At 36.4% G+C, this 62,341-nt stretch overlaps 1 protein-coding gene across 3 annotated transcripts; it reads right to left on the bottom strand.

The window, feature by feature from the left end:
• Positions 1-10,616: 10,616 nt before the first annotated feature.
• Positions 10,617-59,649, bottom strand: LOC115219137 (charged multivesicular body protein 7). Of its 3 annotated transcripts, XR_005001902.1 has the most exons (11): positions 57,684-58,128; positions 46,041-46,221; positions 40,367-40,564; positions 37,147-37,217; positions 33,831-33,893; positions 31,988-32,036; positions 27,924-28,043; positions 26,792-26,890; positions 26,336-26,510; positions 25,196-25,395; positions 10,617-10,647 (listed from the first exon to the last, which is right to left on the bottom strand). XR_005001902.1 is itself a non-coding variant. In XM_029789230.2 (10 exons), exons 2-10 carry the CDS (start codon positions 46,170-46,172, stop codon positions 25,250-25,252), a joined length of 1,053 nt encoding a protein of 350 aa, XP_029645090.1. In that variant the 5' UTR covers positions 46,173-46,221; positions 59,354-59,649; the 3' UTR covers positions 23,863-25,249. The 3 variants fall into 3 exon arrangements, 2 of the variants coding, with proteins under 2 accessions (XP_029645090.1, XP_029645089.1); XM_029789230.2 differs by lacking the exons at positions 10,617-10,647; positions 57,684-58,128 and adding an exon at positions 59,354-59,649 and having other exon boundaries at positions 23,863-25,395; XM_029789229.2 differs by lacking the exon at positions 10,617-10,647 and having other exon boundaries at positions 23,863-25,395.
• Positions 59,650-62,341: the final 2,692 nt, after the last annotated feature.

Consider the following 62,341-nt stretch of genomic DNA (forward strand, 5'->3'; position numbering starts at 1 on the left):
TATATATGTGTATGGTTGTGTGTTGTATTTGCCCCCTCCCCCAACATCGCTTGACAACCAATGCTGGTGTGTTTACGTCCCCGTAACTTAGCAGTTCAGCAAAAGAGACTGATAGAATAAGTACTAGGCTTACAAAGAATAAGTCCTGGAGTCGATTTCCTCGACTAAAGGCGGTGCTCCAGCATGGCCACAGTCAAATGACTGAAACAAGTAAATGAATAAAAAATTAATAATAATAAGGATCATAATAATAATCCTGCATCATGCCATGATGCAGTACCAGGCAATGGCTTTCATGGTTTCTCATCTTAACTGGTTGGAAGTGTTATCATGTACATTGTTTTGTCTTGGTATAAAAGATGGGCTACAGTAAATATTCTGCTCAATACCACAGATTTGCTTGTCAGTTGTTTGACCATAACCAGTTGAGCATGTCCCTTACTGGCTGACAATATGTGCGTCTCTGATTACGAGCAGAAGTAGTGAGGGAATATCATAGCCAAGTTTGAGAGGAATTCTTTAGGATTTGGATAATTAATTTTTGGAATCATGGGTGTTTCGTTCAACATCCTTAACCCTTATTCAGGGATCTTTTGAGCAGGATGGGCTACTTGACCTGAAGAAAATTCTAACTGGGCCCCACCTGCAAGGTCATGCGCTGTTTATCTTGATATGAGATCATCATGTTGTGCACATATGGTTGTGATGTATGTACCTGGTGCACCCTTATCAGACAAGTAGTCATGATGGGTATACTGGGTTTCGTATATTTTACCCCAGTGTCACTTTGATGGCATGCACTGCTCTCATCATCATCATCATCATCGTTTAACGTCCGTTTTCCGCGCTAGCACGGGTTGGACGGTTTCGACCGGGGTCTGGGGAGCTAGGGACTGCCCCAGGCTCCAGTCTAGTCTGGCAGAGTTTCTACAGCTGGATGCCCTTCCTAACGCCAACCACTCCGCGAGTGTAGTGGGTGTTTTTTACGTGCCACCTGCACAGGTGCCAGAGGGGTCTGGCATCGTCCACGTTCGGATGGTGCTTTTTATGTGGGGGGGTGGTGCAGAAATATAGGGGAGCACCAGTGGGGAGGGGTGGTTCAGAGAAATGATAACAGGTTCTAGGCAAGTAGAACGTAGGATATCAAGAGAGGGGTAATGCATGGTGAAATAGCGTATTGAAGAGGGGGGTTCGAAGAGTAGACACCTATTATGGTGGTGGGAGAAGCGACATCCGGTATGGATGGAGCAAAAATATAGAGATATCCGGTATTGGTGGTGGGGGTGGGCAGGGCGGGTGCACCGCGAATACACGATGGTTGATGAATACACGAGAGGCGAGATGGATAATGGATAAATTAGTTAAAATAATTAGATAGATATAGAAATTAGTTAAAAATAGTTAGATAGATAAGAAAGCATGTATGATTGATGGAGAAGTGAAAATAAATAAGCATTCAACTTATCTGCTAGATGAATGAATGAATGAAAGAGCAAAAGTTTGGGGCTGCGTTTTTTAAGTAAAGCTTGTCCGGAAGAAGAAGGCACGAATACACGATGGTTGATGAATACATGAGAGGCGAGATGGATAATGGATAAATTAGTTAAAATAATTAGATAGATATAGAAATTAGTTAAAAATAGTTAGATAGATAAGAAAGCATGTATGATTGATGGAGAAGTGAAAATAAATAAGCATTCAACTTATCTGCTAGATGAATGAATGAATGAAAGAGCAAAAGTTTGGGGCTGCGTTTTTTAATAATAATAACAATTATAATAATAAGGGTTTCAAATTTTGACACAGGGCCAACAGTTATGAGGGAGGGGTAAATCAATTACATCAACCCCAGTGCTTCACTGGTACTTATTTTATTGACCCTGAAAGGATAATTGTTCTTAAAGCAGTGGAATGACAGATATGGAAGAATGCCAGGCTAAATCCATATTGTAATTTTGTTTATAATCTACTTGAATGACTAACTCAACCAACTCTATATTTTACCTTCTGAGATGTGTTGAATAAATACCAGTGATATACTGGTGCTAATTCTATCATCCCCTGTAAAAAGTGACCTTGTGATGATGCTCAATGAAGAAGGAAAGGAAAAAAAGATAAGAAAATTGCACATTCCGTGAATTTCTTCCAGATTGTAATTATTTTCTGTCTGTAAGAAATGTTTTGCTTCATAAGATGTTTAATTAATATTTCTCGGGTTATGTCCTACTACTTATTTCTAAAAAGAATGAAATAATGCTATACACGATTATCACTGACTAGAAATTTTAAGAATTTGTAATATAAGTAAGCAACAAAACAAAAAAGAAAAGAAATATTTCTTCTATGTATCTTCTTCATTCCTTACTTTCAGATTTACCAGTTATTATGAGGAAATGATTATCTCTCTTGCACTAACTGTCTGCTTGGAGACACCATACGTTATCAAAAAAAGAAATTGTTAAAATATGGTGACAGTTAAGGTGTCCAATCTCAAATCTTTCTAACTCCATAATTTTTAGAAATAACTGGCCCTCGTGCCGGTGGCACGTAAAAGCACACACTACACTCTCGGAGTGGTTGGCATTAGGAAGGGCATCCAGCTGTAGAAACTCTGCCAGATCAGATTGGAGCCTGGGGCAGCTATCTGGTTCGCCAGTCCTCAGTCAAATCGTCCAACCCATGCTAGCATGGAAAGCAGACGTTGAAGGAGGAGGAGGATGATGATGATGATGATGATGATGGTGGTGGTGGTGGTGGTGGTGGTGGTGGTGGTGGTGGTGGTGGTTGTGGTGGTGGTGGTGGTGGTGGTGGTGGTGGTGTGGTGGTGGTGGTGGTGATGATGATGATGATGATGCTACCATTATTATTTATGTTTTAATGTCACTGTCTGATTAATTTTCAGCTGATTTCAATTCCAGGTGAAGTCAATTTAAAAATAAGAACCACATACTTAATTTATAGTATACTGGTTCAATTCAGTTCACCTTTAAAAAATTGATATTAACTGTTTAAGATCAAGTATAAATAGTCAGTCTTTTCATGCAGGACACACACACAAAAAAAAAAGAAAAATACAAGATGATGATAATCAATCAAATAGCTTATAATGCAAATATGGCTTATGTACAACACCTGTCTTCAGAATTTAGCAGTGTTTCAATAAACCACACCTGTCTTCTGCAGAAGAAAGTATGTTGTGTCAATAGACCACACCCAGCCTTAAAAGGTTAAAGCTAAATAAAACGAAAACTATATTACAATGGAGATAACTGCAACAGAGAAGTGTATGATTAAAACCTTTTGCCATATTTAATATATTCCCTCTTGGCTCAAAGCATACAGTTGTTAAATTTGACTTCCTTTATTCCAGCATTGATACAATAAGTATCTGTTATATCCTGTGATCAAAGATTGGTCTTGTACATTTGCCAGAAATAATTTGCTCTTTTACATATTTTCATAATACAGTTTCTGTATATGTCACCTTAGTGTCATACACTAATACATTGTGATATATAGTACCACGGTTGGGGTAGAGATCAATTGTCTCCACATGATGTATTTCCAAATACTCTGCCAACAACTGTAACCAATCCAAAATATCTCTCAATGAACTATAACAACTTCTCAACAATTTCCTGTGACTCCACAAACTCACAAACAACACCTTTCGACTTGCTGCGATTTCTCATCTCTTGCTCTTAGTCAAACACACTGCTACTTATATGAGTTCACCTAGTCCATTCTCACCATAACATCTCCCCTTTTGAGATTTAACTTCTGTAGGAAGTGCAACTTGTTTATTTAATTTTATTGTTTTTTTTTTTTCATCATCACCTCTTCTCTTTCTGAGATTTTAATTTCCTCAGAAATTTTAATACTTCTTTCACTTAGGGACTATTTCTAGTCATTCTGTGTCCTTACACTGTGAACAATATTTACCGTCACTTAAATGTGGATGTTCTGTTGGAACAAACTTTAATAATAATAATAATAATTGTATACAGTGCTCAGGTGCACTACAACTCATCTAAAGTGTATATATAATCAGGTGTAGTTTCGGCGGATTTCGGAAAGCATGAGGGCCTTAAAGGATGCAGTGTCATGGCAGTCAACAACTGACGCAGGCAGTTTATTCTATGCTTCAGCAACTCTGAGCGTGAAAAAATGTTTCCGAAAGTCATGGGAGCTGTGTTATTTTCTGACTTTGTAGGCATGTCCATGTGTGTTAGACACATGGAGATCAAAAGGTGTTCAGTGTTGTTGTTGGTGAGGTGGTTGATAACCTTGTGGGTGTTTACCAAGTCCGTCGCCAGACGCCGGAGCTTCAGTGAATCCATGCCCAGGGAAAAAGGGCGCTCAGAATATGGTAGGTGTCTGATGGAGGGTATGCGTTTGGTTGCACGTCTCTGGACAGATTCCAGGAGGTCAATGTTCTGAGCAAGATAGGGATTCCAAACTGATGATGCGAATTCCAAGTGTGGTTGTACCATAGCTGTATACAGTTTTAAATAGATGGCTGGAGAGCGGCTAACAAAAGTCTTGCTGAGTGATGCCAAGACACCCTCGGCTTTCTTGACAATTTTAGAGATATGCTTTGTCCAACGCAAATCTCTGCTGACAGTGATGCCTAGGTCACGCTCGCAAGAGGATTTCTTGATATCAGTGTTGTGGAGGGAGTATGTGGACGCAGGGTTTTTTCTCCCAAAATGCATGGTGGTACACTTGTCCACAGCCAGTTTCAGTTGCCAGTCTGTGATCCATTGCTGCATTGTGTCTAGGTCTGATTGCAGGAAAGAGTTGTAGACATCAGGATCAGTCCTCTTGATTTCAAGGTACAGCTTGATGTCGTCTGCATATTTCAATACTGTGGCATTCTTTAAATTGGCATCTATGTCATTAATGTATGCCACAACAGGAGGGGACCAAGGACAGATCCCTGTGGTACACCCGATGACATCTCATATGGTGTAGAGTGCTGTCCTAGAACTGTGACTACCTCCTTTCGGCTGAGGATGAAGGATTTCAACCAGTTTAAAAGGTCATCCCCCACACCCATTGCAGAGAGTTTCACCATAAGCCTTTTGTGTGGCACAGAGTTGAAAGCCTTAGCAAAGTCAAGGTAGACAACATCCACCCATGAGCCACTGTCAGTGATCTGAGTAATGTCCTCAAGGAACTCGACAAGCTGGTCACTGCAGCTGGAGTTAGGGACAAATCCATATTGTGAGGGTCGGATGAGACTGTGAGAGCTCCAGAAGTTCCAGGGTTTCTCTGACACACGATTCCATCAGTTTTGCAATACAGCTAGTGAGACTGACTGGGCGATAGTTGACAGGTGATATGCGGTCACCCTTTTTGAATAGAGGAATGACACTGGCAGTTTTCCACTGCTCCGGAGTAGCACCATTGTTGAGACAGTACTGGAAGAAAATAGAAAGCTGGTGTAAAAGGAAGTGCCTGCCACGTTTGAGAAGCAGGTATGTAACTCCATCGAGACCAGGGGAGGCATAGTTGCGCTTATTTTGAAGGTGACGTCGCAGCATTGCAGGTGTAAATTCCATAGTTGTTATGGAGTTTGCTGTTAGTGATGGTGAAGATGGTACATTTTGACTTTCAACAGTGAATATGTTTGCATAGCACTCGGCAATGAGTTCTGCGCATTCCTTGGGGTCGTCAGTGATCTGGTTTGTGTGAGGGTTGCGAAGAGGGCCCACTGGAGAGTGAGGTCTCTGCTTTGAATGCATATATTTCCAGAAAACCTTGCTGTCAGGATTGGCTGCTATGCACTGTTCAAATTCAAGCACTGCTTTTTTGTCACTTGCTTGAGATGGTTGGAGGATTTATTCCGCTTCTTCCTGTTGGTGTCTGATTTATGCAACTTGTATTCCTGTTCAGCAGTCCGACGTTCCTTCCTGGCAAGTCGGACCGCTGAAGTTTCCCAAATTGCCCTTTTGGGGCGGTTCTTCTTTTTTTGTTTACGTGGCACTGATGCTGCACATGCTGCCCATATTGAGTCCAGGATACTCTGGAGTATAGTATTCACATCTCCAGAGTTGTAGAATTCACGCCAGTTTGGGTGCTGTAGTTCAGTGTGGTACAGGTTCCAATCTGCTCTCTTCCAATCGAAGGAAGCAGATTGGAGATGGTTCAGGTGTTTGTTGCCCGCAAGAGCCAGATTGGCGATGATCATAGCATGATCAGAGTCACCTAGAGGTTCCTCCGTAGTGCAATTGATAACCGCTTCAGGAGTTGTGGTGAAGAGCAGGTCCAAGGTGTTGTCGCCTCTTGTTGGAGAGGTGACTACTTGTGACCAGTTTGAGTCCAGCACAAGCTCAACAAAATCGTTTGCACTCTGTGGCCAATGGAAGGTTTCCCAATCGATCTCAGGATGATTGAAATCGCCTGCAATAAACACATAAGTGGCTGTTTTCCTGGCAGCAGCTCGGAGGATGTTGCAAAGCTGTGTGTCCTGATGGTAATTTGGAGGACGATAAACAACGCCAAGCAGGAGTGTTGACATGGTCATATGTACGTCACAGAAAAAAACTTCTTCTTGTGATTCGTTCAAATCGGCACAAGGAATTACCAAAAAATTTGAACGAACGTAGACCATCACACCACCACCACGGCGGTTAGTGCGGTCCTTACGGAAGAGGTTGTACCCCGTGATGTTGAAAACCCCATCACAGAGTAAGGAATGCGCCCATGTTTCCGTGACAGTGATGAAGTCAGGGTCAATACTTCTGACATAGGCGTTGAACAAATGTATTTTGTTGCATAAACTGCGAGCATTTAAGGACAACAATTTGTACCCTGCTTGCAGTTTATGATGGTGTGTAGAGGATGGCAGGTTGTCCTGGCTTAGTTTCCCTGAGTTGCTGTAGTCTTTTTAGTTATTGTGGGTAGAGAGCACTCAGACCAGCTGGTATCTCTCTTCCACGTTTCATCAGTCTTGACAAATCTCCAGATTTGTCCATCTTCCCGAAGACTGAAGCTTTCCTGTAGAGCTGAGTTCCTATTCAGGGAAGCCGCTACACGTAGCTTCGGACGTACATCGGACGGTAAGCCTGGGCGTGTTCGGAAGGTGATCCGATTTTCACGCCCAGCTTTAACTGAGGCCAGATGGTAAGAGGTTGCCTCAGTGTGGTCCGAAAAAGACAGCTTGATGAGCCTAGGTTTTGGGCCAGGTCGTCCAAGGTGGATAGCACCCGTTGGGGGAACGCAGCCTAGGTCTTTGGCTGAGTTGGCAGCAAATGCCTGAAGATCAGCCATGTCTTCTGGCACCCCAATGGCAATGACTTCATGGGTAGCAGAATCCGCGGTCTTAGATGCGACAAGAGGTACAGGTACAGGGAGGTCCTTTAGCAGAGCATTCCGATAAGACCCCTCATTGTGGAGTCCAACCTGAATGGTTGCTTTTATTCCTGCTACTTCCCCTCTTAAAGCACAGATCGATTGTTGCAGTTCTGCAAGAACCGCACTGGTCAATTGGTGTTGTTGTTGTTGCTGCTGTTGTTGTTGATGTTGTTGTTGCTGCTGCTCTGGTTGTGGTTGATTTTGTTGTTGCTGCTGTTGTTGTTGCTGCTGCTCTGGTTGTGGTTGATTTTGTTGTTGCTGCTGTTGTTGTTGTTGCTGCTGCTGCTGCTCTAGTTGTGGTTGATTTTGTTGATGCTGCTGTTGCTGTTCCGCCTCCTCCACGGGAGTGGCAGGGGGAGACACAATCGTCGGTTGTGGAGGCACGCAGGCCTGACACTGAAAAGTCCAAGATTTAAGCTGAACCATCTTCCAGAGTCTTGCAGTAGATATGAGAGAAACTCTCATACTGGCTTTTTATCTTCCTGCTAGCGATATAAACAAGAGTGCATTTTGCACAAAATGCTAATATGAGAGTCTCTCTCATGGTATCTACTTCAGTATAGTCTGTTCTAATAGAACATCCACGTTTAAGTGGGGATACATATTACCTCTTGGTATTAATATTGCCTCTGTTGCTAATATATATAATAATAATGAAATTATTGTATACAGTGCTCAGGTGCACCACAACTTGTCAAAAGTGCGTATAAAGCATATGCAGTAATGTACAAATGTCTGGAAAGTGAACAGTGTATGAGTCAGATACATGCTTACATGTGTATGGAGGGGAGACAATCAGGTTAGTGTTGGCGAATCTCAGGAAGCATGGAAGTTTTGAAGGATGCAGTGCTCCAACAACTAACAACTGATGCTGGCAGTTTGTTCCATGCTTCAGCAACACTTAGCATGAAAAAATGTTTCCGAAAGTCATGGGAGCTGTGCTGTTTTCTGATTTTGTAAGCATGTCCATGGGTGTTAGACAGGTGGAGTTTGAAAAGGTGCTCAGAGTTATTGTTAGTAAGATGGTTAATGATTTTATGGGTGTCTGCCAAGTCAGCTGCCCAAATACAATAAATGAAAGCAATGGAATCATTATCATAGGTGCAAGTGTGGTTGCTTTTGAATCACATGGGTTTGGGTTCAGTCCCACTGCATGGCACCTTGGGCAAGTGTCTTCAACCAACCCCAAATCAACCTAAGCCTTGTGAGTGGATTTGGTTGATGGAAACTGCAACAAGCCTGTCATATGTGTGTGTGTGTGTGTGCATGTTTTTGTGTTTGTCTCTCCACTGTTGCTTGACAACCAGTGTTGGATTATTTGCATCATGGCTTAGCGATTTGGCAAAATCAGGCTTAAAAATAAAATAAGGCCTTGGATTCGATTTGTTCAACTTAACCCTTCGAGGTGTTGCTTCAACATGGCTATAGTCTAAAGTCTGAAATAAATAAAAGATAAAGGCTAAGGATAATACACACACACACATATGTAACATCACAAGCAGAGTCCTTCATTATAAATTAAGAAAGAGAGCAACTCTTATAGCAACGTTTAGCCATTTCTTTTGCACAATAGCTTTTATTCAGCTCTCACAACAGTAGCACATTGTTATGACTTGGTTAACAACTAAAACACTAAAAGTTCTTGGTGATCAAATCCTTTGTGGTATTTTGTATACTACTTAAGCTGAGCGGCAAAGTTTCACAGCCACTGCTGCTGCTACTGCCACTACTACTACTACTACTACCACCACCACCACCACCACCACCACCACCACCACCACCACCACTACTACTACTACTACTACTACTACTACTACTACTACTACTACTACTACTACTACCACTACTGCTGCTGCTACTGCTGTTACAAGAGGTAAAGTATTTGTTGTTGGTTATTTAAAAAAATTTTGTTTATTGTGTTTCAGGAGAGTGATGAGTGACCCCAATAATACCTACCAGCAGTTCCAGTGCAAGAGTGCTTCTTCTTCTTCTTTGCATTGTATGTACCACAGTGTTCTGTTCCCTTCTCAGACAGGAGGGTAGGCGGTGGTGGTGGTGGTGGTGGTGCTGAAATCTTGTAGCTAGAAAATAATGGCAATGAACTCTTTCTACAAACAACTGTAATTTCTAGCACAACTACTGCCACTTGTAATAAACTACTGGCAGAAAGATATTTTAGCTTTTACTACAATTTTTTTTTGTTTAAATATTTTCAAATTTTTGTTTTGCTTCTGTGTGTGTGAGTTTTCAGAAAAGGAAGTATCGTCTGAATTTTACCCTCATCTTCATGATTCTAGTTTACCTAGTTTACAAAAAAAAAAAAAAACTTCTTTGCTCTTCAGCCGACTCTAACAGCTAGCTGCAGTCACTTAACCACTGATTATTTTTCTCCCCTAATAATTTAAACACCTATACAACATCGGTATTTATGCTAGAGAGAGAGAGTGTGTGTGGAGGGGAGAGGGGAAAGAGAGAAGAGAGGGGTAAAAGAGAAAGAGGGAGTGTGTGTGTCTTACACATACATACATATAGAAAAAAAGTTTACTTAAAGAGAGAGTAGAGTGTATGTGTGTGTGTGTGTATATATATATATATATATATACACACACACAAACACACAAACACAGGCATGGCTGTGTGCTAAGAAGCTTGCTTCCCAACCACATGGTTCCAGGTTCTGTCCACTGCACAGCACTGTGGGTAAGTGTCTTCTATAGTCTCTGGTCAACCAAAGTCTTGTGAGTGGATTTGGTAGATGGAAACTGAAAGAAGCCTGTTGTATATATATATATATATATATGTAAATATCTATGTGTGTGTGTGTCTTTGTCCCCCAACCACTGCCTGACAATCAATGTTGGTATGTTTATGTCCCTGTTACTTACCGGTTTAACAAAAGACACAGAATACGCACTAGGGTTAAAAAAAAGAATAAGTCCTTGGATTGATTTGTTTGACTAGAAACCCTTCAAGGCGGTGCCCCAGCATAACCACAGTCAAATGACAGAAGCAAGTAAAAGATAAATATATGTATATAGGAAAAGAGAGGCATATTTCCACACAAGTAGGAATATAAGAACATTTGTTTGGGGTTGAAAATGCACTTGGAGGTTTTGAAACAAATTTTACCTTTTTAAAATTGTTTGAATTTATTAAAAAAACCATACCAGCTTCATCAGTCTTTTGTTTCAGTGGTAAATAAAAAAAATAGAAAGTAAAACGAAAATTTTGAACGAAGAAAATGCACAAGAAAATATTTCATAGTGATAAAATCATCATCATCATCATCTAACATCCATTTTCCATGCTGGCATGGGTTGGATAACTTGACAAGAACTGGTAAGACCAGGAGCTGCACCAGGTTCCATTGTCTGTTTTGGCTTGGTTTCTATGGCTAGATGCCCTTCCTAACACCAACCACTCCACAGAGAGTACTGGGTGCTTTTTATATGGCATCAGCACCAATGCTTTTTACGTGGCACCATCACCCACACTAATGCTTTTTACACGGAAACCTTGGCTTTAGGATCTCAATTCTGTTGTGGAGGGTAGTTCTTGAGTACAGCAATGTGCCACATATCTCAGTTATCTGTCATCTCCTTTGTGAGGATCAGTGTTTTGCGATCAGCCTTCAATACTTTGTCCCATATCTTCCTGGATCTCCCTCTTTGACAACTTCCCTCCACTTTAAGTGATCATCACTTCTTTATACAACTGTCCTCATCTCTCCACATTACATGACCAAATCAGTGCAGTCTCTTCTCTTCCACGCTACATATAATTCCTTTTATGTCCAACTTCTCTCTCAATATTCCATGCTTAAAAATCAAATGTTCAATAGGCTTCATTGAAAAATTACATTGAAGGATGAAAATTCAAGTGTTAAATAAGTTTCGCAGCAATATTAGATGTTGAAAGTTCAAATGTGTGATAAATTTCATAGCAAAAATACATAATAGAAATTTGAAAGTTCAATAAATTTCACAGAAATAAATTATGGCAGCAATTTGACATGATGGAAGATTTTAAAGCATAAGGAAAATTTTTTACAAGCTCTGTTGCATGGTGTGAAGCAGAATTGCTTTTTGCTTGCTTTTCTCAGTCTCACCACTAATATGAGAGCTCAGCTACACAGCGACAAAATGTCCACAAAGTTTGCACAGGACATTTTGACACTTGGTGAAGGCGATGCCTCTCGATGCTGCAGGACAAATGGAAGTGTGGTCATTTTCCTCTGTTGTCAATTCTGTAGATGACCTCAAAAACAAAGTATTTCCCAACTTCACACAAAACTACCAAAATCACAATTGGCTGTGTGAAAGAGCAATATTAGCTCCAAAAAACGTCGCTGTTAACCAAATTAATTAACAGCTAATGCATTCTCTTCCTGGCACTATACACACTTACAAGTCTGAGAGTAAGTCAAAAACTGAGAGTTTCGTGTATTGGCACTTATCAAACACGACTTTGTCCATTGTCACTCTGTAACTTCAGATGAAATAACTTCTAAAGTACAAAATTTTATCCAAAACGTTAAGAGTAAACCCTGTTCTATGTGACACATTCTACCAGTAACGGAAGTTTGAAAGTGTTTAGTTAAAAAAAAATTAATTAGAAGGACACACACAATATGGTCAAAACATCACATCGAGTCAGAGATCGCTTACATCATTGAATTGTGTCAAAAGGGGGGGGGGGTATTGTCTAATTATGGAAAACAACAGCGATTCAAAAGTCTTTTGAAAATTTTCCTCAAAAATTTTTGAAAATTTTTCTGAAGAATGTTTGAAAAATTTTTTTAAAAATTTTCCCCAAAATTAAAAAAAAAATTTTTGGAAAATTTTCCCCAAAAGTTTTCCCAAAAATTTCTGAAAATTGTTCCTAAAAACTTTTGAAAATTTTCCCCCAAAATTTGTGAAAATGCCGGGAATTGCCGGAAATTACCAGAGATTGCCGGAAATTTCCTGATATTCCCGGAAATTACGAGAGATTGAGAGAAATTGCCTGAGATTGCCGGGAATTACCGGAAATTACTATAGATTGCCGGGAATTACCGGAAGTTACTATAGATTGCCGGAAATTGCCTGAGATCTCCGGAGTTTGACGGAAATTGCGGAAGATTGACGGAAATTGACGGAAATTACCGGAGACTTCCCTACAAATTTTTGAAAAATTTTTGAAAAATTTTCCCCAAAATTTTGAAAAATTTTTTGAAAATTTTCTGAAAATGTTCCCCAAAAATTTTTGAAAATTTTCGCGAAAAGTTTTAGAAAAATTTTTTGAAAATTTTCCCCAAAATTATAAAAATTTTTTGAAAATTTTCCCCCGAAATTTTTGAAAAAACTTTTCCCCAAAAGTTTTTGGAAAATTTTTTGAAACTTTTTCAAAATTTCTGAAAATATTACCCAAAAATTTGTGAAAATGCCGGGAATTGCCGGAAATGGCCTGATATTGCCAGAAATTACCGGAGATTGCCGGAAATTACCGGAGATTTCCCTACAAATTTTTCGAAAATTTTCCCCAAAATTTATTAAAAATTTTCTCCAAAAATTTTTGAAAAATTTTTTGAAAATTTTAGAAAAGGTTTTAGAAAATTTTCCCCCAAAATTTTTGAAAAACTTTTTGAAAATTTTTTCAAAATTTTTGAAACAATGTTTTGAAAATTTTCCCAAAAATTTCTGAAAATTGTTCCTAAAAACTTTTTAAAATATTACCCAAAAATTTGTGAAAATGCCAGGAATTGCCGGAAATTACCGGAGATTGCCGGGAATTACCGGATATTTACGGAAATTACTAGAGATTGCCGGAAATTGCCTGAGATCTCCGGTGTTTGCTGCAAATTACCGGAGATAAAATTTTGAAAAATTTTTCGAAAATTTTCCGCAAAATATTTGAAAAATTTTCTGAAAATATTCTACAAAAATTTTCAAAAATATTTTGAAAATTTTCCCGCAAAATTTCAGAAAAATTTTTTGAAAATTTTCCCCAAAATTAGAAAAATCTTTTGAAAATTTTCCCCCAATACTTATGAAAAATCTTTTGAAAATTTTCCCCAAATATTTTTGAAAAAGATTTTGAAAATTTTCCCCAAAATTTTTCAAACCTTTTCCCCAAAAATTTTTGAAAAGTTGTTTGAAAATTATCCCCCAAACTTTTCAAAATTTATCCCAGAAATTTCTGAAAATTGTTCCTAAAAACTTTTGAAAATTTTCCCCAAAAATTTGTGAAAATGAGAGTACCGGAGATTGCCGGTAATTACCGGGGTTTGCCGGAAATTGCCGGAAATTACCGGAAATTTCTGAAAATTTTCCCCAAAACTTTGGAAAAACTTTTTGAAAATTCTCCCCCAAAATTTTTTTAAAATTTCCCCCAAATTTTCCCCAAAATTTCTGAAAATTGTTCGTTAAACTTTTGAAAATTTTCCTCCAAAATTTGTGGAAGTGCCTGAAATTGCCGGAAATTAGCGGAGACTACCGGAGATTGCCGGGAATTACCGGATATTGTCGGAAATTGCCTAAGGTTGCCGGGTATTACCGGAAATGGCCTGAGATTCCCGAAGATTGAGGGAAATACCTAAAAATTCCAGGAAGTACCGGAGATTTCCCTACAAATTTCTCGAAAATTTTTGAAAAATTTTTTGAAAATATTCCGAAAATTTTCCCGAAAAACTTTTTGAAAAATTTTTGAAAATTTTCCTCAAAAATTTTTGAAAATTTTCACCAAATATTTGAAAAACTTTTTGAAAATTTTCCCCAGAAATTTTGAAAAATTTTTGAAAAACTTTTTCGAAAATTTTCCCCAAAATATTTGACAAATTTTTTGAAAAGTTTTTGAAAATTTTCCCCAAATGGTTTTGAAAAATTTTTTGGAAATTTTCACCAAATATTTGAAAAACTTTTTGAAAATTTTCCCCAGAAATCTTTCAGAAATTTTGAAAAATTTTTTGAAAACTTTTCTGAAAAATTTTTGGAAAACTTTTTCGAAAATTTTCCCCAAAATTTTTGACAAATTTTTTGAAAAGTTTTCGAAAATTTTCTCCAGAAATTTTTGATAAATTTTTTGATAATTTTTCCAAATAATTTTTGAAAAATTTTTTGAAAATTTTCCCCAAAAATTTTTGAAAAAGTGTTTAATTTTCACCAATATTTAAAAACTTTTTGAAAATTTTCCCCAAAAATTTTGAAAAATTTTTTGAAAATTTTCACCAAAACTTTTCGAAAATTTTCCCCAAAAATTTTTGAAAATATTCCCCCAAAATTTTCACCAATATTTTTGAAAAACTTTCTCCAAAAATCTTTTGAAAATTTTCCCTAAAAATCTTTAAAAATTTTGAATAATTTTTTGAGAATTTATTTCAAAAATTTTTGAAAAATTATTTTAAAATTTTCCCAAAAAGTTTTCGCAAATTTTTTGAAAATTTACTCCAAAAATTTCTGAAAAATTTTTTGAAAATTCTCCCCAAAACTTTTCGAAAAATTTTTTGAAAATTTTCACCAAAATTTTATAAAAACTTTTCAAAAATTTTTCGAAAAGTTAAAAAAAAGTTTTTGAATATTTCCCTCAAAAATTTTTGAAAAATTTTTTGAAAATTTTCACCAAAATTTTATAATAACTTTTCAAAAATTTTTCAAAAAGTTTTAAAAAATTTTTTGAAAAATTTTTCGAAAATTTTTGATAAAAGTTTTTGAAAATTTTCCCCAAGTTTTGAAAAATTATTTGAAAATTTTCCCCCAAAATTTTGTTTGACCGCTAAATCCACAAGTTTTTTATTTTCTCTGTTTATGTCCTCATGTTCCTTTCTGTTGAAGAGCATAGGCTCAAAACGTAAAAGACTTTCTCACCTTCTGGAGCGTTAAACTAATACACCTGCTTGTTGTTTATACACCTGTCTTCGTCTTTTGCTTTTCTGTTAATTTCAACTATATATATATGTATGTATGTATTTATATAGCAGCGCGTCAGTGCTACCTCAAATCAACAACCAACTAAGCCAGATGTATTCTTCAAGACACTGGGAGATGCCCTCTTTGCAGACCCATCAGGGGGACAATGTTCAGCAGAGATGGGACTCTCTCAGGGACATCATCCATAGAACTGTGCTGAGAGCCTTTGTTAGTAGAAGGAAAATGACGAAAGTTCTTCATCCAGATCATTTAGTCAGTCTCTCCAGAAAGAAAACTCCGATGTAACATGTGCAATTTTGTTTGCATCCAATGATTTAGACAACTCTTTAGTTTTAGGTAATTGCATACATTATTTAGAGAACTAGATCGACCTTGTACGAGGCCTTTCCTTATTACAAAATGTTTCAGGTACACGAATCATTTGATTATTTAATATCTCTATTAACGTCTCCGTTATGAGTTGCATCATATGACTGGCTATAACCGAAAAAGAAAAAAATACTCAACGAAAAATTCCATGATGGAATGAAAGCATGCGTCAATGGGTGATATGTTCTCTGAACAGCTGCTTCAAGAGGCATCCATCATTGCCACATCTATGCATAAAATGATCTCGAGCGGTAATGGAAAGCTATAACCATTCTGTTTATGCTTAAACAATGGCATTGATCAAAATTAAGTTGCAGTCATCAAGTATGTACATATGTACATTCCTGATGACTGTTTCTTTCTTTGTATGCATGTATGTATATTACACACACACACACACACAAAGACACTCGTAGCAGTAACACCTAGTATCGCTGGGGTTTATATTATAAAAAAGGATCAGAAACAGTTACAAAACCTGAGGCCATATCCTTAAAGTGATTTGTCCTTACGCATATTTGATGTACAAAGGTCTAAAACTGTAGCCTACAATTTCAAGCATCGATACATACATACATAATACATGCATACATACATGCATGCATATATACATACATACAACAGAAATGCATTATTTCTTGCCAATAACAACATAATTATCCAGATCCTTTGATTATTTTCTTTCTTCTATTTGGAAAGAGACATCTTTTCCGAAATTTTAAGATCATTAAACATCCTGTGTGAGTAAGAGAATATCTTTCCTCGTTGTTTTTCCTTATTGACATCAACTTATATTGTTTGTCTAAATTTATTTATTTTAAATCGTTCATCTTTCTCTCTCCCCTCTCTCTCTCACACACATTACTTTGGGTGCGAAAGAGTTTTGTTTTTATTTTACGCCGAGTAAAAAAGTGTTTTGTTAACAATCCATTTATTTAACAACAAAAAGGTGAGTAGCAATTTGTCAGTGAATTGCACAATATAAATGGGTACAATTTCCACTCCATTTCACGGACCACAAAAAGGGTTTTGTAGCATATTAGGAGGCCAGAGTAGTTGATTCCACGCAAAAAAAAAAAACGATTATTTTTCTTAGTGAAAATCGTGCGAATGTTAATCTACAAATTTAACAACATTTTTCCATTCATTTCTGTTTATGAACATGTATGCATGCACAAAACATGCAATAGGTGTACGTACATGTGTGTTCATGTCTGTTGCCCATATATATTTATATTATATTATACTATATATATAAGATATATATATATAATATAACCAATTACAATGCCCAAATTTGACGTTGATATTACTTAGTTTGGTTTGAAATAAAGAACTTGATTAGCTTAATAATTGTAACTTAATCCTGGGCAAGGCCGGGTTATACTGCTAGTGTATATATATATATATATATATATATATACATATGTCTTTTATCTGTTTCAGTCATTATACTGTGACCATGCTGGGGCACTCACTTTGAAGAACTTTTTAGCCAAATGAATTGACCCCCAGTACTTATTTTTCTTTTTTAAGCTTGGTACTTATTCTGTTGGTAGCTTTTTGCCAAACCACTAAGTTATGGGGACATAAATAAGCTGACATCAGTTGTCAAGTAGTAGTGGGGGACAAACACACACATATATGACAGGCTTTTTTTCAGTTTTTATCTATCAAATTCACTCACAAGCAGGTGCCAAAGTGTGTGATTAGATCACTTTGCAATCATATGGTTTCAGGTTCAGTCCCACTGTGCAGCACTTCTACTATAGCCGTGGATCAACCAAAGTCTTGAGGGTGAATTTGGTAGACAGAAACTGAGTGGAAGGCAGCGAGCTGGCAGAAATGTTAGCATGCCGGGCGAAATGCTTAGCAGTATTTCGTCTGCCGCTATGTTTTGAGTTCAAATTCCACCAAGGTTGACTTTGCCTTTCATCCTTTCAGGGTCGATTAAATAAGTACCAGTTACGCACTGAAGTCGATATAATCGACTTAATCTGTTTGTCCCCTCTATGTGTGTATGTGTGTGCGTGTATCATCATCATCATCATTTTAATATCAACTTTTCCATGCTTGCATAGGTTGGACAGAGTTTATTGAGGCTGATTTTCTATGACCAGATGTCCTTCTTGTCACTATCCCTCATCTGTTTCCAAGCAAGATAATATTTCTCCCCCATGGTCAGAAATGTTTCCATAGAATACTGGAAATTACCAACAGTGCTTGTATGACAATGACACTCATTTACAACTATCACACAATGTCAAGACAAGCAAACACAGACTCCTCCTCCTCCTCATCATCATCATCACCACCAACAACAACAACAACGTGTGTTTTCCATGCTGGCATTGGTTGGATGGTTGGATGGTTTGACAGGATCCAGTAAGCCACAGGGTTGTGTTGAGCTTCAATGTCAGCTATAGCATGGTTTCTACAGCTGGATGCTTTTCCTAATACAGCTACTTTATAGTGTGTACTGTGTTCTCTTTTTGTGCCATAGGCACTAGTGAAGTTGCCATGTATCTTGCAAGACAAGAGAAGAACAAGAAAAGGAAAAATCCCCCTTGGTTAAGTGAGGGTAGAATCTGAGTGGTGGGGTAGCTGGTTTAATACTAGGTGTAGGTTGGGATAATAATAATAGGACATGCACAATGTATTGTTGTTGTTGTTAAGCAACAAGACGGGTAAGGGTGATTAGGTGATGGTCTAGGGCTTAGGGGCAGGAGACCCCAGACCTTGGAAAAAAAAAAAACTTAAGTCGTCTTGTAGTCGAAGGCTCTTTGTTGACGCCCGACACCACTGGGAGGTGGCCCTCAAAGTCACTGGAAATGGAGATCTCCAGGTCCAAATTCTTGAATGGCTGCACAATGTATATTGCTATAGTGGAGATACAAGGCTACTTCACATCATGTAAGGGTGAGTGGAAGTAGCTGAAAATAAAACAAGATAGTAATACTTATGATGAACTTCTTTCAGTTTCCATGTACTAAATCCACTCAAAAGGTTTTGGTCAGCCCAGGGTTATATTTGAAGACATTTGATCAAGGTGCTATGCAGTGGGACTGGATCCAAAAAATTCTTGTTGGGAAACAAATTTCTTAACACACACAATATACAATATCATAGAGGTAAAACTAAATATAGGTCAGGAGTGAAAATTAGCTGTAGGAATTTCCTTGCTTCTATTATTAGACCAGTCAGCTTGTCAAGTGGATTAAGTAACAGATTACTAAGGATGTTACCTGAAATAATTTGGTTTTCTATCTTGGGGAGAATTTAATTCTCATCTGTTTCATAGTACGGAAGTGGAATTCAGCATTGACCCTTAAAAAACTGTTACAGGTTTTAGGAAGCATTTGCATACACACACACACATTCTCTCTCTCTCTTAGTGTCTATGTCTGCTTGTGATTATGCAGGTATCCAAAAAAATTAGCGGATGCAAGGTACATATATTTAGTGTGCATATATATATATACACATATACATACACACATGTATATATATACACACACACACATATATCACCATGTTGGATTTCTGAACTTGACATGTTTTTTTTTCATTCACTCTCTATTTCCTCTTATTCCTTTCTGTCGAAGAGTGTAAGCTCGACACGTATAAGACTTTTCCATTTTTCCCAAGCATCAAACTAATACACTTCCTTGTTGTTCCTACACCTGTTTTCGTCTTTTATTTTTCTATAAATTTCAACTATATATATACATACATATATATATGCACATATATACTCACACATACATACACATAAACATGTATACACACACATGTACATACGTGTGTGTGTATGTTCTAACACAACTTGTGTTCAGTTGACCTTGCTACAAATAGCAATTGAATCTACTTCAAAACACTTCAATCCATCTTAAAAACAGGCCACTTAGGATATTTCACTGTTAGAAAATAAAAATAAAGATTGAATGTTCTTGACAGAAATGCATTTGATCATATGTCTGCTCATTAAGAGTTGACCTGGAGTTAAACAGTGATACCAACAGGTGTTGTACCAAAAAGATAACTTGACCGCTTGACCAATAACATATATATGAGATTGAAATATGCATTGGAGGTGGGGGTGATATAACTGACTAAAGCCCCTTCAAGATCTTATCCATTACACTGAAATAGTAGACCAAGTGTTCCCTGCTAATCACATCTAACTTTTCAATCTTTCTCTATAGGTTCTATTCCTATCTACAGCAGTATGAAATATTGCATCCTATTCACAAGAAGAGCAATCTTGAACCTGCAAACTTCTGTATTCTAAGACTGCTCTTATTTATCTCATTTAGCATCTCTTTCTCTTCACAGAAACCATAAGTATAGTTTTGCGGGGTCAGGTTTACTGGGGATTTGCTCTCCAATAGCATCAAGAGATGGCTCCTGAAAAGCTTTGTGAACCTATCTGAAAATAATATTGTCTTTGTCATTAGCAAATTCTTTAGCACACTGCATTTCCCCTAAAATTGTTTCCCCGAGTGATGTTTTTGCTAATTGCTTTAGCTACCCTAAAACAATTAGTGAGCAGACAAGCACCTTCTTGGTTATTTCACTTTTGTTTCCGCAGAACATCCAGTATGTGTTTGTGTGTGTGTGTGTGTGTGGTGTGTGTGTGTGAGAAAGAGAGAGAGAGAGAGAGATGCACTAACACTTGGCTAGTACTCAAAATCTCTCTCTCTCTCACTGCCATCCCTCCTGATTCCCCACATCACTCTTTCAACTTCAATTCTGAGGGCTGAAGCCAAGAAAATGGCAAAAGTTCTAGCAACAACACGGTGCCAAGTGGACCACTTTTGGTAAGCAGAACTCCCTTTTTTACTTTCTGATGAAGTGCAAGACCCTAAACTAAACATTTTAGATTTTACATTCTTTATGACAACTGAGCTAATAAAATTGTTGTAATGTTTCTTGAGCTTATATTACTTTGCTTCAATTTTTCATCCATAAAAGGGTGACTTGCACAATCTTTTAGCAACCATCTTCTGTCATCATTAATCAAAAGCTGAGATAACAATAGCAACGTTTCATTGCAGAATAGTATAGGAAAAAATAAAAATACAAAAAAATCTACCTTAGATTTAAGCCTGACTTGTGCCATACAAATCAAGATTCAACAGAGTGAAGGAGAAAAAATTCAGTGACTAATCAAGAAGCAAAATCTTGTGAGCTCATGACTTCTAATGATATGAACTATCTGTTTCAATTAATTTTGAAAGTAATCAAGAATTTGGTGGGATTTAGTAAAATAGGTAACTTCACCCTATATGCGGTGGTGAAACAAGTTTTTAATTACATAATTACGCATGCATCCATTTTCAATGCTAATTACTTTGTGAAAGTCATAAATATTCAAATTATAATTTTCTTTTATACTGAAAATTGCCATGCATATTTGGAAAGCAATAAGAACCAACTCCAGAATTGGACATCAAAAATCCCCACCAAAAAACCCAGACAAACTAGGAAAGTTTATGAAATTATTCTCTTACTGGTTTTAGTAACTGGATTGTGGCCATACTGGAACACTGCTTTCAATACTGTAGCTGGTTATATTGGCTATACACAATTATAGTTGAATGTAAGGCAGTGAGCTGGAAGAATCATTAGTGGCATCTCTTCCAGCTCTTTATGTTCTGAATTCAAATATTGCTGTGGTTGATTTTACTGGTACAGGGGTTGATGGAATTGACTCACCCCCAGGCCCTGAAACTGTTGACCTTGTGCTAAAATTTGAAACACCATTATAATTGATTATAGTCATTATAATTGACTGTACTTGATTACAGGCTTACTCATTTACAGCTGAGTAGACTGGAGCAATATGAAATGAAGTGTTTTGCTCAAGAACAAAATGCATTGTCCAGTCTGGGAATTGAAATCAAGGTCTTGTGATCATGAGTGTAACACCCTAACCAAGAGGTCATGTGCCTTCATGAAGACACAGAGTCTTGGTTAAATGAAATTCATTTATAAACTTATATGCAGAACTAAAAGTTTGCTTTTTGAACAGTCTTCACATTGTTCAGACCAAAATGCACCACCTGCTCCAGGAATTGAAACTAAGATCTTGCAATCATGAGTGCAGTACCCTAACCACGTGGCCACACATCTGCATGAAAAGACAGAGAGTCTTGGCTAAATGAAATATATTTATAAACCTACATGCAGAACTAAAATTTTGCTTTTTGAACATTCTCCAAATTGTTCAGACACAAATAAAATATAAATAACAAGCAATTTTTTTTCCTATTGTGGAAATAACTTTGAAAAATTTATTTTAATAAAATTAAAATGTCAACAATAAAATGAATTCTCATTAGTAAATTATTGAAAATTGGTTTAAATAAGCCACTGTATCACGTTCTCTTTTTTTCTTCTCTTCATCCAAAACTTGATCATACAAAGCCAAACTTATTAAATGGGCTCACATTTACAGTGGAACATTATAAAAAAGGAAACAAAAAATTATTCCTTTTTTTTTCCGAAAAACAAAATGAAGATAAATATTGTGCTTACCCTTTCTTGTCAAAACATTCATCCAAAATATTTATAGAATGAATGAGTTTTTTTTTTCTTCTCTCATTTTAAAATAAACAAGAAAAAAAAATGTTATAAACACAATTTATGTCAAATGTATATAAAATGGTATGGCTATAGAACAAGTAATATTGTAACTAACTCAAAAAGTCAGTATGCATGTGTGATGTCTGAATGTGTGTGTGTGCTTGTGTATGTATATTCATAACAAACACCGATATAATATATGTATATATCAGTATGTGCATATAAGTATATATAATATACTATATATAATAAACATTGTTCTCATGCACCAGTGCAGTGAATAGTCAATTACTTGACTTTGTGATCAGAGAATCTTTCAATGGGTCATCAGATGTATTGACTTCAAGAGGGAAAAACAGATGTTGTGATGTTCATGCATTTTCCCAAGAACACTGGAAGTTTTCGTGAAGTCAGTTACAATCAGGTTATAACTTCAGCTCATCAGAAATATATATCTTATTATTTGGCCCTAACCACAAACATACATATTTACCTAGTCGATACTGACACTTCCCCATCATCACTAGTGTGGGTTTCTCATTTCCATTTATCACAGATTTGCTGTGAAAAAAAAAATAATAGATGTGAGAAACTCAGAGTAGCAACAGAGAGAAACCTCAACTTAAAATACATACATATATTATAATATATATATGTATTTACCTAAAAAGTATGTAATACATGGAGTAAACTAGTGTATATCATTTAATATACCCAGGATCTAAATGTGAGCTACTATCAGTTTCATTAGACGCATGAAACTAATAGCAGATTGCTTTTAATTCTTCTGCAGATTGGTTTCAAATTTTAGCACAAGGCCAGCAACTTTGAAGCAGGCGGTAAGTTGATTACATCAACTCCAATGTTTAACTGGTACTTATTTCATTGACCCTGAAAGGATGAAAGATAAAGTTGACCTTGGCAGAATTTTGCCTGGTGTGCTAACAATTCTGCTAGCTCACCACCTTATAAGATACTGGTTTCAAATTTTGGTACAAGGCCAGCAATTTCAGAGCAGAGGGTAAGTCAGTTATATTGATCCCAGTGCTCAACTGGTACTTATTTTATCAACCCCAAAAGGATGAAAAACAAAGTCAACCTTGGCAGAATTTGAACTCAGAATGTAAAGATGGACGAAATACCGTTAAGTATTTTGCCCGGTGTGCTAATGATTCTACCAACTTGCTGCCTTACAAGAAATTTAATATTGGTTCAAATTTTGGCACAAAGCCAGCAATTTCAGAGCAGAGGTAAGTCGATTGCATCATCCCCAGTGTTTGACTGGTACTTATATTATTGACTCCAAAAGGATGAAAGGTAAAGTCAACCTTGGCAGAATTTGAACTCAGAACATAAAAATGGGCTGAAATACCACTAAGCATTTTGCCTGGTGTGCTAACGCTTTTGCCAACTTACCACCTTAAATCCTGAGTATATTAAACGATATTTATCCCTCACTGGATGGAGTACTCTTTTGTTGATCCCACCAATCACGGAACAGTACATAATATGTGTGTGTATGTGTATGTCTATTCTGTGTATTGCACACTTTTTGACCTATTTCTTATCTCAAACATATGTATATGTTTTTGAAGTGGAATTCTGCATCAAACACCCCATATAATCCCTCATAACTTTTTTATTTTTTGGAATTTTCAGAAAATTTTTGCAAATTTGTGATCTACATATGGGGATTTATACAATCATGGGGGGAAAATGCCTATTATTTAAGGGCTATTTAGCTGTTATTTTTAGCACATCTCATGATCACCTGATACTCTCCTTGTTTGTTTGTCACTTTAACGTATTGGTGAATTTCAAAATCTTTCTCCTCATAAACACATTTAATGATGTATTGGTGGGATTTAAGCAAAAAATTCAAACTGTCTGTATTTTAAACTGATTTAAAGAAACAAAATATTTTTTCCATAGTCATATGAATTCCTGTGAGTAGAATATTTGCAAAATATTTCTGAAAATTCAAAAAGAAAAATAATAAATAAAAAAGTTATGAGGGGTTATATGGGGTGCTTAAAGTAGAATTCTGCCATTTTTTAATTTATATATGTACTCACTCAGACCCACACTCTTCTGTTAAAAGTTAATAATAAAAAAAAAAACAGGTGCTTGATATGTGTCTTCTTTAAAAGATTTATAGAATCAGTATACGAATATTATTCATGTAATTAATAAATAAATGAGTACCTCTTACACCAGAGATTGATGTTTTGTAAGAATCATCAGAAAGCCAAAGAACATTAATTAAATATGAAATTTTTAATAACAGTTATTAATTTAAACAAAATTTCTGAACACAAATAATTTTGTGTTTAATGTGTGAACATGTGTGTTTTTTTTAACACATACATTAATAACCAAGAATGATCAAGAATTTTAAGAGTATTTTTATGTAGTTAAAATTTTCTCAGCAGTTAAATTTTAAAATATTGAGAATTGGAATTCATAAGATATTACATTAAAATAATCAGATGTTAAAAAGGAATATCATTCACCAATTTTTTTTTTCGTCACAATAGAAGTTGAATTTATTATTTATATCAGTATATCGAGGTAGGGGAGTGGGGTGAGTAAATCACTGTAAATAAACAATTACCTGTAATTAACTGTACACTTGAAGCAAATTTGTACTGGTTTTATATTTGGATATATCAATACATACACACACGTTTCTTGTTTGATCATAATTTGACATGGGGGAGTGGGAATACATTAAAGTGTTCAACAGATCCATGTATGTCAAGTCTAAAGTGTAAATGCCATATCATGGCTTCATGCAGGTAATATGTGTGTGTGTGTGTGTGTGTGTGTGTGTGTGTTAGTGGGTGGGTGCACATGCAAGCATGTTTGAAAACTGTCCATAATGATTCAAAGGCTATAAGTAATAGAGAATGAAGGTGGAGGGAAGTGAGAAAAATGCTCAATTGATCATCAAAAAAAAAAAAATGGACAAACACCATCATCATCATCATCATCATCAATAATAATAATAACAACAATAATAATAATATTTAAAAGGCCGGGAGAGCTGCAGCAGATTTAGATTTAGATTTAGATTTTGATTTTGTAGAAGAAACTGGTATTTCGTCATCGTCTTCCTCCAACAAAGGAGCTGCTTCTTCTGTGATAGGATCTGATGTGGATACTTTGGAGAAAGCTGAAAATATTAAAAAACAGATATCAGAATCAGTGAAAGAAAAGAAGTCTTAAACAAAGAAATATCTTTCTATTTTTATATAATTTTTTTCTCTTTTAAAATTGTGTATGTATGTGCATAAATGGGTGTCGCAAAAGTGTCAGGAGAGCGAGAGATGTATGATGGTGGAGAAGGAGAGATTATTTAGTAGTGCAGAAGAGTGATCAATGTAAAATGTGAGAGGAGAGGTACAATAGCAAGAAAGAAGATGGGATGGATGACAAGTGAAATGGCTTTGGGTATACTGAGAAAGATAACTGGTATCAGGGAAACAAGAAAACTAAATATGCAGTTCTGTTCTCATTTAATTTCAGCAGCAGAATATTGCAGTTTGGTAGGTAATGGATGAGATTAAAGACAGAGAGAGATGATGGGTAGTGGGGAAAGGCTTGAGAAAGAAATTGGACAAGGGGCTCAGTTATGCGTGCGCATATCATGCATTCAAAATCTCAGTTTTGTCATGATGGGTGAGTTTTTTTTGAGTGCTGCATATCGCCATGCAAAGTAATGTAATTCTAGAGAGTATCTAAATTATGAAAAAGCAAATAAACTAACAAGTTAGAAAATCTCTATAAGAGATGAAAGTAGTAACTATACTGAGAAGTAATATGTAGGAACCAACATTACTACCATTTTAACCCCAGGAGGATGCCTTCTCTAGCTGGTTATTCAATGCAATCTGCACCTGATATATATTGAAAAATATATATCAGGTGCAGATTGCACCAAATAACCAGCTGGAGGAGGCATACTCTTGGGGTTAAAATGGTAGTAATGTTGGTTCCTATGGAGCAGCTATGTTCAAGTGGCGATATACATTACTTCAAATAAACTAAGTTAAAACTTATAGCTGCATGAGGTTTTACACCAAACTTTCCTCTTAGATATATAACAAACTCACATTTATCTTGAATCCTCAAATTGGAAAGTGATTTGGCAAGAGCCTCATCTTCTGCAGCACATTCCTCTTCTTTGATCAATTTCTGCAACTCATCCTCTAATGCTTCAGAATCTTCATTGGAATCTGGCCAGGCATTGGCCAACAAGTGGCTAACTTCTTCCTGTTCTCCAAGAGTCTGCAAGACAAATAATCATTGATCAATATATATATATATATATATTCAGTTTTTCTAAACCCTGTAAAAGAATTTGGAAGGTTGGGGGTTGGGCCTCCAACCAGACCTTTCACAATACCCTTAAAGCTAGTAATTTTTCACCCCATTGTATGTGTGTGTGTGTATATATATCTATATATATCACCTGTCAGCAAATACATCAAATAATCATGATAGCAAATATATAATACAACATCCTATACAGAATGCCACTGTGTGTGCGCGTGCATGTGTGTACTTACATCATGTAGCTGGTCGATTACATTTTCCGCCTTCTCAAGATTGATGTCTTTGGTTAGCACCTTCATTGCAGAAACACCACATGCATAAGCTTCGAGAACCTAATTAATAGAAAACAGTGTTGAAGATTTCACCAAAAAGATTAACAAAGAATTTCTAGATTACAATAAGCAATTTTATTATTACAACTACACTGTACAGAACACAGCATAGAGAATGTACTGTTGGTCGTAATATCGTTTTTTTTAATGTCTTAGTCAAAGAGAGTGTCTATAAGACTAGAGGAAGTTCTATTCAGATCAGAGACTTGATCAGAAAGAATGCTTGCATCAGATTGGGCTCTTTAAACCCTTTAACATTTAAACTGGCTGTATCTGGCGTAAATATTCTACCTGTTTAGATTCAAACTGGCCAGATCCAGCTTCTTACACCTACCCTATAATATGTTTCTAAAAATAGTCAAAATCTTATAATTTCGAGATAATGTAAGATGGAAGCCATTTCCATCAAAATACGATTGTAAATACTGTATAGTTTTGGCTGTCTGTGAGTACACATCCATGATAGCTGGGATGATGTTTTTTGTCTTCCTCCAATATATATATTGTGTTTTTAAACATTGTATGTCCATAATGTATTTTACCTCGGATGAATATTGCAGTAACTTGCCTGTCAATGTATGTATGTGATATCATCATCATCATCATCGTTTAACGTCCGTTCTCCATGCTAGCATGGGTTGGACGGTTCGACCGGGGATCTGGGAAGCCAGAAGGCTGCACCAGGCTCCAGTCTTATCTGGCAATATATATATATATATATATATGCACATACATACATTGGGCATGATGTATAGATGACCATTTTAATTTAACCCTTTTATTACCATATTTCTGTTGAGATGCTCTGTGTTTCTTTCAATTAATTTTTAATATAACGTAGAATTTAGTAAAACAACTTAGTTATCATTAAGCTGGTGTTAGGAACATAAATTGTGACTAAGGTTTAGTGGAAGATTTTAATTCAGAACTTTTGAAAACAAAACATTTGTACTACAGAGCCAGAGGCGGTTTCAGCTGGGTTGGTATCAAAAGGGTTAATTATAAGAAACAAAGACCCCAAAGAGCAACTTACCTGTTGGTCAGTGGTGACAGTTTTAATTTTGTCAATCAAACTATGAAGAATATCCAAAGTAGCTAATTTCTTTTCCAGGATCATTTCACAGTTCTTTTTTCTCTTCAGTGTGTAAAGAGCCTGAATTAAGAAATAAATAATACTGAAATGTTGCAGAAATGCTTAAAACAAACATTGATTTTTATTTTTTTAACTTACTGATATAAACATATACAATAGGTTTCTTTCAGTTTCCATCTACCAAATTCACTCACAAAGGCAGCTACAGCTTGGCACCAGAGATGTCACAACTCATTTCAACAGCTGAGTGAGCTGGAGCAACATGAAATAAAGTGTCTTGCTCAAGAACACAACACAGAGCCCAGTCTGAGAATCAAGCTTACATTCATGATTGTGAGCCCTATGTTCTAACCACTGAGCTATGTGCTTTCAATCTCAACAGAAAATAGTTTCAAACATGACATACTTCAACAAAAGACAAATTGGTACATAAAATTGTTTTCTCCAGCAAAAGTGTTAAAGTATTTTGACACCAGTGTTGTGCTTGCATAAGGACAAAGGTAATGTTCTAAATCACCTGATTATAAATAAATACAGTAATGCCTTGATATAGGAGTTAATTTGTTCCCAGAGACTACATGTAAAGCAAAAACTCATAAAGCAGAGTGATAATTTCCCATAGCACAATATTATAAATTGTAATTCATTCCCATAAAATTTATAGTACTCATAAATAAATGGTAATAAAATAACAGTAGAGTGCAGAGAATATTTTATGTAAAGTAAAAAGAATGTCAAGATTATTTATAATAAAAAATACTACAATAGTTTTCTGAATTACTTTGACTTTGATGCACACCATCATTTGTAGATGTGATTGCCAATTCACAAACACTCATAGATGGACTTGTATTTTTCTTTTTTTAAATAAGTCAGGAGTTGTTTGCTTAGAACATGCTTTTTTCCACTCTCCATAAATTTCTCAGTAACATGCATTTGTTATGGTAGTAGAAACTTTTGCGCTCCGTTCCAAATTTTGATCCTGTGCTAGAAAAATAAAACTTGTAAACCTGGGGTCTTGTAAAGTGGGTTCTTGTAAAGTGAGGTATTTACTGTACTAAGAGAAGTAACGCAACAAGTGGTACAAATGTTTTATTAGCTTAAGGTACCAAGTTTAAAATCACGTGGATACCTGCAGGAAGGGAAGTCACTCCAGTGAATTCTACTTTAAACCCCAACAACCTCTCATAAAATCAAAATCTTCAATGGTACTTTACTAGCTCACCAGTTAAAAAAAAGCAAAAAACAAAATTACAAATAATATCTTTTATCTTTTATTTGTTTCAGCCATTAGATTGTGGCCATGCTGGGGCACTGACTTGGAGAACTTTTTAGTCAAATGAACCAACCCCAGGACTTATTTTTTCAAGCTTGGTACTTATTCTATTGGTCTCTTTTGCCAAACTGCTATGTTATGGGGATATAAATACACTAGTATTGGTTGTCAAGAAGTGGTGGGGGACAAACACAAGTACAAAGACACACAGAGGCTTCTTTCAGTTTCTATCTACCGATTCCACTCACAAGGCTTGAATTGGCCTGAGGCTATAGTAGAATATGCCACACAATAGGACTGAACCTGTAACCACATGGTTGGGAAGCAAGCTTCTTATCACACAACCACATCTGCACCTATAAATAGCCAACAGAATGATAAATATTTCTAATATAGGTACAAGGCCTCAAATTAATGGTGGTGTGGGAGCATGAGGTCAATTGATTAAATTGACCTCAGTACTTATCTAGTACTTGATTTTATCAACTGTGAAAAAATGAACAGAATTGACCTCAATGGGATTTGAATTCAGAACCACACCAAAGTCATAATAATAATAATAATAATGATAATAATGGTTCCAAATTTCGGCACAAGGCCAGCAGCTTTAAGAGAAGAGTAAGTCGATTAATCAACCCCAGTGTTCATTTGGTACTTACTTTTCCATCAACCCAGAAAGGATACAAGGCGAAGTTGACTTAAGCAGAATTTGAACTCAACACACAACATATAGACCCAGAAGAAATGCTAAACATTTTGTTTGACTCACTAACGATTCTATCAACTCGCTACATTAATTGTCATAATAATAAAAACAATAATAATAATTATCTTTATTATCTTTTGTTGTGTCTAGGCAGAGTCATTATACCAACTGACTAATAATAACTGAGTCAAACTGAACCAGTGTGTGTGAGTTAATATACTGGCATAATGACTCTCTCTAGACACAACAAAATTTGTTTCAGCACACAAATTCATATAAAGAATCTTGCAAACCAGATACAAAAGTGAAGTAAATTATTATTGTCCTTCCTACTATAGGCACAAGGTCTGAAATTTTGGAGGAAGAAGCTAACCAATTACATTGACTGGTACTTATTTTATCGACACCAAAAGGATGAGAGCAAAGTTGATCTTGGTGGAATTTGAACTCACAATGTAAAGATGGATGAAATGCTAACGATCCTGCCAGCTTGCCACCTTAACAATAATAGTAATGGTTTCAAATTTTGGCACAAGGCCAGCAATTTCAGGAGAGGTGTTGAGTCAAAGGTGAATTTCTCTTTTTAGATCTTGCTTGTATTCAGCATGGACTCTCTTTTCCTTTCTTTCCCCCCCCTTTCTCTGTTGTCCTCAACAGTTTGTCACTTTTATCTAGTCTCCATTAATCTCTTCATACTCACAAGACAATGGGGTAGTCCTAGTGTAAAAGGACACCATAGCTTCCTTATCAATAGCTCCTGGCACTGAAGATGATTTTTATTGTTTTCCTCAAAACATCCCTGTAACTTAGCAGTTCAGCAAAAGTGACTAACAGAATAAGTAACAGACTTAAAACAAAAACAAGTACTGGGGTTGATCTGTTTAACAAAACCCTTCAAAGAGGTGCCCCAGCAGGGCCACAGCCCAGTGATTGAAATAAGTAAAAGATAAAAGATGAAAGATATTCCACAATCAAAAAGAAAAATGCAAACCAAAAACATTATCACAACAAATCAGCTAGATAAATACAAGGACATTGAAACAGATGTAAGCACACTGTAGAAGTATGAAAGTGAAAGTGAAACTAACAATAATTTGTTCAGACAGTGGAATGTTTTAATTATGCAGTAATTTCTAGTAAATCTAGTAAGGAGACTGCTGTTTTCTCCCTTCTCTATAATGAAAGACATACATTTGAAAGTTAGATTTCTTCATTACTATCATCATTGGTATTGTCATCATCATCATCTAACGTCCACTTTTCTATGCTGGCATGGGATGGACAGTATAAAACAATATTCCACTGTTTGAAGTATTTGCATTACTTTTTGCTGATGTAGAAAATAACTAGTTTCTATAGGTTTTACAGCTTTACTACAAAATAACAATTGATGTAGTAGGCACAATAAAAAGGAATCGAAACAAAATAAAACCAATACCTTTGTAGAGCTCACAGCTTTACACATGATTCTCAAAATAATTATAAAACACAGCACTTATTTTATGTAGAACCACTTTCAGTTCAGGAACACAAATTTCTCACAATACTATAAAAGATTGTCCATCATCATCATCACCATCATTTAATGTCTGTTTTCCATGCTGGTATGGGTTGGGCAGTTTGACCAGAGCTGTTGAGGCCAAGGGCTGCATCAGGCTCCAATGTCTGTTCTGGCATGGTTTCTACAGCTGGATGCCCTTCCTAACACCAGTCACACTACAGAGTGTACTGGGTGCTTTTAATGTGGCCCCAGGATGAGTGCTTTTTATGTGGCATCAGCAATGTATCAATTCTGCTGTTGGTGGGCAGGTCTTCTTGACTACAGCAATGCATCAAAAACACTAAAAACAACAGAACAAGGAACAACAAACAAAACCAACAACACAACACATTAAATATAAACAATTCATGCCTCACTCCCAGATATACTATAACACTTAGTGTTCATACACACAGATGTTGCAGTGAAAAACTCATATAAAAACTGAAATAATAATATAATAATAATAATCATTATCTCACCAGTTGGCGTGATTTGCTTTTCACATGTTCTCGAGCTTCTTTAGAAAGTCTGAAAAGATAAGTAAAATAAAAGATTATCTTATTTCATATTAAATTCAATGCAACAAATGCTGTATTTGCCAGTATACAAGTCAAATTTTTCTTCCTGAAATTTACAGTTAAAAAAGTTAGATCAACTTATAGACCAAGATGGCTTTGGCAGACCTAAATTTCCATATAAAATATAGCAGGATTTGGAAAGATAGAGACATGTTTGTACTATATAACACATCAACTTGCATGCTGAAAAATACGGCAAACAATTCTGAGACAATACAACAGTATACTTACAACTGGGATTTCTCTCTTTTATCAACAAAATAATCCTCTCTGTTATAAGTGCTGGTGTTATTATTTATGGGCAAAGACGTTGTTGATGTGGATGCAAAAATCTTGACAGGCTAGCTTGAACTGACTAATGGCATAGAGGTAGTCAATCCAGTGATTAACAGACGTTCGTAGGTCTTACACCTGCATATATGTTGACTTTTAATTTAGTTTGAGTTCATGCAGTGTTTGTTTGTCTGAAGATACAGAATAGCACTCAAGACATATGTCTAGGCTTGTTTCCCAACCACATGATTTCAGGTTCAGTCCTACTGTGTAGCACCTTGGGCAACTGCCTTCTACTATAGCCTTGGGTCGACCAAAGCTTTATGAGTGGATTTGGTAGATGGAAACTGAAAGAAGTCTGGCAACTGCCTTCCACTATAGCCTTAAGTCGACCAAAGCTTTATGAGTGGATTTGGTCGATGGAAACTGAAAGAAGTCTGGCAACTGCCTTCCACTATAGCCTTAAGTCGACTAAAGCTTTATGAGTGGATTTGGTAGATGGAAACTGAAAGAAGCCGTAGTAAATATGCGTATGTGTGTGTGTCTTTGTGCCTGCGCTTGTCTCCCATGTCATTTGACAACAAGTGCTGGGGTGTTAATCCCTGTAACTTAGCAGTTCAGTAAAAGAGACTGACAGAGTAAGTACCAAACTTGAAAGAAAAAAATACTGGCGTTGATTCATTCAACTAAAAATTCTTCAAGCCAGTGCCCCAGCATGGACGTAGTCTAACGACTGAAACCAGTAAAAGATAAAAAATATACATTTGAAAGCTGTACTAAATGCAAAAATGTTTACATTGAAGATAGTCACTGTACATGTGGTAGATGCCTGGTAATTTTAAGACTTAGTGATTCATCGGATATGTTGTTGACCTAATACAAAAGTGTTTCTTACTGTGAATATGACTTACTGTGTGTATTAGTGTTTTGCAATTGTAAGAGAGAAAATATTCATAAAAATGATATTATAGTATCATTTTGTAGCGTTTCTAAAGAGTTATACACAAATATTTGCAGCAGCTGATAGGTTAGAATACACTGCAACTATAGTGAAAGCTGTAACCATAATAAGAATTAACAAGAAAATTTCTATGCCCTTATCTCTGTAGTTACTCAACCTACTCAAAGTAGTAATCAAATGGCTGCTAAAAAAACCTCTTCTTCATGTCTAAAATGTAAAATCATATCCTCAAGACAGAATATACTAACAGAGATGTAGGGTGGTGAGAAATCAGTTAGATGTTTGATTAAACTATATTGTGGAATTATTTCTTAGTGAGCACTCTGTCTTCTTGATGGGTGCAATATATTTTCACTGCTATACTCTACAAAAGCTATCATTGTTTGTATACTGCTGCTTGTGTGTGTGTGTGTGTGTATGTGTGCATGCACATGTATATATGCACAAATATTCATGTAGAAATATCTTTGGAGTATTTTCTGCAGATTATAATTGTAATGCCAGACTAACCGTTTAATATCTTCAGTCAAAGTGTTCACTTGTTTTCCCAATCGAATCTCAACACACTGTATCCTGTGGAAAAAGAAAAAAAAAAAGATATCAAATAGTGAATTAGGCACAGAAGTCTATATGTATATATATGTGTATGTATGTGTATGTGTATTTGTGTTTGTCCTCCCAACATCGCTTGACAACCGATGCTGGTATGTTTACGTCCCCGTAACTTAGCTGTTCGGCAAAAAAAACCGATAGAATAAGTACTAGGCTTACAAAGAATAAGTCCTGGGGTCAATTTGCTCGACTAAAGGTGGTGCTCCAGCATGGCCATAGTCAAATGACTGAAACACGTAAAAGAGTAAAAGAATAGTAGATAGCAGTAAAATAGTGAAAAATCTTCAGTAATATGAAGGCTTCAACCAATCTTCCCTCACTTGAATGGATTTGATCTTCAGACTGTAAATCCCAAATTAGTTTCTTGTTTCTTATTTCTTCTACTGGGTCATCTTTTCTTTAGTACCAGTGCTAAGAAAGGAGCTGTTCAGCTCCTGTGAAAAATATTGCACATAACCACAATATTAACTATTATAATCCACAACTCATAAATCATAAAGATTTAATCCATTTGTCCTTTGAGGGTGATATTTTCTTTCTGTTCTTATACCTGAGAGTAGGAAGGATGCCAGCTCCAGCTATTGTAAGATAGCTAAGTATTGCAGATAGATGTGAAATTATTGTAGTTATACAGGGGTTAGAAAGTTGGAGGTTGTGTCATAAAAAAAGTATAATTGTTACAAAGATAGTAACATAATGAAGCGTGAAATGATTGAAGACAAGGTGAGAAGAAAATAGAAACATCACATGAATAGTGATTCAAAAATATTTATTCTTGATTAATTTACTTTCATATAAAGTGTATGAAACTGAAGGACTTTAACCCAGGTTGCATATCATCATTGTTTTAATGTCCACTTTTCCATGCTTGCATGGATAGGACAGTTTATTATGGCAGATTTTTTATGGTCAGATGTCCTTCCTGTTGCCAACCCTTATCTCTTTTCAAGCAAGGTAATATTTCCCCATGGCCAGACATGTCTTTGTAGAAATCATTTACAACAATCATGTAATGTCAAGATGAAGCACAATCATTCACATATGCACACACACACATGTCCATCTGTCTCTCCATGTTGTACAAACTTTACTCACTTAAATCCAATGACATACGGATGTCTCACTATCATTTCATTTCTTGATCCATTTTGTATTTTATAAAGTTCTACAACAATGGATGTGTGGCATGAAAGGTCATATCCACATACATCATATGCAGGAATGAAAGTAAATCAGAGCAATCAGACTGAATGTGAGAGGCTTACCATTTGACGAGATAAGGCAATCACCATTTGTATGTATATATGGATGGATTATGATGTGTGTGTGTGTGTGTGTGTGTGTGTGTGTGTGTGTGTGTGTACATGCATGCACATGTATACATGCGTATTCACATTGATGTTTATGTCCCAGATGGAAAAAGTGAAAATAAAAACTGATTATGATAATGATGATGATTATTGAAGTGCACCTGAGCATTTGAAGTACACCTGGTTGTCGTCGTCATCATCATCACTGTTTAACGTCCATCTTCCATGCATGCATGGATAGGATGGATGACAGGAGCCAACCAGGTAGCAAAACTACCCTAGGCTACTGAGTCTGTTTTGGCAGGGATTTTACACCTGGATGCCCTTCCTAACACCAACCACTCCACGGAGTGGACTCAGTGATTTTACGTGGCACTAACACAGGTGAAGTTAGTTTTGGCATGATTTTTACAGCTGGATGCCCTTCCAAACACCAACCATGTTACAATGTGGACTGGATGCTTTTAATGTGGCACCAGTGCTGGCAGGGTAACCTAGTAACTCACAAGACAAGGAATTATGAGATGGGTAGGACATTTAAGGAGGGGAACTTGTGTCAGAGGATGAAAGGTTAGAGTGTGACAAAGGGACAGAGAGACAGAAGCAGATGTCTTTCCACAACAGAGGCATTAGAGGCATTAGAGGGCATCTTGCCACAAAAGAGGAATCATCCAGTATCAAATGATGAAAGGTTAGAGTGTAATAGAGAAATAGGTGTCTTGCTATAGAAGACATACATGGTGTGAGAGAGAGAGAGAGTAAGAAACAGCAAAAGTTTAAGAGAGAGTAGAAGAGGGATGGTGTAGTGCTAGGGTATACTCATAAGTAACAAGAATACAAGTGTTGAACCTGGTTAGAAAAATAGGGTGTGGGGAGCAAGTGAGGGCAAGAAAGGGGATTGGAAAACAATCACAATTTATGAAGAGGAAATGTAAGGAAGAGGAGTTGTAGTTCGATTTCTTAGGGTAGAGTGGGTGAAAAGTGTGCTGTCACATGTGGGTGGAACACAACTCTTCTAGCACTATTTCATGGATGGGTCTTCTCTAGAACCTCATATCACCAAACATACTAAGATCAGTCCTCACCACTTCATTCCATGTTTTACAGTATACAATCATCATCATCATCATCATCATCATCATTTAACGTCCGCTTTCCATGCTAGCATGGGTTGGACGGTTCAACTGGGGTCTGGGGAGCCCGAAGGCTGCACCAGGCCAGTCAGATCTGGCAGTGTTTCTACAGCTGGATGCCCTTCCTAATGCCAACCATTCCGAGAGTGTAGTGGGTGATTTTATGTGCCACCGACACAGGTGCCAGATGAGGCTGCCGAACGGCCACACTCGGATGGTGTTTTTATGTGCCACCGACACAGGTGCCAGACGAAGCTGGCGAACGGCCACGCTCGGATGGTGTTTTTATGTGCCACCGACACAGGTCCCAGACAAGGCTAGCAGACGACCACGCTCGGATGGTGTTTTTATGTGCCACCGACACAGGTGCCAGACGAGGCTGGCGAACGGCCACGCTCGGATGGTGTTTTTATGTGCCACCGACACAGGTGCCAGACAAGGCTAGCAGACGACCACGCTCGGATGGTGTTTTTTTTTTGTGCCACCAACACAGGAGCCAGATTAGGCTGGCGATCGGCCACGATTGGATGGTGATTGTTACGTGCCCACAGCATGGAGGCCAGTCGGTGCGGTACTGGCTACGGCCACGTTCGGATGGTTTTCTTGTGTGCCACTGGCACTGGTACCACAAAGATACAAATTCCATTGATGTTCATCTATTTTGATTTTAAGTTCATTATTATATTTTTTATATTCTCACATATTGTACAACAATGAATTTAACGACAATAAAAGGTTTAACAAAAGAAGGTGGAAGTTATCAGTACTTACTGATATATCTTAAGATCTGTGCATTTGACAGGAGAAACGTTAACATTCTGGTTGTCAGTAAACTTGATTAACTGAAAGACAAGTAGATTGGAGTGAAATCATCCCAGGAATATCATGACATCTGGGAGTATCAGGGCACCTGTTACCACAAAAATACAATCATAAAGATGCAGGGCAGTGAAAACATGAAATGTTGATGATGAATGAATAATCATTAAAAAAAAATGTTAATTGTATATTAGGGTTACTCTGCTGTGGACTTAGAAAATCACATGTATTGAGTTTTAGTGAGCTGAAAAAATTTATTGAGCTTTTGATCATAAGATTTGTTATTTCTAGCCATTAGAGTAGTGGTTCTGAATTGGGGTTCAAATGGTCCTTGAGGGCCCATTTAAGATTTTGTTGTTAAAAGTTAACTCTAATTAATTGGTTATACTTCTACAATATACAATATTTTAATAATGATTTTTATACAATTCCTAATGATATTTAATTATAAAAATCTGATTGGACTTTTTTAAAACATTGAATTAGTATGAGGGTCCATCTGAGTAAAATAGGAATCGAAGGGGTCCATAGGCAAAAAAAAAAAAAAAGAAGTTTGAGAAATACTGCACTAGTGTCTTTGAGGTGTCTGACACAACAAAGGATGGATCTTTTAACCCTTTCGTTACTAACATGGCTGTAACCGGCTCTGGCTCTGTAATACAAATGTCTTATTTTCATAAGTTTTGAATTAGAATCTTCCACCAAACCTTAGTTATAATTTATGTTCCTAACACTAGCTGAATGATAACTAAGTTATTTTACTAAATTCTTTGTTATATTTAAAGTAATTGAAAGAAACACAGACCATCTCAAAATAAATACAGTAATGAAAGGGTTAAATATGAAGTTTCTTGTTTCTAAGTTCAAATCTTGATAAATCCACCACCCCGCCCCACTAAAAACCCAAAGAAAATAACATGATTTTCAGCTACAGGGGCTGATTCCAAAATAAACAAAAGGCTTCTTTGTAAAGAGATTTTATGTCATTGCAAAACCTTTTTCTGCTTAGATAGACAATTTTCAGTTTATAGTGGACTTGAGATAAAATTTCTAAAAATGACAGTTCGTATAACACTTGACTGTTTCTGCAGATGAAAGAAAAATAAAGAGTTGTTTCTTAAGTGACATGATGTGATGTGATGTATACACATATATTTATGAATACATAAATAGGGGATTGTAGATATGTAAGAGTAAAAGTGAAAATGAGTGAAAATATGAGAGAGAGTGAGAGATAAATAAAGATAAAAGAATTGCAAGAGTTATGTAGAAATTTTCTAAATGAAGAATATGAAAGGGACAAGAAAAGTGAATTGTTTTAATTAAATTCAAACCAAAAAAAGAAAAGCCAATTAGATTATTATAATTAAAATAAGTATCAGTTAAATATTGGTTTCAAATTTTGGTACAAGGCCAGTGATTCCTGGAGAAGGAGAAAGTTGATGAAATTGACCCCAATATTCAACTAGTACTTATTTTATCGACCCCAGTGCTCAACTGGTACTTATTTTATCTACCCCAGTGCTCAACTGGTACTTATTTTATAGACCCCAGTGTCCAACTGGTACTTATTTTATCGACCCCAGTGCTCAACTGGTACTTATTTTATCAACTCCAGTGCTCAACTGGTACTTATTTTATCAACCCCAGTGCTCAACTGGTACTTATTTTATCAACCCCAGTGCTCAACTGGTACTTATTTTATCAACCCCAGTGCTCAACTGGAACTTATTTTATCAACCCCAGTGCTCAACTGGTACTTATTTTATCAACCCCAGTGCTCAACTGGTACTTATTTTATCAACCCCAGTGCTCAACTGGAACTTATTTTATCGACCCCAGTGCTCAACTGGTACTTATTTTATCGACCCCAGTGCTCAACTGGTACTTATTTTATCGACCCCAGTGCTCAACTGGTACTTATTTTATCAACCCGTGCTCAACTGGTACTTATTTTGTCAACCCCAGTGCTCAACTGGTACTTATTTTGTCAACCCCAGTGCTCAACTGGTACTTATTTTGTCAACCCCAGTGCTCAACTGGTACTTATTTTGTCAACCCCAGTGCTCAACTGGTACTTATTTTGTCAACCCCAGTGCTCAACTGGTACTTATTTTGTCAACCCCAGTGCTCAACTGGTACTTATTTTGTCAACCCCAGTGCTCAACTGGTACTTATTTTGTCAACCCCAGTGCTCAACTGGTACTTATTTTGTCAACCCCAGTGCTCAACTGGTACTTATTTTGTCAACCCCAGTGCTCAACTGGTACTTATTTTGTCAACCCCAGTGCTCAACTGGTACTTATTTTGTCAACCCCAGTGCTCAACTGGTACTTATTTTGTCAACCCCAGTGCTCAACTGGTACTTATTTTGTCAACCCCAGTGCTCAACTGGTACTTATTTTGTCAACCCCAGTGCTCAACTGGTACTTATTTTGTCAACCCCAGTGCTCAACTGGTACTTATTTTGTCAACCCCAGTGCTCAACTGGTACTTATTTTGTCAACCCCAGTGCTCAACTGGTACTTATTTTGTCAACCCCAGTGCTCAACTGGTACTTATTTTATCAACCCCAGTGCTCAACTGGTACTTATTTTATCAACCCCAGTGCTCAACTGGTACTTATTTTATCAACCCCAGTGTTCAACTGGTACTTATTTTATCAACCCCAGTGCTCAACTGGTACTTATTTTGTCAACACCAAAAGGATGAAAAGCAAAGTTAATCTCAGTGGAATTGATAGACACAAAGATAGACAAAATGCTGCTAAGCATTTTTCCAGGTGCGTTAATGATTCTACCAGCTTGCTGCCTTGAATCAGTCAAATATTGGAGTCAATTCAATCAATTGCAGGACTTGACAAAACCTCTCCCCTTAAATTTCTGGCCTGGTATCTATGTTTTGGAAAAATTAATATTATTGTTTTATATCTTTCTTATCTTGATAATTGTGATCAATGATTTCAGATTATAACAAAGTTATCTATAATTAGACAACTTTATTATGATCTTAAATCAAGATAAGAAAGATATTAAAAAATAAAAAGAATTAATAAAAAAAATTACCTCCACCCAAAAAAAACAAACAAACAGGCAAAAAAAAAAAAGACAAACATTGCAGATCATCAGAAGAATTACATACTATCAAAATGAATGAGATATAGTGAACATACAGGATTTTTGTTGTTTCCCTGAGGTATTAAGAGAGCCTTCTGCTGTTTAACTAAATAGGACACTAGCAATGGCACTTCTCTCTTGTCCTTGAACAGATCAGCATGTTGTTCCACCAGACTATTGTAATCTATAATGTCACTCTCCTGGTGAGTTCGCACGCGTTCTAAGTGAATGCTTAACAGCTGCTCTGCTTTCTTCTGCAATTAGATATTTCAACAACACTAACTTTGGTAGAAAGCATATAAATAAACACACGATAGACTTAAAAACAAAAACAAAAACAAAAAAAAACCTGCATACATATATGCATTTTAACAGTTTATTTTGTACTTTTATACAAACCTAGAATGATAAAACTTTTATTCTACTCTCTCTTTCACACACACACTTAAGAAATTGATAGTTCTGGATATTTTACATATAACAATATTTATCTAATGTCAACTGATGAATTTAAATTTTTTTTTGAATTATGAAGAGTAAAAAAAATATTTTTAATAATATATTTGATATAGACATCCAAATGGTGATATTGCAAAGGTTTATATAGAAATTCTCTTTTTTTATTTCTAGTTAGAAAAAACAACAACAAAAAACAAAAGAGCTAAACATTTCCTATTTCTTTACTACCCACAAGGAGCTAAACACAGAGGACAAACAAGGATAGACAAACGGATTAAGTCGATTATATCAACCCCAGTGCATAACTGGTACTTATTTAATCGACCCTGAAAGGATGAAAGGCAAAGTCAACCTCGGCGGAATTTGAACTCAGAACATAGTGGCAGATGAAATACTGCTAAGCATTTTACTTGGCGTGCTAACGTTTCTGCCAGCTTGCCAAGCTAAACATTTCCAACATACACTATTGCACTTTTGGTTAATCAACCTGTTAACAAAGGGATACAACAATATAATAAACAACAACAATAACAACAGTATAGTAAAGTTATGAAGATTACCTGAAGCTGATCATGCAAATAGAAACTAAAAAATATTTGTTTTTAAATTACATACTATGCGTCTTTATTGTAGTAGGCAAGGGCCATGATGACTAAATGGAGAAGGTGTTTGCCTCTTATTGAAGAAGTGAATATTGCTCTGAGATGTGACCCATCAAACCACTGAACATATACTGCTCTTTACATATATATATGATAGATCGTTGGCCACTACACACATTGTTTTTCTCTCCTTGTTTTTTCTGTGTCCCTTTTTGTAGAAGAGCGTAGGCTCGAAACATAAAAGACTTTTTCTATTCCTGAGCGTTATACTAATACATCTGTTTGCTTTGTACACCACCCGTCTTTGTCTTTTGTTTTTTTCGTAAACTCTCCCTATATATATATATATATATATATATATATATATATATGTATGTATATCTAAATTGAGGGAATGGAGTAGGTAAAATTCAGGCTACATATGTTTCCTAACTAGCAAGAGATTAACCCTGTGAGTTAACTTGGAATCCTTTGATGACAATTTAATCTTCATTTAATTAAGGTATTGTCAACCTGATGAGTAGCTAGTGGAGTACCCCTCATTGAGTAAATATTACTTCTGAAGTTCTGCTGGCTAGGAAACGCATGTAGCCTGGATTTTACCTGCTCCATTCCCTCAATTTGGATTTCTATTCGCATACATAGCAACCCTAGTTGCTAACCATGAACTATTTTATACCTTCTACAGGCTGCTTGAAGCTTACTAACTCCCTACACCTGGATCCTTGGATCTTACATTTCCATATTGTTCTATATATCAGTAGCCACTACACTCATTTTTTTTCTCTCTTTGTTTCTTTCTGTGTTCCTTTCGTAGAAGAGCATAGGCTCGAAACATAAAAGACTTTTTCAATTCCTGAGCGTCATACATCTGTTTGTTTTCTACACCACCTGTCTTCGTCTTTCGTTTTTTTCATGAATTCTCCCTATATATATATATATATATATATATATATATATATATATATATATATATATATATATATATACACACACACATGCACACACAAAAGGGTGCTGAAATTTTCCTGGCTTTGGGTAAAATAAAATACAGGAGGATCAGTTGTTTATCATTTTATTCAGCACATTCCCCTCACAGGCTTATTGCAGCAGTCCTTCAGGTTTTCTAAGCCTTGTAAAAGAACTCAGAAGGTTGGGCCTCCAACCAGGCCTTTTGCAATACCTTTAAAGCCAGGAACCTGTCAGCACCCCCTTGTATATCTATAAGAAGTAAAAGGGATTAATAAATCCCAGTGATATCAATAAAGCACTCAGTGTAAAACGAATTTGGTTAATTATACCCAACAATCAAACACCAATAAATGCAAGTGGAATTAACATCCAAAGTAATTCTTCATGTATGACAAGTAACTCTAAATATCACTTAGAAGAATTTCAAGAAATTCAGAGAATAAGACAATAAGAATATGAATGGAGAAAATTGATAATGTCACTCTCTTGGAGAGTTAGCATGCATTCTAAATGAAGGCTTAAGAGCTGCTCTCCTTTCTTCTGCAATTAATCAACAATTAGGGAAGTGATTTTCTCCATTCTTATTCTTCCCTCTCTCTCTCTCTCTCTCTCTCTCACACACACACACACACAGATCCCGAAATGGAGAACCAAGCTAATGAGCTAGTGAGTGAAGCCCCTGCAAGAAATAGCACTCAAATCTCTCTCAGATCAAACCCTATTGTTTTAAATCAGGAAAGGACACATTTGGCAGTGTAGTCCTACATACCTCTAAAAAGACAGGATGGTCACAGCTACAGGGTTGATCTTGGCTTAAATACAACAACAACAACAACAAATATGCTGGTGGTCCCTAATGCCAAAATAAGAGCTGAGGCCACCTGAATCTCAGCAGATAGTATGCAAAAAAACTATGGTTAAAAGGTGCTACTGGTGCTGCCAATGTCACTGTTACAATAACTATCATCAACACATTCCAGACCTGTTAATTATAGGATGTGTAGCATTAGATAATGAGTAGTCATTGTTATACTTCTCACAGGAATATGGTGGGGTTTATACCCTCATCCATCCTAAACCAGCCATATCTGACCCAAATATTCTCTACCTTTTTTATGTTCAAACCAGCTAGATCTAGCCTCATGCACCTATCCTACAATATCATTTAACAACAACAACAACAACAACAACAACCGCCGCCGCCACCACCACCACCACCACCACCACCACCACCATCATCATTTAACGTCCGCTTTCCATGCTAGCATGGGTTGGACGATTTGACTGAGGTCTGGTGAACCAGACTCCAATCTGATCTGGCAGAGTTTCTACAGCTGGATACCCTTCCTAATGCCAACCACTCCAAGAGTGTAGTGGGTGCTTTTACGTGCCACCGGCACGAGGGCCAATTGAAATACAAGATTAATTCATGATTAATTCAAAACAATGTGAATAAATAAGGATTATATTTGACAGAGTAATCTGAATGCACAAGTAACACTGAGATTTCTTTAGAGTTTTTAGTCAAAATCTCATGGCTTGAAGACACTTAGAAGGCATCAGTATCAGTTGATAAAAATGACTTAGTACTTGACTAGTACTTTATTTTACTGATTCTGGAAGGATGAAAGACGTAACTGACTTTGGTGGGATACAAGCTATGAACACAAAGGACTATAATTAAATAGAAGTTTTGTGATCATTGATTCATAAGCAATTAAGGTTGAAATCATGTGATTTGGTAGTCATGACACTGGAGGTGGCAGTGATTTATTTCCCCACAAGCAGTATAAACATGAGTGCACTTTGCACTAAAAGCCAATATGAGAGTTTCTCTCATGATATCTACTACAGTATAGTTTGTTCCAACAGAATATCCACATAAGATATTACCTCTTGGTATTAATACAGCCTTTGTTGCTAATATATGTTTTTTAATGACTTAGTGTTAAGACTGAGTCTTCTTGCATGAGAATGAATATGAAGGGAAATAAAACTAGTACAAGATTATTTTCATATATATTATAAATACTCCACTCTCACTTTCTGTTTTAATAAACATGTTTCCAAAGCGAACAATTTACAAACAGTCTCTCAAGGATTTATCATATTAAAGGATCACTATGACAAAACAACAGGAAACAGAGAAGCTTTTCTGTTAGTTGGACAGCTCACTGTTAGGACAGTATATTTTCTCGACAGACTAATAGTCCTGATTTACAATGCAACCAATGTATAATCATTACTAGCAGAGGTCATGTCTTTGGGACTATGATAATGCCTATGTGATACACTGAGTTTCTATTTAAGGAGAGGAAGAATGAAGACCAACATTACTGACTTCCTTGTCAGGTCACACAAATTGCTTAAACTGCCAGTGGTGCAAATCACCCATGTATACCCTGTATTAACTAATGGTGAATTATGTAGTCTTGTAAAGTCCGTTCCAAGATGTCATTTGCAACAACAATCATTATCATCACCATTCATCATGTAACATCCACTTTACCATTCTTGCATAAATCAGCTGAAATTGGTTGAGGCTGATTTTCTATGGCTGGATGCCCCACATGTGATCAACTCTCACCTGTTTCCCAGCAAGATAATATTTCCTCATAGCCAAACATGTTGTTCATGGAAGACTGGAAATAAACAACATCACTTGTATGATGGTGATGCTCATTTGCAAACATGATGTCTGGATAAGGTACACATGAATACACACACACATGCATACAAACACACATGATGGGATTCTTTCAGTTTCCATCAATCAAATCCACTCTCAAGGATTTGGTTGGCCTGGAGCTATTTTAAAAGACACTTGCCAAAGGTGTTGTAGAGTGAGATTGAACCTAAGACCATATGGTTGAGAAGTAAGCTTCTTAACCACACAATCATGGCTGTTTCTATGCTATTTCTCCTTGTGATACTCTTATTTTAGAAAGCAACAGTTTGTGTCAAATTTGTTAGAAAGATTGGTGGTCCACACTGGCAATAAAATTATAGAAATATGTATAAGATACTATGTATAGTATACTAGTTTCCATTTTATGGCCCTGCAGAGAGGTAAATATGCAAAGAGGTAAAATATAACTGACCACTGGGACAATAAATATCAATAATTTTACTTCATTCTCCTGTCAAAATTGTAGTTGATGGGAAAAGAAATATAGGGATAATTAAAAGCAGACCACTTTAGTAAAAGTAAAGAGGCTCAATTTTAAATGATTAAAAAAGATATTCAAACACATAGTTATAAATAATAGCATGTAAAAATTGGGTTGCAAAAACGCTTTTGGATAGGAAAGGTCAAACCTGGGTCCAATGATAGAATACCTCTCATGGCCTACAGGAGATGCAGGCAGGTCCATCATCAGACTTTGGTGCCTGGGAGTGTTTCAAAATATTCTGGGTGGGCACTAATTTGTAATAATGCTAAAGTGGAGTAAATAGTGATGGGGTAGTAGTGCTCTCCAGTCACTGATGAGATCCCTTAGCAACAGGCATGGATGGAGATTTGAGTCCCACATGCAGCCTTTTAAAAGGGTTTTTCTCCAATATTTACATACCTTTATATGTGCTTTGGGATCCATTATTCAAAGAAAAAAATTTCAAATTCTCTTGAAAGTTTATAAATTCTTATGTCAACTTTTAGTTATATTTTTTTGAAGTGAACACACAAGTTATAACTCACCTTCAAGACCTCTGTCATCACACTTTCTTCAAGACATTTATTATTCTTGGAAATCATGCTCGATGCTAAATTCACCGCCCATGATAATGGACTTCTGATGAATTTAGCATAACCCCAATACAGCCAACCCATTGAGACACTTTCTGCTTCCAAAACAGACAAAGTTTTCAGTTTACCAATCCTGAAAAAGAAAACAAAAAACTATAAATAATAACTATAAATAAATTATAGTTATACTTGGGGATGTTATATTTTTCACACATTACATCCAATTACTCTTATGCCCAGTTTTTCTCTCAGCACATACAAATATGTCATTCATGCACACTTACATTGCACACCCAACAAAGCATATTCCCTTCATTTCTTTCCAGTCTTTTCAAGTTCTCTGCATTCAAAGTTCATGTCTTACTGCTATGCAGCATTGCAATTCTAACACAAGCACTGTATAATATGCCCTTGATGCTGAGGGAGAAGATCTTTGTTGCTTGCTGCAGATGTCCCTTGAACTTTCTCCGGCCCTTTCTTACCTTGGTTGCTATATGATTTAATATATGAGCAACCCCATTCTCAATCTTACATTATTTTATTGAGTTCAACATTGATTAATAAAGTAGGATAAAACTGAGAATAGAAAGCTGAAAAATTATGCCTGGATTGAAAGGATGTGCAGTAACACACTGTAAACAAATAAAATGCTTGTTAAGAAGCCAGAGGGATCAGATAGTTGAGTAGGGAATTATAAACCAAGTCAAAAGGTTGAGAGAAACTGCTGTATGATATAATCAGTGCAACAAATTTATTTAACAAGAGAATGAAATCCATTACTGTTAAAAACTTGATTTCTGAAAAATAAATAATAAATAACAATAATAATCCTTTCTAATATAGGCATAAGGCTTAAAATTTTGTGGGAGGGGAAAGTCGATACATCAACCCCAGTGCTTGACTGATTTATTAACTGACCCTAGAAGGTTGAAAGTATAAGTCGATCTTGGTGGAATTTGAACTCAGAACATAATGAGTTGAAAGAAATACTGCTAGGCATTTTGTCCCAGGCTCTAAAAATTCTATCAGCTCATTGCCTTAACAACAACAACCATGACAATAAAATTTTGACACAGGGCTAGCATTTTTTGAGAGTGGAGGTGGATGAAGTTGACTACATTGATTCCAGCACTTGACTGGTAACTTATTGTATCAATCTTGAAAAGATGAGTAGTAATGTCGACCTTAGTGGATTTGAACTCAGAATGTAAAGGCAGATGAAATACTGCTAAGAATTTTGTCTGGTATGCTAATAATAATAATAAGAGCACTCAGAGAGAGCAAACCTCTGCTAAGGCAACACCAACGTCCTCTCAACGATTAGCCAGAGATGATTTTTAAAATGAGAATATCTGAAATAAACTCGACTGCTCTCACAAACGAGAATGCTAAAAATGAACCTGACCGCTCTCAAAAACTAAGTTAAAAAAACAGGAAAAATAATCCTTGTCTGGTACCAGATTGCTCCCAAAATCTAATCAGTTTGTGCCAGTTATGAGGCCAAATATTCCTGAAAATTTCAACCAAATCCATCCAGTGGTTCTTGAGATATCTTGTCCATGGAAAAACAAACAAATACGTCTGAAAACAACACCTCCGCCTTCACAAAGGCAGAGGTAATAATAAAAGATACCAATGTTAGTTACTAAAAATAAAAAGCAAAGCATACTGATAGAAAAATGGAAAGGACTGATATAAATAAACTAAAATGTGAAAGGGTTTCCTTTAAAATGCTCCATAATACTCATTTGTGATTGATTGAAACTAGTTAAAAGAGGAAATGGCAACAGAGGAAAGCTGCAGTGATTATTGTTTGTCTCTTCAATACAGACTGCTTCAGTTAAAAATCAGATAAATAACATAGAGTGTAAATGTCACAATGTATAACTTGTAATGATTAAATGCCAGTTATGAAAAATTAATATTGGGAGAAGGAGTTTGGCAAAAATGTAGAAAAGAAAAAAAACCAACGCTCAGATTTAATGTTTTTGGTTGTTCAGATTTTATTCCCACTGAAAATTGGAAACTGCATCAAAATCAATATCTATCATTTCATTGACTTCAAGGATTTAAATATTAAACAATAAAGATCATTAATTTCTGAAAGTTAACATTTTTTTCTATTGCTATTATTATCATTGGCAAGCTGGCAGAATCTTTAGCATGCCACACAATATGCTTAGTGGTATTTTGCCTGTTGTTACATTCTGAGTTCAAGTTCTGCCAAGGTTGACCTTGCCTTTCATCCTTTCAGGGTGGATAAATTAAGTACCAGTTGTATACTGGGGTTGACGTAATCGATTAGTCCCCTCCCCACAAATTTCAGGTCTTGTTCTTATGGTAGAAAGGGTTATTATTATTATATTTATTAAGGCAGCGAGCTGGCAGAAACATTAGCATGCCGGGCGAAATGCTTAGTGGTATTTCGTCAGCTGCTACGTTCTAAGTTCAAATTCTGCCGAGGTTGACTTTGCCTTTCATCCTTTTCAGGGCTCAATTAAATAAGTACCAGTTGTGTACTGGAGTTGATGTAATCGACTTAATCTGTTTGTTTGTCCCTTCTATGTTTAGCCCCCCGTGGACAATAAAGAAATAGGCATTTCATTCATCTTTACATTCTGAGTTTAATTTTCGCCTTTCATCCCTTTGGGATTGATAAAACAAGTACCATTTGAACACTGGCATGAATGTAATCAACTTACTCCCTTACCCAAAGTTTCAGGCCTTGTGCCTAGAAAAATCCCATTCAAAAAACAAAAACAAAAAATGTCCCAGACAGTTAAACAGATTTAAAATTTTAAAAGGCTGTGTGGTTAAGAGGCTTGTTTTGCAACCATGTGCTTTTAGGTTCAGTTTCATCTAAATTTCTATGTTAATTTATACCCCAAATACCAACTTAATAATGACAAAGTTATTTTACTAATTTTTTATTAAAACAAAGGCAGTGAATTTCAGCAGAAATATGACAACAAAAAGGTGGTTTCAAAAGCAAAATGTCTATTATAGCATTGGACTACAGAGTACTATTATATCCTCTTTGGACAAGCCTTTTCATTCAATATGCCTCAGTTCATTTAGTTAATATTAGAAACTAAGCAAGGCGCAGGAGTGGCTGTGTGGTAAGTAGCTTGTTTACCAACCACATGGTTCCAGGTTCAGTCCCACTGCGTGGCACCTTGGGCAATTGTGTTCTACTATAGCCTCGAGCCGACCAAAGCCTTGTGAGTGGATTTGGTAGATGGAAACTGAAAAGAAGCCCGTCGTATATATGTATATATATATCTATGCATGTGTGTGTTTGTGTGTCTGTGTTTGTCCCCCTCGCATTGCTTGACAACCGATGCTGGTGTGTATATGTCCCCGTTACTTAGCGGTTCAGCAAAAGAGGCCGATAGAATAAGTACTGGGCTTACAAAAGAATAAGTCCTGGGGTCGAGTTGCTCGATTAAAGGCGGTGCTCCAGCATGGCCGCAGTCAAATGACTGAAACAAGTAAAAGAGTAAAAGAGTAATTGGTGGAAATTTTACCCCATTGGAGTTTAGCATCCTACATGGGAGAAGTTCTAAATTTATTTAATTAAACCCTTTTGTTACTATATATCTGTTGAAATACACTGCCCTGCTGGTATAAATTTTGAGAATAACGAAGAATTTAGTAAAATAAGTTTGTCACTATTAAGGTCGTTTTTGAAATGTAAATCAGCATGCAACTTTGATGGAACATTTTCAATTAAGTTAAGTTAGGTTAAGTTAATTTTTTGGCTCAAAAAGCAAAAAGCAAGGCCATGTAGGGGGACATGGAGTTATGTACAGGGAGGGTGTTCATGCAAAGAGTTCAGGCCATTTCTGGTCAAGAGAGACTTTGAACCGAGTGGTTGTCGGCATCATCACTATCTCGTCCGGCAGCTTATTCCACGGATCCACAACCCGGACAGAGAAAGCCCCTCTCCTTCGATTGTGATGAAATTAAATTACTTTGAAAAAGGAAAGTTGTATCATAGAACCAAAGGCCCTCTCAGACAGTTTAGTATCAAAAGTGTTATTACTACAACATCATCATTTAATATCTGTTTTCCATGCTGACATGGGTTGGACAGTTTGACAAGCAGGAGAGCTGCACCAGGTTTCAGTCTGATCTGGCTTGGTTTCTATGGCTGGATGACCTTCCTAATGCCAACTACATAACAGAGTATGCTAGATGCTTTTTACATGGCACCAGCACAAATGTTTTTACGTAGCACCAGGATAGGAGCTTTTCATGTGGTGTCAGCATGGTTGCTTTTACATGGCACCAGCACAGGCCTCTTGCAGGTCAATCCTCTTCAGTAGGGGGAGCAGCATGAGAATTAAGCAATTAATAAGAATTAACTACTCATCTTACAGATTTTTGTAGTTTGTAATAAGATTGCCCATTTGTTTTTAAGGTAGGCAGAGAGCATGATGAGAAGACTAATTGAATTTTGTATAGTATATAAAATGAAATAGTGAGATGAGATTGATGTGAAATATACTTTGAAGAGGCAAGTTTTTCACTTTGCAATCCCATGACTTCAGGCTCAGTTCTTTCATATGTTACCTTGAGCAAGTGGTTTCTAGTATAACCTTGAGCTGACTAGCACAAGGAAACTGTGTACAAGTCTATCATTCATTCATATACACACATATGCAGATACATGCATATATATTTGAGTTTGTGTTTGTACATGTGCGTGCTCTTCTATGTGTATGCCTTACAGTGACATCACTTAAAAACCAGTGTTCAATTATTTCTGTCCCATAACGTAAGGGTTTGACAAATAGAGATTGAGAAGATAAGCACCAGACTTAAAAATAAGATCTGGGAGTCGATGAGCTAGACTAAAATTGTTCAAGGTAGTGCCCAAGCATGGCTGCAGTCTGTTGATTGAACTTGATGGTCTATGTGGGTGTGACAAGAAGGCAAGACGGTAGAAGTGATGAGGGGTAGGTGCGTAAGTGAGAGATGAGAAGGTGTGGGTGTGTGTATCATACTCATCATCATTGTCATCATTTAATGCCTGTTTTCCATACTGGCATGGGCTGGATGGTTAGACCAGAGCTGGCAAGCTGGAGAGCTGAACCAGGTTCCAGTCTGATTTGACTTGGTTTCTACAGCTGGATGTCCCTCCTAATTCAAACCACTATATAGAGTGTGATGAGTGCTTTTAATGTGGCACTGGCATGAGCACTTCTATGTGGCATCGACATGAATGTTTTTTACATGACCCCAACACAAGACTCTTGCAGGGCAATCCTCTTCCCCAGGGGATTGGCCTGTAAGAGTCCTGTACTGGTGCCACATATAATGCAAGTGCAGCCAATTATCTTCTTCAAACAAGATATCTGTTCCTATCTCTCTACCATATTTTAGCCTCTCACCACCTAGCATAAACCAACTCCTTCTCTACAACTCCACTCAGTCAAGGGGGCTTTTTGTCTTGCAAGTTATTTGGTGATCTGACTAGTATCAGTGTTAGGAAAAAAAGGACTCAGTATACTCCGTAAAGTGGTTGGCATTAGGAAGGGCATGCAGCCATAGAAACCATGCAAAAGTAGACATATATATATATATATATATACATATTTCGTTTTTGGATTTGGTTTGCAAGATTCTTTATATGAGTTTGTGTGTTGAAGCATATTCTGTTGTGTCTGGGGAGAGTTATTTTCTTTTTGTGCCTTATAATGTAACACACTCACTGGTAAAATTTCCACTTGTTTCTTATTTTACTTTTCCTAAAATTTTCGTTGCGTCTTGCAACCTTTTCAATAGTCTTGATTGAAAAGGTTGCAAGACGCAACGAAAATTTTAGGAAAAGAAAAATAAGTGGAAATTTTACCAGTGAGTGTGTAACATTATAAGGCACAAAAAGAAAATTACTTTCCCCAGACACAACAGTATATTTATATATATATATATATATATATATATATATATATACACACACACACACATATATATATATATATATATATACACATACATATATACATATCACCTTGACCGACCAGTCTATCGGGCATCCATTTGACACCGCTGATCACAGCACACTGTCCACTCCTCTATGGATCACGCCTTCCTCATCCATGTGGTCCCAATCACCCTCCTAAAATTGTAACTCCACCGTCGTGGAGGCCTTCTGAGTGGTCGTTTCCGCTTGTGCGGGTACCACTCGACAACTGCGCGGGTCCACTGATTATCAGTGAGCCAGGCAACATGTCCAGTCCGTCTAAACTTGCTGCGTGTATATTCTACGATGACATCCCCCACGCCTGACTTCTGTCTGATGACCTCGCTATTGATGTGCTCTCTCAACAAGATTCCAAGCATTGACTTCTCCATGGCTCTTTGAGCCGTTACCAATCTCTACGCTTCTCTCTTTGTTGTAGCCCATGTTTCACTACCATATAACATTGCAGGTAGAACTGTGCTATTAATGAGGTTAGCATGGGTGGTCCTGTCCAACTTTCCCTTGTGCACATCCCTTATGACATTAAACCCCTTCCATCCAGACCTTACTCTCTGCCGGATGGAAGGCGTTTAATATATATGTATATACATACATATATATACACACACACACATATATATATATTTCATTCTCTCTCTGTTTATTTTCTCTTATTCCTTTCTGTTGAAGAGTGTAGGCTCGAAACGTAAAAGACTTTCTCGCATTCCTGAGCATCAAACTAATACACCTGCTTGTTGTTCATACACCTGTCTTCGTCTTTTGTGTTTCTATAAATTTCAACTATATATGTGCGTGTTAAATTCAAATTACGATGAAAGTAAACAAAGTTTGCCTTAGAAGCATTGAGATGTCTTAAAAAGTTGAAGAAGTGATTTTAAATTCTCAAACGCAGGATAATGTTAATAATATAACCTGAACAGGATTAGCTACCCCTATTTTTGCAGAAAAAAGTGTTGGTAGCAGCAGCAGCAATAATAATAAAAGGCGGAGAGCTGGCAGAAACTTTAGCGCGCCGGGCGAAATGCCTAGCGGTATTTCGTCTGTCGTTACGTTCCGAGTTCAAATTCCGCCAAGGTCAACTTTGCCTTTCATCCTTTTGGGGTCGATAAATAAAGTACCAATTTCGCACTGAGGTCGATGTAATCGACTTAATCCCTTTGTCTGTCCTTGTTTGTCCCCTCTATGTTTAGCCCCTTGTGGGCAATAAAGACATATATAAATAATAATAAAAGCCATGATGCAATACCAGGCACTGGCTCTCATGGCTTCTGATTTAACTGATTGAAGGTTTTATGTACATGGTTTGTCTTGATATCAAAAGATGGGTGACAGCAAATATTCTGCTCAATACCACAGATTTGCTTGTCAGTTGCTTGACATTAACCAGTCGAGCATGTTCCTTAATGGCTGACGATATGCGCATCTCTTATCACGAGCAGAAGTAGTGGGGGAGCATCAAAGTCATATGTTGAGAGGAATTCTTTGGAGTTTGACTAATTCATCCTTGGAAATATGGGTGTTTCGTTCAACATCCTTAAACAACTCTTATTCAGGGACCTTTTGAGTGGGATGGGCTACTTGACCCGAAGAAGATTCTAACTAGGTCCCATTTGCAAGGTCATGTGCTGTTTAACTTGATATGAGATTACTATGTCACACACATATGGTTGTGGTGCATGTGCCTGGTGTACCCCTATCAGACGGGTAGTCATGATGGGTATACTGGGCTTCTTATATTTGTATCTCAGTGTCACTCTGCTCTCTCACTCAATAATGGAGACCCCCTTTGGTCATGAATGACCATAGGATTGCACCTAGAAAGTTACCCTCCGAGGCACAAGTCCAGGCAATGTTGTATGTAGAAGGCCAGCAGTCGCCCATGTATATCAGCCTCCTCTCTCCACACCACTGATGTTATCCAAGAGAAAGATAAAGACCAATACAGCTTGGCACCAGTGATGTTGCAACTTATTTCTACAGCTGAGTTAATTAGAGCAATGTGAAATAAGGTGTCTTGCTTAAGAACACAACATGCTGCCCAGTCCAGGAATCGAACTCATAACCTCACGATTGTAAGCTCGAGACTCTAACCACTGAGCCATGCACCTTCACTCAATAATAATATATTTATAATGTACATACACACACACAAACATGATGGCAGTACATTCTGTAATGATAAGAGGTTGAGGAAGTGATGAGATCAGCTTGCAAGATGAGGGCCTGACAAGTAAGATAGTACAGGACTAAGACAGGTAATAATCTGCTATAAACCTAACACACTGAATTTATGACAGTACAGGAAAACAATTAGGATGATCATAACTCTGTGTGTGTGTGTGTGTGTGTGTGTGAACATGCATGTGTGTGTCTGAATGGTCAATTATTGTTAATGTGTTGCAATTCATTGGATATGAGTGATTTATTCAGTGTGTAGAAACAGGACTTGTTCCAGTGCTAAATAAGTCTTTTTTTCACATATATTTGATGAGGCTTTTCTGAGTTGTTTAATTCTGTTCCATGTTTTATATTTAGAATAATGTAGCTTTAAATATTTTAATTTGCTGTTAACTTTAAAAAAACACCTTGTGATATATCTCAGATTAAATCACTCAGAATGTTTTGAGTTCAACAATGAATGCTTAAATTATACACATACGTTCATCATCTTCATCATTTACCATCCGTTTTCCATGCTGGCATGGACTGGATGGTTTGACCAGAGCTGGCAAGCAGGAGGATTGTGCCAAGTTCCAGTCTGATTTGGCTTGTTTCTACAGCTGGATGACCATCTTAATGCTAACCACTTTACAGAGAGTGTGGGGTTTTACATATGTGGCATCGACACAGGTGCTTTTATGTGGTGCTGGCACAGATAGTCACAGTATCATTTTATATACAGGACTATCAGATGTTATACACCACTGGTCACAATGCACTTTCTTGCATTGTTGTAGCTTTTGAATAATGCCATTCTGCTGGCTAGGCAGACAGGCTAACATTGTCACTGAATGACTACTCTTCCTGTCACCAACTTTCAATTGTTTCCAAGCAAGGTAATATTTTGCCATGGAAGACAAAAAACATACAACAGCACTTGTATGATGGTGATGTCCACTTACAATAATTTCACACACACACATAACATAACTTGAGTTTCTATCTATCAAATCCACTTGGAAGGCTTTGATCATTCTGGGGCTGTAGTGGAAGACACTTGCATGTGTTCATCATCATTATCGCTTTAACATCCACTTTTCCATACTTGCATGGATCAGATGGAACTAAGTGAAACAGATTTCCGTTCAGGGCCAAGACAGTTAACAGATGACCATAGAGTGGATGACTGCTTAGATGGCTTGTTGCAAATACTAAATAAGTCGGGTTGGAGGTGCGTGGCTTAGTGGTTAGGGTGTCAGCACCATGATCGTAAGATTGTGGTTTCAATTCCTGGACCGGGCGACGCGTTGTGTTCTTGAGCAAAACACTTCATTTCAGGTTGCTCCAGTCCACTCAGCTGGTAAAAATGAGTAATGATGCAATGGACTGGCGTCCCGTCCAGCTGGGGAACACATACACCATAGAAACCGGGCCCATGAGCCTGGCTAGGCTTTAAAAGGGTGCATTAATTTATTATTTACTTGGTTAATATAATTTTATGCAGCAGATTAGGAGTAAGAGATAGTTGGTTAGAACTTGAGGTTCATGTAAAAAGTAATGCTATATAGTAATACAACATAGGCCAAGATATAGGAAACATATGGTGATGAAAGAACAAGTTGAGTGTGAAACCATCGTACCAGATTGCATGCAAATAAGATGAGAAAATAGTTGGGCATTAACAACACTGAGCAATGTATACAGGAGAGATAACTGATGCAGGTTGGGTGAAAAAGTGCTGTGATCTGGCATTGAAAGTATTCTTTATAAAAGTAGACCAAGAACATTGAAAAGAACTGTAGAACTATCCAAAACAAAATAACACTGAGAAGGGCAGAAAACATGATAGGATGCTTGGTTACCAGTCACATCTTTTCACCAGCAGTGCACAAGACTTGTACCTAAAACACAATAATCAACAATTGAGCCGATATAGTTGTATACACACCACAGTAAATACAACACACTGTGGGGGTCATACATATATCACCGTAAATATAATACAATGGGGACAGGCCAATCATTCTCTTTTATTACTCTTTTACTTGTTTCAGTCATTTGACTGTGGCCATGCTGGAGCACCACCTTTAGTCGAGCAAATCGACCCCAGGACTTATTCTTTGCAAGTTTAGTACTTATTCTATCGGTCTCTCTTACTGAAATGCTAAGTGACGGGGACGTAAACACACCAGCATCGGTTGTCAAGCGATGTTGGGGGGTCAAACACAGACACACAAATATATACATATATATATATATATATATATACACGACAGGCTTCTTTCAGTTTCCGTCTACCAAATCCACTCACAAGGCTTTGGTCGGCCCAAGGCTATAGTAGAAGACACTCGCCCAAGGTGCTACGTAGTGGGATTGAACCCGGAACCATGTGATTGGTAAGCAAGCTACTTACCACACAGCCACTTATTATTATTTTTTTGTTTTTGTTGAAAAACTGAAATTTTACCAACAAATTTTTTTTAGAATCGTAATCTTCGTATTTTTCTACATATCCCTAAAAAAAAACAAAGATTCCTGGAAAAAGTGAAAAATGAAGGAGGAATTAAATTAAATAAAATTTTTTTTCAGAATCAGATCCTTCAAAACCAAAAACGTGGGATTCCTTAAAAAAAAATAAATACACATATCCACTTTACCGGAAGTTATGACGGAAAAATCGGATCTTGTGAATTTTCCAAAAGTCCTCTCCCCACCCCAAGGGTTGTCAGCGCGCATTTTTTTCTTCATATACGTTTTCTACATACTTGTCAACACCTGTCAGGCTGGTTTATCATTATTTTTTTTTTTTGTTCCCGGGTGAAAATGTTTATATTAACTCGTGTTATCTCTATTCAGGCCCTCCTGGTTTATATCACCCATGTTATGACCAACTTCCTAGACACTAAAATACCCCTTGGAACCCCTTCTTGCAGGTGTCAGCTCGTAACAGTTCAAGTTAAACGTTAACGGAATCAATCTCAACGACCACAGAAAACCTGTGAGATCCATGGGCACTGTCTCTTCCTTAAAATACACACACAAACAAACAATAGCTATTTCTTTACTACCCACAAGGGGCTAAACACAGAGGGGACAAACAAGGACAGACAAACCGATTAAGTCGATTACATCGACCCCAGTGCGTAACTGGTACTTAATTTATCAAACAAACAATAGCACAAAATAATTAGACACATCCTTTAGTTTATAGTACTGAATTCGATTCTTATCACGCGTATAGGGTGAAGAGGTAGAGCTCTATCAGGTTGACACATAGCAGATAAACAGTACGAGGCCAATGATCAAAACATGATGAAAGTATCCGGAAGAAAATTTTAAAAAAAAGAGTTAATGTTGACGAATAATTCATAAATCTTGACAGACGAAAATTTAGAAAAAGAGAATATAGGAAGAAAACGTGTACAAAATTATCGAAGTAAACATACCGCTTCATCTCTGCAACGACAACATCGAGACATTGTGGGGTCCGACCTTTTCTGGTAAAATACGTGGGCAAGGTACTCGGAAGTACAATAACCAACTCGTTTTTTTCACAGTAACGTTCGATGGCTACCTGCCAGAAATTCATTTTTTGGTCCCACGAAAGAGGATTCACTGATTTATCACGAAAAACCGAAAACATAACACTCATTTTTTGGTCATCCGACCACATATTATCAAACTCTGCATCATCCATTCCCTTGCACATAACGATAGTGTCTCAGAACGAAGGCATAAAGAAAAAAAAAAAAAAGGAGGGATAAATTAGGGTATTTATAATGAATTTAGTAAACAACAATAAAGCTATCCATCGTTTCCTATTGAAAGATCTTAAATCGATCGAGTTTATATACGTTACGATGATTGTGACAATATTTATAATGGCCGCTGCTGTTATAGCGTGTGCGTTAGTTTATTCGTTTTCTATTCCGCTATTCTGTTCAACCGGAAACATTAACTACTAACTTGATATGTAACAATTATCAAATGTAACAGAATTTTTCAAAGCGGAATGGAAAGAAGAAGCACTGACTGATAGATAGACTTTCTCTCTCAGTGCTTGCCTTTTTCATTCCTTCCTCAATCTGATGTCACTTAACGGGCAAAGTATTCATTATAATAATGTAAAAGTTAAAATTGCCACTAAACTGGAAACGTGTGGTTGAATTGTATTTATTCGTCTTTTAAGTCAGAATTTTTTCAGACCTTTCAACTTGTCAATACAATTATAAAAGTAAATAAAATTATCTAGAACGACCAAATGACGCATGACAGACTTTTTTTCGGTTTTATTTATACTTCTTTTTACATGCTTTATTATTTTTGCTTAAAAAAAGGTGGGGTATCTCATTGATAATAACACAATTAGCATAACAGTTTGTATTCACAAATATTCATTCTGAACAATTAAATGCCTTCTAATCACTCCATGTATAAGGCCTTATGTTTTATTTTTATTTTTATTTTATTGTTGAGAATGAATTCAAGAGACAAGGACCTTATAGTTAAGAAGAAAAAGATGTTTCTTCTAATCTGTTTGAGTCATCGGTTGTCATTTAAAGTGACATACAGTAGTTTTTGTGTTAATGAACGTTGAACGATATGATTAATTAATTAAGCAAAGCGAAAATGATTGATGTAAATAAAGTAATGTAACAACCTTGTGTCAGAAGATGCATGTAAAACTGTATATACCCAAAAGAGAAATTATACACAATGACAATTGTGAAGATGGAAAAGAAGAGAAAAAAGATTAATTCTGAAGAACACAGGGAAGAAGTAAAGAAAGAAAGAAAGAACCGAATTACTAAAGAAAAATAATGGTTGTAGACAATTTGGCAAGAAGAGGAACTGTGGAAAAAGAGAAACTGAGATAAAAGGAAGGAAAAGAAATAAAATTTGACAATTAGTATATGCTAATTTTCATTTCATTTAATCTTTCTCTCTTTCTCCAATTGCTATTCTGAGATAATGCACTGATGTAATTATATATCTAGCTACAACAACAATAAAAGGGGAATATCAAGAACAGGGAAGTGTTTGTGTATAAATAAACAAACAAACAAGTAAATGATTAATCAATTGTGAAACAATGACAGAATTAACTGAAACTAACCTGGAATTATTTGGAAGTTGTTAGTAAGCTGTAAGCCAAATTAAGACGGCTGATTGTCAAGAAACGTCGTCGTCGTCGTTTTAGCAAATCTTAAATCGTCGGAGTTTCAACCAGTGTCCGTATGTGTTACTGACTGTGGAGAGTGCTCTGCGTGCGATCTAAGCTTATTCGATGTCTCCAGCACCCTCTTGCAAGAAGAAAAAGTCGATATTCAATGAATAGACTAATATCTCTCAAAACAGATTACTTTGCCTCGACACAATATTCACAGATGCATGTAACACATATACTACGACACACATATGCACACAAATATATATAATATATAATATAATATATACATAAACATCATGCATTCTGATTATCACTTACGTAATTTTATATCCATTCACAACCCTTTCATAAATTATTTTCGATAGATCCTTAAAAAGATACAATTTTGTCATTTTATTTCAATTTTGGAATATTTACTGCAATAATAATAATTAATAATGTCTAACATAGAGAGAAGTTCCTCGGTTTATAGAAGAGAAAAGAGAAGTGCATGAATACCCTAGAATCTACCAAAATGATTATAATAGTAACAATTTTCGTAAGCATGAATGAAAGCCATTGAAGTATGTATATTGGGATAAGAAATTGGGGAGTTAGGTGTGTAATATGAATTTTTCAGGGACACGGGTATCGGAAGCTGTATCATTTGCACATTTCCCAATGTCATTACTGAAATAATTACAACGGGAATCTGAAATAGTTTGTATTTGTTTCCATGAATAACGATTTATTTTTATACGTTTAGGCCTACGTATCTGGAAGAAATACTGAATGAAAAATCTTCAATGTAAATTCATTCATAAATAGTATTTCCCGAAGAAATACTTTGCTACAATACATTGGTTAAAATGAGAATGCCATTAATTGTCTATTTGTATAATGTAGATCAAAGTAAATTGTGTGTGTGTGTGTGTGCGTGCGTGCTTGCAGTGTGTGAGAGTGTGTCCGAGGGTCACCCAAGGACTCCTGTTTCATTTACTTCTACCTGGGAAGCATCGCGTGGGTGTCTTTTATTAGTTATCGATCATGATTACTTTGTGTATTACTACTATGCTTATATCAACCTCAAGCAGTGTGGTAGATAGTATGCATCGGATTTTTATAAAGATTCAGAAAAAGTGCTTCCAATCCTATAGTTAATCTCCACCTAGTTTATACCACGTGCGGACCACAAATAAGAACATCTATTGGGAATAGAAAGAGCTTTACTGAGATTCTCCGTAAGATTTCCATTTAATCTATGAAGCTACGAAGGAGTCTCTATGCAGTCGCTTAACCTACTAGAAATAGCGGCTAAATCACTCTCAAATTACACTGTCTTTTAAAATAAAGTAGGATACATTGGACAATTGTAGACTCTGATATACAAAAAGACGGATGGTCATGCTTAGAATACCTTTGATCATAACTTTGCTCAATCAGGACTGACCTTGGGCTAAATAACAACATATTCTATGGCTGTTGTAAAGTACATTTTATAATACAAACAGATGGCCTAAGTTTTAAATAAAAAGACAAACGACTTACTGTCTAAAGCATAAAAATATATGTATTTTCTGATTCGTTATATTTAGTAATTAGCTGTTTATCAATGTGTAAATTAGTTGTATTGACTTCACTCAGAAAATGGAGGTTGAGTCTTTCATCTCCTTCCCAGTAGTATCGACAACGTAAATGAAGTGAAACAGGATTCGAACAGAGTGATGGATTCGGTTAACAGGGAGATTACCATCCACAGTGCAATGTTCTTCCTATAAATCACTATATATTTTCTCTGTCATAGCAGATTTAAGTGTTTAATCCAGAGAGACAAACACCGCGATTGCAGTGGGAAACGAACCCACAATCAGAAAGCCAAAGTTCAGCACTTTATCTATTCGGTTGTTGCCCTAAGTTAAGTATCTTATCAACTAATGATTGCATCTCGGAAGCGTTAAGAAATAATGCTGAATACGAGTTGTTTTTTGTTTTTTCTAATCACGAAGAAACAACGACCACCGAATGTAAAAATGGAGCTAAAAAAAATTAGATAAAGGAGCTTAGATGTATCTTTGGAATATAACATTCCCAGTATACAATAATATATATATATGGTAAGTAAAGAAAACAGACTAAATGTCAGAAGTTCTGCACAACGATTTTGATCGGCTCTGATCAAGTGACTCTATGATCTAAGACATCCTCACCGCGACCATCGTGTCACTATTTTTTTAGACAGTGTATCTGACATGACATTATCCAATGTGTCCTTTCTTTCTATTATTAGTCTGTAATGTGTGAATTGAAGGAGATCGAAAGACGAGGTAGAAGATTGCAAATTAGTTTATTAGAAGAGTAAGAGTTTGTTCAAAAACGAAAACCTGAGTTGAGATGCTTTGTGGAAGCTACTTTTTGTTAATTCTGAGTTCGAATCCCATCAAAACCGCCACTGTCGATCACCATTTCTAGAATGGGGGTGTCAATAAAATTAATGAGCAATAATGAATTTTATCAGATTAGGTATACATCAGCCTGTTTACAAAAGAGATTACCTTGCAACATTTTTTGTCTGTTCACAAACTTTCGAAATTTAAAGGGCTCTTGCTTAGCTTTAGTTTTTTTTTTAGAGAGAAGTCTTTCTCTGAATGAGTCTATTTCCTGATTATTATAGATTTATTAGGCGAACTGAGCAATGCAAAATAAATTGTTCAAAGGATATAACGAAAAAAAAAAAGAAGAGAAAAAGTAAAAAGAGAGCTGATCACTGTTAAATTTCCAAATTTCCATAGAAAATCTTGATGATAATTAATATTTACTTTTATCGTTTAAGTCTTAGATATGTGCGTTTTCCATCTGTGCAAGACAGTCAAAGATAACAGAAATATAATTTGGAGAAATTATTAAAAAACGAACAAATAGTAGAGAACTTACTGAAAGCTATTTAATGTCTGAAAA

This window comes from Octopus sinensis, linkage group LG14 (assembly GCF_006345805.1).
Source record: "Octopus sinensis linkage group LG14, ASM634580v1, whole genome shotgun sequence".
Classification (NCBI taxonomy): domain Eukaryota; kingdom Metazoa; phylum Mollusca; class Cephalopoda; order Octopoda; family Octopodidae; genus Octopus; species Octopus sinensis.

What these genes read in the sequence shown, in the direction of transcription:
- LOC115219137 (XM_029789229.2), bottom strand. Translation starts at nt 57,946, where the DNA reads ATGTGCAAGGGAATGGATGATGCAGAGTTTGATAATATGTGGTCGGAT. An exon ending in TGATGACAGAGGTCTTGAAG is followed by an intron (nt 40,565 to 46,040) that starts GTGAGTTATAAC and finishes ATCTAATTGCAG; the next exon opens with AAGAAAGCAGAGCAGCTGTT. An exon ending in ACAGATCTTAAGATATATCA is followed by an intron (nt 33,894 to 37,146) that starts GTAAGTACTGAT and finishes CTTTTTCCACAG; the next exon opens with GATACAGTGTGTTGAGATTC.